Source organism: Gossypium arboreum, chromosome 6 (assembly GCF_025698485.1).
Source record: "Gossypium arboreum isolate Shixiya-1 chromosome 6, ASM2569848v2, whole genome shotgun sequence".
NCBI classification, from domain to species: Eukaryota; Viridiplantae; Streptophyta; class Magnoliopsida; order Malvales; family Malvaceae; genus Gossypium; species Gossypium arboreum.
The window spans coordinates 50,027,786-50,099,874 of NC_069075.1; the positions used below are offsets into that span (position 1 = coordinate 50,027,786).

A 72,089-nucleotide genomic window follows, 5' to 3' on the forward strand; every position below is an offset into this window, starting at 1 on the left:
GTCCACACGGTCTTAGAGAGTTACACAACCTAGTAACACAACCGTGTGACCCTAAGTTCCATGGACTCAAGTTATTACACAGTTTGGCCATACGACCATGTCCTTAAGCCACACGGTCTGGGCTCTGTCACACGGCCGTGTGACCCTTATTTTCAGTTTTTTACCATCTTTTTTTATTTTGCTTCAGATTAGTCCATATTCATTTTTAAATTTATTTTAGGGTTCTAAATACTTGATTTAAGTATCGTTTTTGAATGTATGCTATGAATGGCAATTGTTTATTAATTTATGATGTTTAAATTAATTTTTGAATTGTTTTATTGTATTATCAGTCTTGTTAACTGTCGTAATTTCCTCTAACCTTAATCCGATCATAGAGACGGGTTAGGGGTGTTACAGATAGTGTCTGATCATTCAAAGAAGGGCATCTATCTATAAAAAGTAATAGAAAAGAGTAGTAGAAGTTAAGGTTAGGTATGGAAAGCAAATTTTGATTAATGGTTTGTAAAGAATATGAATAAAGATCCATGATCAAGATGGGTTGAAAGAGATTCCTAAGAGAATGAAGTTATTGATATATGATGGTAGTGGATTCAGGTTAGGATATAACAGATAGAAGGAATGAAAATGTTTTGTAATTTGTGTGACACTAACTGTAATAGATAATGGATGATGAAAGAAGAGAAGCTAGCGGTGATGAACTAGCTAACACTTTACAGAAACAACGACTAAGGTATAGGAGATTATTTCTCAATGAGTTCTTATAAACTTAAATGAGTTACACTTTATGTTTCAAGTTAAATGTGAATCTATGCCAAGAGGGACAATATAAGGACTACTCTGAACGAAGTGGCGTATCGGGTTATTATGCATACAGAGTAATTTTGGTGGCGTGTTCGAGTTTGAAATGTTACTCAGAAAACCATATTCTTGGATAATTGTAATAGATTAGGATTTGAATTAGATATCATTGTAATTAAATTATCATGTGTCGTAGTTGTATCTTCCTATTGCATATATATTTGTGTTTTCGTTTGGATCTCTATGAAGTTAACTTGTAAATTAATTGTAATTTGTATAACTTTCGGATCAGGAAAATCAGATTGGGTTGAGGGTGTTATAAGTTTGGTGTTAGAGCTCAATTTACCCAATTCTTGGATCCTGAAGGTGTGAAGAAGGCTTGTATGCATAATATGCCAAACCTGGTAGAGTTCCTCAGGTATAATGAAATTATTTCATCATGTGATTAATGTATCAATAATAGCTTAATAAAGAAAAATAATGAAGAAGTGAAGAGACAAAAAAAGGTAAAGGATCGATTTATTAATGTGAATAAAAAGATGCTACTCGTTGGGGAGAACAATAAAATAAAAGATAGAATAAAAAGAAATTTAGTCCTCTTCTTTGGTACGATGCTTAGTAGGCTCGGCAAGAAACTTATCTATTATTGGTACACCTTTTGTTTGCTCTGAATCATTAAGCTTCTCAAGATTCTCTTTACCCTCTACTTTGAGCGAGTTAGGGATGAAGAAACCAGGTATTTGTTTCCATTTTAATTAGAATTCTTCCCATACCTTACCTTCGGGACTGTATACATCGAAATCCAATGAATCAGTAGGGATGTTCTTTAGAAAGTCAAAGTCTACCTGACTCAAATTTATGGGATGACTACTTGGGCGTGGATAACCAAGTTTGCCTTTAACTTTGGCAATGCCTTGGTCAAATTCTTTGTTGTGTCCTTTTGATACTTTCTGAAGGCTTTATCATTGGACTGGCAAAGATTGTCCAAGTTGGCCTCATAAAGAAACCTTTGAGTCTAGAGTTGTTCCATTAAAGAAGACTCACCCTCACCTCTAATAACTTAACTTTTCTCTTCAACTATTTGCACTCGTCCTCTGTATCTTTGTTTTTGAGCTTCCAAGCCATAGTAAAAGAGTCAAGATGCTCGAGCTTACTTCTTTGGATTTGGTCATTATGCGTAGCTCATTTGTCATCATATCTTTAGATTTAATTTACTCCTCTAAGTTTGTAACCTTGGCTTTATGGTAATTATTGAACTCTAAAGGACTCTGCTCCACAACCCATGTTCTCCAGATAGAGCCTGGGCAAATTTATCTATCTGTGAGATAGGAGATGAGTTTGAATTAGATGCAAGGTAAGACCGAAAAGCCTCTTTCAACTGGGGAGGAACCATGTTGTAATGACTTTGGAAAATTGAACTTAAAGAAACTAAGGACAACCATGAAGTATATAAGTCACACCATGGAAAGAATTCATTACTTTTTGTAGATGGGGCCTGTTCTGATTGAGATCTAGTAAGGATCACAGGCTGATCTAATGGTAATTTCTCTGCTAGGATGTCAAAAAGTGGAGGATTAACAACTTGAATAGAGGAATCTACAGAATGGGCAAACTCTTCTGGGACTGCTGGCATTATAGGTAATGAAGGAACTGGAGGAGAAGGAACTACTGGTGTTAGGAGTCCTTTCTTAAGTCTACTCCACTTTGGCTATGGGAGTTCACTCTCTTTAGCAACTGGAGTATCTTTTTAACACCCCAAACCCAACCTAGACATTATGGCTGAATCTGGAGCTGTCACATGAAATGGGTTGGAAAATCATTGTCATTAAGTTAAAATCTTACCAGTTCTTTAGCCTTTATTGCTAGAGATAAAACGTGTTTTTTAGTAGAAGCTTATAAAATCGTTAAGTTTAGGAAAATCGCTCAATATTTTTAGAAAACATGTTTTTAGATAGAAGCCATCATAGTGAAAAGTAAGTCAAATCCAAACCCAAAAACCCAACCAAACAGTTTTAAACAATCCAGAGAGTCCTAGAAAAAAACAACTCTCAAAATATCAACGCCAAGCTTATAAACAAAATAAAATAAATAGTTATGGCAAGTGGTAACCGTTGAGTCCTCTGCTGCCAATCCGCCTAACTCTGTGGATTACCAGTACAAAACAAGAGAGAAGGGTGAGTTTACGTAAACTCAGTGTGTAACCCAACAGAATTAAGCATGTACACATATAGAATATCACAAATAAGACGAATTCATATTCAGGCCTGGGCCCATATCCCATATAGATACAGATACATATTCGGGCCTGAGCCAATTTCACATTTAGATACAGTTACAGATAGGCAAATCAAATAACAAAATCCTACCCCTATCCTCTACTCACCATCTCTGACTATCTCTACACACTATGTGGGGTTTAAAACACCCACCCAGCCATACACACCATGCTGTACCGTTGCGGCACGTACCAGATATAATACAGCTGTGCTGCCAGATATTAAGCATAATCTACCTTTCAGAATACTTCCTCCAATATGTATCATCCCTCCCCAATCACAGTAACAGAACATGCTTACAGAATTAACAAATAAATCATGCTTTCGTAAATAGATAACAGATAAACAAACATAGGCATGCTCATAACAGTACATTAGTATAACATACCACATAGTTTTAGGGTTTAGTAAGCATTTACTGACCCCATGGTAAGCCTATAGTCGATTAGGACTTCTTGTGTGACCCTACAGAAAATTTTAGTACAATGGGCCCACATGCCTGTGTTGCCTACACGCTCAGATTAGCCTAGCCCGTGTGGATCACACGGCCTGGCCCAGTTATCACACGCCCGTGTGGCCCACACGCTCAATTCGGTCTAGCCCATGTGGCCCATACGGCCACACTCCGGCCATCACATGACCGTGTCTTACGCAAGGCCTGGCCATCATCGATCAGACGGCCATGTCATCACACATGGCCTATCACACAGCCGTGTGGCATCAACATTGGGGTTTTTCAACCTTCACCAAAACCTTATTTTTCTGCATTTTGGGTACACACCTGGCAAGTTTTTGATGTGGAGGCATTCTGAACCATAAAGCACCTTCGATCGAACAACGACAATTCTTACGAAAGTAAGTTCCCGACGAGCGATTCAAAGTTCCTGAATCCTCCCCAAATCGAATCGCCAATAGTGTTGAACAAAGAAAAGCCACAATAACCACAGGGCCCACTGATTAGTTGGCAATTACAATTTGGAAATCACAAAGAAAAAGAAGAAGAAGATGAAGGATAGAAGAAACGCAGAGGGGAGAGTAACAAAGAAAAAGAAAACGTCAGTTTTTGGGAAATTGGAAAAAGAATTCAAACTCAACAACCCCAGCAATCTGATAACCTCCTTAATTTTCCTCCCATTATCCCACTAACTCACAACCACCTCAGTATTTCAGCTCCACCGAAATTCTATTGGATGGCTGAGCAAAAATAATACCCATCCTCACACAGGGATTCGAACTCAGGATCCCTACACAACACATAGACTCCCTTTCCACCTGAACTAGCAGGCTCATTCTGATGTGGTTTTGCAAACATTTAACTATAAGCCTACTCCCCAAACGCAAGGCTTAGATCATAAAAATATCAAAATTTACCAAAGGTAGGAGTTAATCTTAGGACCTCTCAAACACTTCCAGAACACTTAACCACTGAAGTAGATACACAGACGTATCAGATTATCATGAAAACGGAGATATAAAACTTGGGGCGTTACAATCTTCACTTGCTCTAAATCTCTTTTGATACTTCTTTGTAACAGATTTCTTAAAAGGTACAGTTGTAGCTCTTTCATTAGCATGAAACTTTTCAAAAGAGCCGTAATATCCATATTTAGTGCTTGGTTAAAAGAAGTATGGGGTTTTGGATTGGATCCTGCACCACAAATGTAAGTATTAACCTTGCTTCAAGAGAAAGAAAAAGATTGAGGAATACTAGGAGTGATAAGCAAATTTTGGGAATGTATCCTACATAATTCATAAAAATAAAATAAAGTTTCTCTTGCATGCTCGATTAAGCTTTGTGCTAGGACAGTGTTTCCACTGAATGGACAAGTTTCTGAAGTTAAAGGCAAATTGTAGTCTTCTAGCCAATTGATGTGATCAGTACTTCTACGACCATTGGGACTTTGATTTAGTAAAAAATATTTAAAAATATTTCTAAGTGTAACCAAGTCCACTAACTCTAGAATATGCCCTTTGCTCAAACGTTTGAACTGCTTATTAGAAACCTTTGAATTAATAGGAAAACTTTGAGAGCAAATGGATTCTTGGGGTAATGACCAACAAATGGGAAAGCCAAATCCATTTTCAAGTTTGCAAATGACTCTAATGATTTTTTCCTTTTTCTAGTGAAGATTAGAAAGGCTATTTTGAATTATTGGTTTATAGCATTTTTTAACACTAAAATAGACATATCCAACATTAGCCCATTGTCTGGTAATCTTCAACTGATAGAATTTTTGGAAAACAACTAAGAGTGGTAGTTCATTGTGGGTACAATAATCTATAAAGTAGTTGACCAGGGTCCACCAAGACAAGGCTAAAAACTGGCTCGATATGATGCCATATTCTAATAGCATTGAACAAAAGAATGAATGTAATAGCAAATGGAAACTATCCTCTAAAAGAATCAAGGGAAGGATAAAACGTTGGGTGTTGTCACTTAAACGACACCTTGGTTGTAGGTCAACGTTGTAAGCAAAATTTGGGTAACGAAAACCTCAAACAGCCAAGAACTGGTGTGCTTCTTCTTGTGTAGTGTTGCACCCGTAAGAAGGACCGAAAATATGTGGAGGGGTATTTTCGAGTTCTTAGGGTCCAAAAATATTGAGATTCTTTGGGGTTGAGTTTTGGTTACTCTAATCTCTACCCCTACCATGAGTATTCATTCTTGACATTTCTAAATAAAAATAGAAAAAAGTAAGGATAGGAAGAGAAGATAGGATTACCTTAAACAATTTGGAATTAGAGAAGATAAAGTCAGGAAGAGGAATCGAAAAAGCTATAAGGAAATTGAAGGGTTTAGTAAAAATTTTTAATAGAAGGTTGGAGTATCTATTTTTTAGAAATAAGCATGCTCAATAAGTTACTCCGTGAAAACTGTTTGAATTCTCTAATACAGTGTTGACATCTGTCAAAAGGGTAAGTATGTGACGGTTGAGTTTGAGTGGTTAACTGCTAAAAATTTTTATTTTGTCTGAAAAAGTAGTTTAATGACATCATATTAAGACTTTCAAGAAGTATGCGACCAATAAGGAAACTTTGAAGTGTATCTAAGGGATTTTGTATCATTTCTGACTTGTGTTTGGTGTGTATAACTAACTTTATCCATATAATTGAAAATTTTAGAGGGTTGAAAATTTTGAGGATGAAATTTCTGTTAAGGGGAGGAGTGTAACACCCCTAACCCATATCGGTCACCGGAACAGGGTTACGGAGCATCACCAAAACTTTTACAACATTTACAAATAAATCATGTCAATCACTATATTCTCTTCGAGATTATTCGTAACATCCCATAAATGGACCTTTCGAGGCCCAATACGAGCATTAGAATCAAGTTGGGACTTAATCGGAGACTCTCAGAACTTTTTACTAAATTTCAAAAATTTTCCAAGTTACAGGGCACACATGCCCGTGTGGTCTGAGGGACACGTCCGTGTGACCCTGGGAAATGCCCGTGCTATAGGCCGTGTTCGACCCCGTGTAACTCTCTGACTCGTGCACACGACCATGCCACACGCCCATGTACAAATATCATTATCTCATACTTTCATATATCACTTGTCATCTATCATCATTTTCTTGTATTTCAGATGAATACGTGTAATAACTTATTTTATTATTCATATCTACTCATGTCTGGATTGTCACCCATTGAATTTATTTGAAATATCGATGGATGCACAGGTAGTACACTCAAGCTGTACACATCAGGATCCGTCAATTCATATTCAATGGTACCCATAAGCTACTATTTCAGAGTGTACACTCTCGAGCTACACATGTATACAACAGGATTTCTAGTCCAAGCTAAATCCTTTTTATGGCATATGCTCTAAAGAGCTTGATCTGGATTACCTGTCTGGGCTAAATCCAATCCATAACATATGCTCCAGAGGCCTTATATCCAGATTTCCCATCCAGGCTAAATCTTTTCTATAATGAGGTCAATAGGATTACTTGTCTGAGCTAAATCCCGTCAGCAACAAATGCAGGACCTCATTCATTTTGGGAAATCACATATCCATCGATTTTCTATTTATTCAACTGGGATTTAAACATTTTTCAAGAATTATCAGGCATGTGATTATTTCATACATCCATAGCATTCATACAATTCAAATAAACACATTCCACATCTATTTCAAGCATAAAAGTAACATTTTTATCTTTTATCATTTTCAGGCATTATCGTTGATCAAGTTTTGTCAGATACAATTTCAATGTCACACATATATATATATGATATTTATACAATTCACAACGTAACATTTACTTCAAACATATAAACATACACAAATTAGTTATACGAACTTACCTCGACAAATGTTCGTGTACGTAAATTCTACTAATCCGACATTTTCCTTTTTTCCTCATTCTAGCTCTAAATTTGGTATATCCGGATCTATACGAGTAAATTTTACATCAATTTACCACATTTCATATTCAAGTGAACTCAATTTACATCCTAGAAAAAATTATCATTTTGCCCCTAACTTTTCCATAAATTTTCATTTCGTCCTTAGGTTTGGAAAATGAAATTTATGCAATTTATTCCCTATTCCAAGCCTAACCGAAATTTCAGCTTAAAATTTACAGCACATATATTTTATAAAATTTAGAATTTTTCTACAATTTTCACAAATTTACATTTTAGTCCCTAAATTATGTTTTCATCAAAAATCACTTTGTAAAAGTTGTTTATCTATCAACAACCTTTCATTTTCTACCATAAATTTCAAAATTTCAGCATACACATCCATGACCTAATTTTCATACTTTGATAGCACTTCAAATTGATCCCCAACTAGATGGATTAAGCTATCTCGGTTTCAAAAATATCAAAATTACTAAAAACGGGATAAAAAAACTTACGCAATTTGGCCAAGAAAGTTTCTTCTCTCTCTCCTAGGGTTTCCATGGAATATTTTGGAGAAGAAGATGATAAAAATGATTTTTATTTCTATTTAATTAATTTATCATCTTTAATAATTTTGATTTCCAATTTAGTCCTTAGCCTTTTTCTAATGTTCCATGGATGAATCACCCAAAAATATCTACTAACTTTTTATTAATGGTCTAATTACCATATAAGGACCTTATGTTTTGAATTCCATAGCTATTTGATCCTTCTAGCTACTAGACTTTGACTTTTGCATTTTATGCGATTTGGTCCTTCCTGTAATTAAACACATAATCAGTAAAATTTTCTTATCAAAATTTTCACATGACATTTCTATCATATTACGAACCATAAAATAAAAATAAATTAAATTTTATTTTTCGGCTCAGATTTGTGGTCCCAAAAGCACTGTTCCAATTTCACCGAAATTTGGCTGTTACAACTCTCCCCTTTAAGGAATTTTCGTCCTCGAAAATTTTACCAGTAAAGAGATTCAGATATTAATTTCTCATAGTTTCCTCCAGTTCTTAGGCAGCTCCCTCTATATCATGTCATTGTTTGAAATTTTTACTAAAGCTACCTTTTTATTTCTTATTTTTTCTTTTCAAGTGCCAAAATTTCAATAATCTCTCACTATAAGTCGTGTCAGGCTGAATTTAACATATATCAAAGCAATAATGGATAATGGGTCTGATCAATACTGTCATAACACACATACTTATAAAAACATTGTGAATTCTATAGAACTCTGATAATAATACCTATCAACATGCAACAGGTCCAATTCTTTTCAATAATATTTTATAACCTGATAAACTATAGACTTGATTTGCCTTTACGATCAAACCAAAGAACTTTCTTCCATGGCGAAACTTTCAAAAATATTTGGTCACTAATTTGAAACTCTATTTCTTTTCATTTTTGATTTACATCAAATTTTTTACGATTAAATACTACTTTTAAACTGTCTCAAATCACTTTCACCTTTCTTCGGTTTCAACGAATTAAACCAACTACATGTATCTTTTCTCACTGAACTCAGTTCAAAACACCGAAGTCTTACACTTGTGACCATATAAAACCTCATACAGTAAAATTTTATACTTGACTATTATCTGTTACTATCTACGAATTCAACTAACGAAAAATATTTCTTTTTCAATTGCCTTTGAATTCTAAAATACGGCACCGAAACATATCTTCAAAAATCTAAATCATATGTTTAGATTGGTCATCCGCCTAAGAAAGAAATACGGTGCTAAAATGCAACCGTATACCCAGAGCTTCTTGTAACTTGTTTCAGAATCGGAATATGAATTGTAGATCTCTATCAGAAATAACAGAAACTAGCACATCATATAATCGGACAATCTCAAAAATAGATAATTCAAGCAATCTATTAAGTGAGAAATCCATTCATACCAAGATAAAATGTGCAGGCTTCGTCATACAATCAACAATTACTCAAATAGTATCTTTCTTTTTCATAGACAGGGAGAATCCCGATACAAATGTCCAATTTCCATTTCAGTATCGTCGCTGGCTATAACCACCCTGAAAGTATCATCTTTATCTTGTTGATACATCCAACATTTAAATATAGATTCAGAAATACCACATTTCATTCTGGCTACTAATACATCTTTCTCAAATCATTATGCATTTTATCATTCCCTAGATAAACAGATATAGTACCACTGTGATCATTCATGTAAAATTTTTTGTACTAGCTCCAAATGCTTGAGTACACAGACTCTCTCTCTAAATAACAGAAAATTATCAAATCTATTCTGAAATTTGAATCAAAAATTAATTCACACTATACTCACTTAACTTACAACTCATTATCACTTTTCTGTGTTTCACTGATCTGTTGTAGAAACATCAACTTAGCTTTAAGATTAGCTAAAATTGTTCTTTCATCAGACAATAGCAACTGAGTATTTATTGCTCATAAAATAAACAAAGAATTTCCTACTCAAAATATCAGCAACTACATTTAGTTTTCTTGAATGATAACCAATTACCAAATCAGGGTCTTTCAACAATTCTAACCATCTACTCTGTGTCAGATTCAAATCTTTCCATACCATAGGGTGTCTTGAAATTTATGATCAGTATATATATGATATTTTTACTATACAAATACTGTTACCAAATTCTCAATGCAAATACAATAGTTTTCAATCCAAGATCATATATCGGGTAATTCTTTTTTTGTAGCTTTATTTGGCTGGAAGTATAGACCATTACTTTACCTTTCTTCATCAAAATACAATCTAATTCATTCAATGATGTATCACTATGAAAATAAATTCCTTACCCAATTCAGACTGAACTAGAACTGATGCTTCAATCATCAGGGCTTCCAACTGATCAAAACTTTACTAACATTTGTCAGTCCATTCAAATCTTACATCTTTATGTAATATCCATATCATTGATGTAGCTATCACAGAAAACACTTTCACAAAAATTAAAATGGATATCGAAGCTTTAAATTATTTTGAGGTCACATTCATCAGATAGGTTAAAATCATAATACTATACTAAATCTGATGTTTCCACAATATAAATGGAGCAATACCTCAACCTCAATAATATTTTTCAAATAAAAGAGGAAAACCAAGGGTGCCTCCAATATCAACTAGTGCAATAATACAATTTTTATAATCTGTGTTCCATATTACTAAATTCCAATGCTCAAGTCAGAATTTATAATAGTAGTAAGTATAGTTACCACTGACCAATGAACATCTTTCACAGATAAATCATGTTTGAATAATAAAGAAATTGATGGTATCTTAGAGAAAAATCAGAAGAGTAATATCACACATACTCAGTAGAAATAATTGTGACAAAGACAATATAATTTTGTATTTTCGCAATTCAGGGCTTCAATTAATAAACGTAGAAAACGATATCATATGAACCTTATCATCCAATCTTATATTAATCATGATGAATTAGAAAGTCCAAGTAAGATGGAGCAAAACCGCTCATGAATCAACCAGATTTACAGTAATTACATCTAATATAATTAGCCAGTTTTCAAATATGATAAATATTGCATCTGAAGATGAACAATTTCATGTGCCTTAGAGAATAACAAAACTTATAGAGTACCCAGAAGATATTGTTGTAATACCCCTGATTATAACAACTACATTCAAATATCTGTGCAATTTCATCACTATTCAATTGACTGATAAAGTCATAAATAATCTTACATTATTTAGTTCACTAAAAGAGTCAAATTGAAAGAATTTTCAGCTAGTTCATTCTCTAAATATCATATCTGGATAAGTCGATTACTCATTAATAACTTTTTCCTTAACAATTACATCACATATTCAGAATAATCTTCAGAAAAATCTGATATCTCTTTTAATACCATCTTTATTTATTAACCCATTCTCAATTTTGACTACATTATTAATCATTCAGCCTTTGAACCCTTCTCTCACACTTATGTACTTAATCAATATAAATCTTGTGAATTTTCACTGTATAAAACTGTACTGGTAAGGGGGTGGAGATCGCAAGCCTCAAAATTTAACTTTCATAAATACACACATATCACTTAATGTGTATCATTAACATGTCCATTATAAAATATTTATTTCATACCTTTATGAGTCTCATTTCATCATAAGTAACATTTTTACTCAGGCACGTGAGCATCACTTTCAATAGTATTGGAATTAGCTTAGTTGGAAAGCATCTATGTCTATCTGTGAAACAATTTTCATCAAAGTTGGGAGATATCACACTATCACAAGTTATATAATGGCATATATTTCTAGACTCCACAAATGCTATGTTCAATCCGAGAACTAACTAAATTGAAGCTCTGATCCACTAAATGTAACACCCTAACCCGTATCCGTTGCTAGAACAGGGTTATGGAGCATCACCAAAAATTTCAGAACATTTACAAATAAATCATGTCAATCACTGTTCTTTTTCCGATATTATTCATAAAGTCCCTTAAATGGACCCTTGAGGCCAATACAAGAATTAGAATCGAGTTGGGACTTAATCAGAGACTCTAAGAATTTTTCGCTAAATTTCAAAAATTTTCCTAGTTACAGGGCACACACGCCCGTGTGGTCCAAGGGACACGCCTGTGCTACAGGTTGTGCTCGACCCCGTGTAAATATTTGACTTGTGCACATAGCCATGCCACATGCCCGTGTGCTAGGTTGTGTGGTTAATTAATTCTTTTCAAAATTAGTTATAGGTTTCACACGGCCAAGACACACACCCATGTTCTAGGCTGTGTAGCACACACGCCCGTGTCCCTGCCTGTGTGCTCAATTCTGAGCATTCTGTTTTCTCAAATTTAACATGTAGGGGACACACGACCTAACCACACACCCATGTTCCAGGCCGTGTGTCACACACGGTCTAGACACACGCCTGTGTGTCTGCCTATGTGGACAAAATAAAGCCATTCCTAGCTTCTCACCCAAAATCATACCAAATTCCTGTACCAAAGTTACATCCAAATACCAACCAATCCAAGCATTGAATTCAAGCAATTTATAACATTTAACATGATATATTGTTACATGCACTCATGCTTTTAATCTTACCTTTTATAAGCATACTCATTTTAACCTTTCTCAATCAATCAATAATAAACGCTTATGTTTCTCCATAAAATAAACTTAAATACATATAAATATACATGCACCAAAAGAAAATCATCACTAGCCATTCCAACAGCTAGATTACAAATGGCTAGATTACAATAATCATTTACATTTACATGCCAATATGACCAATATAACCTATACATGCCATTGTAACCATAATTACTTTACCATATTGTACCGACATGGGCTGATGGATAGTGTGAGTGATCTCCGCCAAGCTTCCAATCCAACGAGCTTCCGATTTACTCTAAAACTAGGAAATAATTCTAAGTAAGCATAAAATGCTTAGTAAGTTCGTATAACATGGTACTTAACTTACCATTCATTTTATTTTAAGGTAACTATGTAAGGCTTATTCAATCAATTTGACCTTAAGCCCTACACACATCCTCATTGCCCTTGTTAGACATATATTCCATAATAACATCAAAACATATACGGGCTCAACAACAATCAAGTTTCCATACACATATGCTTTCCATAATATGTATTCATTTAACATGTATAAATCATTTCTTTATATTACAAGTATAATTTCATAATAGTTCATCTCGATTCATATTTTTTCATGTCAGAACTTTACTCATATCATTCGAAATATCGAGGTCACACAAGTAGTCATTCTCATCAAATAATTTCCATGTACAAATATCATCATCTCATACTTTCATATATCAATTGTCATGTATCATCATTTTCTTGTATTTCAGACGGATACGTGTAATAACTCACTTTATTATTCATATCTTCTCATGTCTGGATTGTCACCTGTTGAATTTATTTGAAATATCGATGGATACGCAGGTAGTACACTCAAGGTGTACACATTAGGATCTGTCAATTCATATCCAGTGGTACTCATAAGGTACTATTTCAGAGTGTACACTCTCGAGCTACACATGTATACAACAGGATTACCAATTCAGGCTAAATCCTTTTTATGACATATGCTCTAAGAAGCTTGATCTGGATTACCCGTCCTAGATAAATCAATCCATAACATATGCTCGAGAGGACTTATATCAGGCTTACCCATCTGGGCTAAATCCTTTCTGTAATGAGGTCAATAGGATTACTCGTCCGAGCTAAATCCTGTCAGCAACAAATACAGGACCTCATTCATTTAAAAAAAATCACATATCCATCGATTTTCTATTTATTCAACTGGGATTTAAACATTTTTCAAGCATTATTAGGCATGTGATTATTTCATACATCCATAACATTCATATAATTCAAATAAACACATTCCACATTCATTTCAAGGATAAATATAACATTTTTATCTTTTATCATTTTTCGGGCATTATCGTTGATTGGGCTTTGTCAGATACAATTTCAATGTCATATATATATATGATATTTATACAATTCACAATGCAACATTTAATTCAAACATATAAACATACACAAATTAGTTACACGAACTTACCTTAACAAATGTTCGTGTACGTAAAATCTAATAATCCGACATTTTCCTCTTTTCCTCGTTCCAGCTTCGAATTTGTCTATCTGGATCTATACGAGTAAATTTTACATCAATTTATCACATTTCATATTCAAGTGAACTCAATTTACATCCTAGGAAAAATTATCATTTTGCCCCTAACTTTTCCATAAATTCCCATTTCGTCCCTAGGCTCGGAAAATGAAATTTATGCAATTTAGTCCCTATTCCAAGCCTAACTAAAATTTCACCTTAAAATTTACAACACCTATTCTATAAAATTCAAAATTTTTCTTCAATTTTCACAAGTTTACATTTTTATCCCTAAATCATGTTTTCATCGAAAATCACTTTGTAAAAGTTGTTTATCTATCAACAACCTTTCATTTTCTACCATAAATTTGAAATTTTCAGCATATACATCCATGACCTAATTTCCATACTTTGATAAGTCTTCAAATTGATCCCCTAAATAGATAGATTAAGCTATCCTGTTTCAAAAATATCAAAATTACAAAAAATGGGATAAGAAAACTTACCCAATTTGGCCAAGAAAGTTTCTTCTCTCTCCTAGGGTTTCCATGGAATATTTTGAGGAAGAAGATGATAAAAAATAATTTTTATTTCTATTTAATTAATTTAGCATCTTTAATAATTTTGATTTCCAATTTAGTCCTTAGCCTTTTTCTAATTTTCCATGGATGAATCATCCAAAAATATCTGCTAAATTTTTATTAATAGTCTAATTACCATATAAGGACCTTACGTTTTGAATTCCATAGCTATTTGATTGTTCTAGCTACTAGAATTCAACTTTTGCATTTTATGCAATTTGGTCCTTCCTGTAATTAAACACATAATCGGTAAAATTTTCTTATCAAAATTTTCACATGACATTTCTATCATATTACGAACCATAAAATAAATAAATTAAATTTTATTTTTCAACTCAGATTTGTGGTCACGAAAGCACTGTTCTAATTTCACCGAAATTGGGCTATTATAAGTAGAGTTGTAACATCTTAGTTCTAACAAGCACAAGTGTTGGCGTGTAGTTCTAAAATAGTTTGTTTGGCGGGGTGATATTCTCTTAAGTACATCTATTGGTGCATAGAGTGGGCGTATTCCATTATGTATGAGTAAGATAATTGTGGTTTGATATTAGATCTCCATGTCTGTTGGAGTACGATGTTAGACAAGTAAAAAGGTATTGTTGAATGAGTTCACGCCTGAGGGATAGTGCACCCTTTTATCTATGGCACTGTGCAAGTTAATTTGCAAAATAAGCTTGTTAGGAACCAACTAGATGTAAATCAGGGTACTTAATAAGGTTTCTCAGAAGTTGTAGACCCTTAGAAAAGATAATTCGGTAAGGATGTGACGAATTTCAAGTTCCACTGTGAGAACATGTGTCATATCCCAAAAATCGAGTTAATAAAAATTGGGTTAATGAACCGAGAGTGGTCACACCTGAAATTTTTTATAAGTTCACCTTAGCACATTTGATAATATATAAGTATCAAGTCTAGTGATTTAGTAGTGGTGGAGCTATCCTTGAAGACCTGAGTTTGAATCCCTTCCTTCATATTATTTTCTTTTTAGTGCAATTGTGCTTCAAAACTTAGTAAATGTCACACTATGTTTTTAAATAAATGTTGTTTGAGTGGTAACAAATAAGTGAGTTGGCTTAGTGGTTAATAGCATTAATAAATTCCATTAGGTCCCATGTTCAATTCCTTATATCCCCATTATTTTTATTTAATTTTTTGCTCATAAAACCATGGTCAACCATTTTTCCACCCATAATTGTTACCATAAATAGGAGATTCTTATCCTCCTTTTCACTCCATGTGTTCCCTTCTTTCCTTTCCTTCTCCCTATTTTCCATACTTGCCTTTGAACTAATGTATGCCACCTCTAGCACCTTTGAACCACCTTCTACTGCCCCTTATTTGGTTGTTCTCCTTAATATTTTACTTTATTTTTATTTATTTTTTTAAGACCACCACCTTCCACCACTATTAGTTAACCGCACCACCGCCAGACCATCATCGTGACCACCGCTCTCCTTATTAGTTAACTGCACCACCGCTGGACCCCCATCATGACCACCACTCTCCTTTTTCTTGATAAAAATTTTCTATAATTTTTATCATTTTTATCCTCCTATACCATCTATTTCTTTAATTTATTTTCTATTGAGCAATCCTCTTCTCTAGACCAGATTGAATCAACATAGTTTTGGTCGGCATAAGTGAAAGTATGGACTAACATTGGATATATAGCAACACTCTTCTCTCATTCATTTCTCATAGTCGATTGTACCTATTATATAATCATACATTTATAGGAACTAATATCCTTTATAATGTTTAGATAATAAAGGACCAAATGCGACTATTTTGGAATGTTAGTAATTTCAGAAGTGATTCATATATCCGATTTAAATATCATAAGAGTAAGTATTGTCATAGAAGCCAAAGCTTAACCATTTATCAAATATTAATTAAGGGTGTTTTAATGATGGATTATGCATTTTATGTTTAGATCTGAGATAGATTTAACTAAATCCAGAAATGGGTGTTAAAAGGAGTTTTCACATCGAATTTGCTTAGATTTGGTGTGGGTTTAACTTAATATTAAATAAACGAATGTGATTCATTGTTAAATAAATTATTTACATTTATTAATAGTGGAAACACTGTTGAGTTCTTCATAATGCAAAATAATATGAATACACTATGTATTCAAAAAGGGATGCTAAACCCGTAAAAAGGGTGATTCTTAAGTAAGTACTCCAAACTGATTATTTTGTGATAGTATAATTATGTTAATTTGATTCAATGTTGATTTTGAAAATATGTTTACATTCCAATACTCATGATGTATGATATGTTGGCATTATATGTTATGCATGATACATAAATCATGCCACTGATATTGAAATTAAGATATATGATATGCATGTTAAGCAAGTCCATTGTACTGATTATAAATCTAATTTGCAAGTTAAGCATGCCCACTGAAAATATTGTTTATATGGCATATACATGCATGGGGTTGGGATGATTATGAAAGGAGGAAGACTTTGACAATTACTACAATATTGAGTGGCTTGACCACAACGTTATTGAGTGACTTGACCACAATGCTATTGAGTGGATTGACCACAACGTGCAGCTTGTCTGCGCTATTGAGTGGCTTGGACAGAACGTGGAGTGTTATTGTATGGACGACTTCTGGGGAAACTCTTTATTGGTGTGTAGCAGAGATGGGTAGGAATGTTTTTGAAAAACTTGCACTGATTTCTAAAAAAGCTCTACATTGGCATCCTCATGCATTCTACTATCTGGTAAATTGTGTTGATATATAAATTCTGCTATTTTTATGAAATGTGTGTTTAAATTACTGGTTGTTACCTATGTTAGGACTCCGTGGAATCAAACTATAGAAATTCTTTGTAATATTTTGATATATATACTAAATTCCTATTTATTACCTGAGTTAGAACTCCCACTGGGCTTAAATAGCTCACCCTTTTGGTTTTTTGACATTTTAGATAACCCCCAAGGTTAGGACATGGCTGATAGAGGAGTACTCGGATGATTTTCAAATAAATGTTTTATACTTTAATATTTTCGTATCTGAGCTATTTAATTATTATTTTCAAACAATGGCATGGGACATTATTTTGTGGAGTTTTATTCTGATTTTCATGACTTGATTGCATGACATTAAGTTTTAAAAACTACATAAATTAGTTTTTGTTAAGATTATGCATTAAACTTGGTTTTTTAATAAAACCTAACAAAATCTCTCTTTTTCACTACGACAAAGGAAAATAAGTTATATTAAAAAATAATACGTAGGTTTTGAGGTTTTAAACCACCTATTAATGTTTTATCGAATTTACATGAAATATTGATTTTTGACGAGATATGGTTTTAGTAAAATTTTTCGTTGCGATTTTTATAATAATCTATCAGTATTACATTTTTCTACTGCAATTCTAAGAAACGAGTTTATAATAAAGTTAGTCTTAGTTTTCAAAATTACCAATGTTTACAAAAGAGATTTCTAAAGACATTTTATTTCTAAAGTTAACATGTTTTTCTCGAATAATAACTGTTAGCCAAGATCTCTAATTTTGAAGAAAAAAGATAATGGATTTTAAAATGTGATTGAAATTATGAAAGTTTTGAATAGAGATAAAACTTTTACTAATACATAAAATACTAAAATCATTGATTTCTAAAATTCTCGATTTCACTAGTTTTGAACGATTTATGCAAATTGTTTAAAAAGTATGTTTGAAAACTACAAAAGATTTTCTGGGCCATTCTAGTGGCCAATGTAGCTTCCAAATTCAGCTGTAACGACTGGGTCAGATTTGGGAGGTTATAACATGGGTCATAAATATACATTATGATATGGACTTAAGAAAAAAGGGAGTTTCTCTCTTCTTTCTTCCATTTAAGAAAATAAATATATTGTTGTGATTTCCTAGGAGATGAATATAGTCCTCTTTTGTTAAGCTGAAACTAAATATCTGAGTTCATTTAGAAGGTTTTTCATATCCTAGGAAAGCTTTATAGTCTTGCATGTTAATCTCTAAAAGAGCAAGCCTATTTTATGTGATTGAATAGTAAAATGAAGAATTAAGGCTTTACTCGGGGGTCATCCATGCTTGAGGTGATAATATATAGTATTTGGATGAGTTTTAATGGTGTCCCTGTGTTTTATAAGTACTGGTGACTATAGTTACTTGTTGGACGTTGAATCTAGAGTTCAAGCTACTATTCGTGGTAGTCAAGTGAGTCTCTATACTGACTCTTGTGTGGGTACTATTCAAACCATGTTAACTACGAAAAACTGATTGAATAGTGATGCTGAGATCATGAAAAATGTAGTATAGTATGGATGATGTATGAGTAATGTAGAGCGAAGTATGGTTGTATCTAAATTTTTGGAATGTATGATATGAGATGTGTGTTATGTTGGTTGTATATTGGTAGATTCAAATGACTGTGCTTAGTTTGGTTCGATGCATAAAGAGTCTATAAATTGAGTCTATGTCTGTTTTTTGCGGAGTTGTCTAAAAGGGGCCTGTTGGGACTTTAAACATGAACTCTAAAATGAAAATTTGAAGGAAAAGTATAACACCCCTCACCCGTATCCAACGTCGGGACAGGGTTCGAGGCGTTACCGGACTTAAACATTCACAACATGCAAAATCGGGCCACAAAATTTTCACCAAAAATTAAAACATCTCGAACACATATATAGGTATTAGAAACCTATAACATACATTGGGGTGGTTCGAGACTAAACCAAGAACTTTGAAATTCTCTGGGCAACTTAACTAATTTTTTTGCTTCGGAGAGTCACACGCCCGTGTGGATTGGGCCATGTGGTCGATTTCAAAGTTATTTTCCAAGCTAATTGTCACCCTTAATTACCTACATACACTTATACATTTTCATAACATGGCATATTTGTGTAATTATATATTCACAATCAAGACACAAGCATGGCATTCTTACAACAACACATAACATATTACCAACCATGCATGGCAAACAAGCATATGCACATCACCAATATCAGACATAATCTGAATAGCTAGATTTATAAGTCAGAATCATTAGCTCATTAAAGACCAATATATTTGGCCAAATTATAATAACACATGTTATAAAACTAGGTCCCTATACATGCCACTCACTTGATAATTCTAGCATATGTGTTTATACTGTCAAGGTGTTGGCTTGATAGTGTGATGCTGCCTCCGACGATCTCCAACCTCGAGTTAACCTGGCAACGCTAAAAGAAATGGAAAGGAGGGGGTAAGCTTTACGCTTAGTAAGCTCGCATGAAAATAATAAGCAATTTACTAACATGCTTTCCATAGTAAAACTATCCCAATTGTACATTTACACATGTTCTAGTTAAGTTGTTTTCTTGACTCACAGTCATTATATCATTTATATTTGGAGCTACGGAGCTCCAAATTAAGATCCATAAATTTTACCAGAAACTAGACTCATATATCTTTCTACCATAAAATTTTCGAAATTTTTGGTCCAGCCAATAAGTACAGTTTATTACTTAAAGTCTTCTCTATTTTGCTATTTGACAGCTTCGACCACTCTTCATTAAAATTTAATTATCTTTTGTTACCAAATTCAAATGAGGTTCTTCTTTCTTTCTTCTAAAAATAATGTAACACCCTGAATTTGGGCTTAGAAGTTTTGGGCCTTGAGCATGGGAGTGGTTGAAGGCAGCTTATAATATTTTGTTGTGCATGTAAATTTCGTTAATGAAGGCTTATTTTAGTAGTTAAGTGTACTGAGAAGTGTTGGAGAAGTCCTGGGTTCAAATCTGGACTCTAGCAAAAATTTTGGTTTAAGATGAATCAAACCCTGGGTGCAGTAGGTAAGCCTTAAGAATATTGGTGGGGAAATTGTGCCACAAAAAGCCTTGTGGTCTAGTGGCAAAGTAGCGCCACATAAGAGGCAGGAAGGTGGCGTCATAGAGTTGGCAAGGAGATCCAAGGTTCGAAACTCATGGCAATCAAAGAGCATTTATTTTACTAACAAGGGGCGGCAAGAGTTGGTGTTGAATTTAAACTCTGATGATGGAGGGATCCCACATCGAGAAGCTAACATAAGAGTGGATGCGAAGCTGGCTTTAAATAGAGAGAACCATGAGGAGAGTAAAGGTACCTTTCTTGGCTGATCCCTTTCACTTTATGGCGTGCTCGTTTGGGTTGGGCGTCGGCTAAGAGTGCTCGGAGCGCGGATTAACTCCAGTCTCCTATCAGGTGTGTATTTCTCACTACTCTAGCTGTAGGATGACTACTTCAGGTCGCGATGGCCCGAAAAGGGCCATGTGGGCCCAATGGGCCTACGGGCCCAATTGGATAAGTTGTTTGATTGTGTAGTAAATATTGGACTAGGCTAGGTGAATCTCATATTTGTAGCTAGATTTGGGCTAAAAGGGCCACGTGAGCGTGTGGACCCATTTGGGCCGAGAAGGGCTTTAGGCCCATTCGTATTGTTATCCATGTTTAGAATACTTTAGTTTACCAAATTAATGAAATACCCCTAGTTGTAAAATTACCAAAGTACCCCCGGTTTATAAAATTACCCAAATATCCTCGAGTTGTAAAATTACCGAAATACCCTCAGTTTGCAAAATTACTGATTATCAAAATACCCTCGATTTACAGAATTACTGTTTTACCCTCGATTTACAAAATTACCATTTTACCCTCGATTTATAAAATTACCGTTTTACCCTCGATTTACAGAACTACTGTTTTACCCTCGATTTACATAATTACTATTTTACCATCGATTTGTAAAATTACTGTTTTACCCTCGATTTATAGAATTACTGTTTTACCCTCGATTTACAGAATTACTGTTTTACCCTCAATTTACAAAATTACTATTTTACCCTCGATTTATAGAATTATCGTTTTACCCTCGATTTACAAAATTACTGTTTTACCCTCGATTTATAAAATTACTGTTTTACCCTCGATTGACAGAATTACTATTTTACCCTCGATTTACAAAATAACTATTTTACCCTCGATTTATAGAATTACTGTGTTACCCTCGATTTATAAATTTACCATTTTACCCCTAGGGTGTTAAATGATTGTTTTGCCCTTGTGGGCAAGTGACTGACTTGGACTGTGTGGTTGACGGATTTGATTGTGAATATATGTTGGTGATATGAATGACTTGACTGTGACTGTTTGATTCAAGTATGGGCATGATATTCTGATTCTGTATGTTGTATGCCATGACATGTATATCTATTGCATGGGACACAGGTTTATATTGATGGAGGAAGCGTTCTGGCAACCTCGCTGCAATCTGGTGGCTTCACCACATAAATATATATCTGTTCTGGTGACCTAACCACAATATCTGTGTCTGGTGACTTCGTCACAATATCTGGCAGCCTCGCTACAATTTCTGTGGTGTGTAGCGGTTGGGTGGGTCGAGTAGTCTCCCCACATGGTGTAAGGTTGGTACGGGGATGTATACGACTGGATTGGGTTGGGATTGCATTCACATTCTGATTTTGATTCTGATACCTGATACTGATTCTGATTCTAATTCTGTCACCTAATTCTAATTCTGATTCTCAGTTTGATTCTAGTTCTGATAATGTTTCTTATTCTGTAATGGGCTAAGGCCCATTGGTACTGTCTATTATATTGAGCTAAGGCCCAATTGATTCTAAAACTGTAAGTAAGGCTGGGGCCAGACTTTTAATTCTTTTATATGACTGACTGTTCCTTTTTATAGTAGGGGATTTCACACTGAGTTTTCGTAAACTCACCCCGTTTATTAACCTTTCAGGTAATTTCCAACCTTAGACGGATCGAAACTGCGAGGGGCTCGGAGGAAGCCACACACACTGTTTATTTTATAGTTCTGATTATTACTTTTAAATGTTTTATGTGGGTTGTAGTAAAGCCGTTGTAATTTTCTGGATTTCAAATTTGGAATTTTATTTATTGTTCTTATAATTGCTAGTATTAGAACACGGTTTTCCAAAGCAACTACTGTTGTTCAAAACATCACGTATCCGCAATTGTTTTTAAATTAAGCTTTCGCAACTACCAAGATTTTTACTAAGTTGTTAAGAATGTTATTTAGCTGAGGTTTTCTAACAAGGTTTAAAAAGGGTATAAGTTTTTAGTTATTAAGAAGGGTTTTTAATGGAAACATGGTTTTCGAAAAGTACTTCAATGTGACACGCCAGATTCGAGCCAAACTTAACGTCTGGGCCAGGTTTAGGGTGTTACATTTAATGGTATCAGAGCCAAGTTGCAACAACTCGGCTGTGGATTAGGTTTTTAAAGGTTGAAATTTATAAAATTATTTTCAACTACGTGGTCTGTTTGAAGTATTTCTTTTAAAAAGTGTGGCACACCGAGTCTCCGACGCTGAATCCGTAAGTCTTCTGAATACTTTTGTTTGTTTAGAAATTGAAATACTGTGGATTCCTTAGATATTGGTCTGAATTTAAATTTGGTATTTATTTTATGTGGATGTGATGTTTGGATATAGAAATTGTATATATGTGTGATAGATATGTGTCTGCTTCAGTGAATAAGTGTTGTATGTATGAGATGTTTCAAGTTCTAGTTGAAGTGTGATAGTGATAGTAGGATCAGAGTGCGCAGCGGTAGCGTAGTGGGGCAGATGTTACACGATCACCCTGTTAGATGGAAATTTCGGGGACAAAATTTCTTTAAGGGACGTAGAGTTGTAACACCCTGAATTTGGGCTTAGAAGTTTTGGGCCTTGAGCATGGGAGCGGTTGAAAGCAGCTTATAATATTTTGTTGTGCATGTAAATTTCGTTAATGAAGGCTTGTTTTAGTGGTTAAGTGTACTGAGAAGTGTTGGAGAAGTCCTGGGTTCAAATCTGGACTTTAGCAAAAATTTTGGTTTAAGGTGAATCAAACCCTGGGTGTAGTAGGTAGGCCTTAAGAATATTGGTGAGGAAATTGTGCCACAAAAAGCCTTGTGGTCTAGTGGCAAAGTAGTGTTACAAATAAATTCAATAAGGAATCCAACCATATAATTTATGTTTCTTAAATATTTTTGTACAATGTTTAATGATTTTTATAATTCAAAATAGGGGATCACAAAATCAGCCTGAACCAGTCTTACAAAAATATAAATATCTCAAAATATAGAGTTTTTTTGTTTTCTCTATTTCTTTTATAAGAAAATAGATTCAATTTAATTCCATATCTAATTCTACTTATAGTTCAACTTCTACTATTTTTGGTGATTTTTCAAAGTCACTCCCATGCTGCTGTTTTAGACTGTTTATCCCAAATTTCATTCCTTCACTAAAATTTCTTATTATCAACTTTCAAGATAAAACTTATCCATATTCATCTTATCAAAAATTCAATCACATATCTAACTCATAATTCAAAACTCATATATTCATATTCCGGTATTATCCCACATTTTTTTTTCACGTTAAATTTCATTTAGCAAAGTTGTTTCTCCCAGTGAACACTTGGGAAAGTAACAATATCCTGTGGTTTTAGCACATAGCTCCACACTATTGGGCTAACATGTAATTGTGGCATACGCACTTAGCGCCACTTTTCAAATTAACATGTATAACCGTGACATATCCACTTAGCACCACGTTACATGTTTAACCGTGGTATATCCACTTAGCACCACGTTTTTCCATTTTGAAGGTTCAACGAGATTTCCTCATTTAATCTCAATTCATCAACCACAAATCACCATTTGTGTCCATTAATTGAACAATACTAAAACTTATTTCATTTGCACTCTCTTCACAAGTCCATTTCATTTCACATGTTAAACATGTACTCATGAGTTTCGAGTATGTACCTGTGCTATCTCTTAGCACAACCACTCATGCAAACAAGACAATCATATGCAAGATCTCATATTCTCGGTAATCACCCATTTCTTTTAAATATCATATTCCATCAAAATTCTATTAACATCAAATTCAATACAATTATAACAAACTATATTTCATGTATATCAATAATAACATGAACAATAGGCTTATTAAATCACGCGAACTTACTTCAGATCCAGAAATGACAATTTACCATTCTAGTCCATAACCTTGTATTTTCCCGATTTAAGCCCAAACCTTGATTTCCTTGATCTATAATATCACATTTAGCCTAATAATTAGTCACACTATTCATATGGGTCTAAAAATCATATTTTTACAAATTTGCATTTTGACCCCTAAACTTTTGCATATTTGCACTTTTGCCCCAAGGTTCAAAAATTAAACTTCTTCCTATTTTCTTATGTTTTATGACATGCTGATCATTTTTCCCTTCTATAGCAACATCAAATTCTCACTCTAGATGTACTTATGAACATTAGGTATTTTTACCGATTATGTCTTTGTACTCGTTTTCACGTAAAATCGCTTAGCAAAAGTTATTTAACACAATTTCAAGCTTCATATTCTACCATTAAACATTAAAATACATGCATATCATTCATGGGTAAATTTTTAAACATAAATCCTAGCGTAAAATAATGGTAGAAATGAGCATATCATGTTACCGGGATTTCAAAAATACATAGAACATTAAAAACGGAGCTTGGAATCACTTACTATTAAGCTTGGAAGCTTGCCCAAACCCTAACCATGGCTTCTCTTGGTACATTCTACTGTAGTAATAAGAAAGGGACACATTTGGGGTTTAAAATTTGTCTTTTAATTCATTTTACCCCTAAATGACCAAAATACCCTTTTTACTATTCTTTCAAATTTTACCCAACCAAGGCCATTTTTGTCCAAAAAGTTATGCAATGGTTTAATTATCATTTAAGGACCTCCCATTTAAAATTTCATCACAATTAGACACCTCTGAGATGTAAAACCCAACTTTTGTATTTTTTACAATTTAGTCCTTTTTACTAAATTAAGTGCCCAAACGTCGAAATTTTCGAACGAAATTTTCACGAAATCATTCTGTGAAATCGTAGACCATAAAAATATAATAAAAATAAAATTTTCCTCATCGGATTTGTGGTCCCAAAACTACTGTTCCAACTAAGCCCAAAATCGGGATGTTACAAAAATTTCATGGCCATGGAATCCTTTGAAAAGAACTAAGGAATGGTGAATACCCAATAGGGTTCCCTACGTGTCCTAGGACGATGATGGGCAAACCTCACATACCATGAGTTTGGCCAAATCCATATCATAAACACGATAGTAAAGAATAAGCCCTTGTGGCAAACTATGAAAGAAGAAGCCTTTGTTGCGAACTATGAAAGAAGACACCTTTGTGGCAGACTCCAAATAAAGCGATATGGCATATCCTACGTGCCCTTTAATCACGATCAGAAATACTAGAATAAGTTAGAGTGTTTGATGGTAAGGACCAAGTAAACTCAAGAAACGATTGACGATGATAGTTGGAAATGGTAACAAGATGGATGAGCTTTCATTGAAAGAACAAATCTGAATAAGTGTTGTGTTTGATAATTCGAGGAAGGACATTTTTCCATAAATAGTAATCAAAAAGAGTAGTAGAAGTTAAGGTTAGGTATGAAAAACAAATTTTGAGTAATGGTTTGCAAAGAATACAGGTAAGGATCCATGATCAAGATGAGTTGAAAGAGATTCCTAGGAGAATGAAGTTATTGATATATGATGGTAATGGACTCAGACTAGGATATAACAGATAGAAGGAATGAAAATGTTTTGTAATTTGTGTGACACTTAGTTAATGGATGATAAAAGAAGAGAAACTGTCGATGATCAACTACCTGACACTTTACGAAAACGATGACTAAGGTATAAGAGATTACTTCTCACTGAGTTTTTATGAACTTATATGAGTTACACTTTATGTTTCAGGTTGAATGTGAATATGCGCCAAGAGGGACGATGCTAGGACTATGCTGAATGAAGTGGTGTATCGGGTTATTATGCATACAAAGCAAGTTTGGTGGCACGTTCGAGTCTAAAATGTTACTTAGAAAACCATATTTTTGGATAACTATAAAAGGTTAGGGTTTCGAATTAGATATCCTCGTAAGTACATTATCATGTGCTGCAATTGTTTCTACTTATTGTATATAAATTTGTGTAATTTAGTTTGGATCTGTAAGAAGTTAACTTGTGAATTAATTGTAATTTGTATAACTAAAATAACTTTTGTTTGTATTCATGTGGTAGTACCCGAGATCTGGATCAGACAAATTAGATTGGGTTGAGGGTGTTACAATTTAGGTATGGAAATCAAGATATTTTCTTGTAATTTTTATGAATTGGTGACCATAGGAGCTTGATTAGCTAGCCATTGTACTAATTTGATCAATTTTTATAGTTTTAGCAAGTTTCCGTTGTTGATAAATTGATAAATTAGGCTTCGAATTTATAGATATTAAGTTTTGAATTATGAAAAAGATTAAATTGTAAAGTTAGTTAAGCTTATTTGTTAGTTTTGTAACATTAGAGACTAAATTGAATGAATGTAAACCTATCATAAAATTACACTAGAATTATAAAGTATAAAGTCCCTAATGAATATATGTGAAATTGAATTTTAATTTGAAGTTAGGATTTGAAAGTTTTTCCTATCCTGAGTATAGAGACTAAATTAAATAAAATTAAAAGATGTGGGAAATTGAAAAAATGGATTTATTAATGTTGATACATGATTCAATTGGTAGCTCCGACCAAATAGAAGATTTTGAAATTTATTTTGAGAATCGTGATAGTAATCAACAAACTTTTTAAGTGGAGTCGCGATCGTAAATCGCCAACCTCTTTTTGAAGTGTTCGTGATCGTAAATTAATGAACTGAAGTCGTGATCATAAATCAATGAACTGTTTAAGTGGAGTCACGATCGTAAATTGACAAACTCTTTATGAAGTGTTCATGATAATAAATCAATAAAATGAAGTTGTGATCGTAAATCAATGAGGTTTAAAAATGATAGTCGTGATTGTAAACCGGCAAACAGTTTAAGTGGATTCGCGATCATAAATCGGTGAAGTCTTTATTAAGTGTTCATGATCGTAAATCAATGAACTAAAGTCATGATCGTAAACCAACAAGCTTTAAAAGTGACAGTCGTGATCGTAAATCAATGAACTATTAGAAAAATAAAGTTCGTGATCGTAAATTAGTGGATTGTAAGAAAGCAAAAGGTCGTGATTGTAAATCAAGGGACCATAAGAAAGCCAAAGGTTGTGATTGTAAATCAGCAGACAGTAAGAAAGCTGAAGGTCATGATCTTAAATCAACGAACGATGAGAAAGCTGAAGGTTGAGACCATAAATAAATGGACTGTAAGAAAGTTGAAGGTCGTGATTGTAAATCAACGGACTATAAGAAATTCGAAGGTCATGATCATATATCAGTGAACCATAAGAAAGTCGAAGGTCATGATCATAAATTAGCAGATCGTAACAAAGTTGAAGTTCGTGATCGTAAATCAACAAATCGTAAGAAAGCCGAAGGTCATGATTGTAAATTAATGGACCGTAAGAAAGCCGAAGGTCGTGTTCTTAAATCATAGACCGTAAGAAAGCCGAAGGTCGTGATTGTAAATCAGTAGACAATAAGAAAGAAGAAGGTCATGATCGTAAATTAACAGACCGTAAGAAAGTAGAAGATTGTGATCATAAATCAACGGGCTGTAAGAAAGCCAATGGTCGTGATCATAAATCAATGGACTATAAGAAAGTCAAAGGTCATGATCGTGATTCAACGAATCGTAAGAAAGCCAAAGGTCATGATCGTAAATCAATGGACCATAAAAAGTCAAAGGTCGTGATCATGAATCAGTAGACCGTAAGAAATCCAAAGGTCGTGATCGTAAATCAACGGACCTAAGAAAGTTGAAGGTCGGGATCGTGAATCAATGAATCGTAAGAAAGCTGAAGGTTGTGATCATAAATTAGAGAACCGTGAGATTATTAAAATCTCATAAGCATATTACTTATACATATCCCTTTTTTTATAATCATGCCCATCACACATATGTCTAAATCGTCTTCTCTACCTATTTCAACATAACTATCCTTAAACTTTAATACGGACATGGATATATTTCAATGATAAACATGATATTTGAGCTCACATCATGAGGAGAGATTTATCCAATGCTCATGTCTGTTGATGCATTAAATGTAATAGGATAAGATCAGATGGCATGTATATCACATAGGATACTAAATTGCATCAAAATATGTGAGCAAAAATAAGAAGATAAACACATCCAAGCTTGTTAGAATGATATCATCATTAAATAAAACTATGCATGCACACGAACCTATGTTCTAGCTATCCCCATAGCAATCAGGTAACAAAGACATGACAACTTTTGGTTTGGTTCATACAAACAATGAAAAATAGTTTGAAACTAGAAGTTCACTGCGCAAACAAGCTCAACAAGAGGCAACATCTTCTCCCTACTATTAGAGATTTAGAAAGAACACACCCATGCTAAAAAAAAAATGAGTGAATAACAAACTAATTAACCTACAAAATGCTTGAATTAGTTTATGCATACTTTTGCTATTTTATTATTAATTGTGTAAATAAAAATTACCCAATCATAAAACTTCAGCTGTACAAAAAGAAAAAAAAATCATAATTAAGTAGAGACTATAGTTCCAGGGTCAAAACTATAACCTTTTGTCAGATAGGTAACTAGTATTCTGCATGTTAAAAGAAAGATAGTTTCTTAGTTGCGACATCTACAAAACAAACACCATCTGGTTTTTGGCTAGTGAACATAAATTGTTAAAAGTTTTCATTAAAGTGAATTCATTGTTGTAGTATCACTTAGATATCTACCACACAAATGCAAGCCTATATTAGACCATCACAGATTATTTTTTTAGCAGTAAAAACACATCTAACTAATGGCAGCAGGTTACACTATCTATATTATTTTCACAATAACAAAATAAATTAAACTACAAAGACAACATAAATGTTTCTCCATTAAGCATAATCCTTGCCACAATACCAAATATCAAAGGATATTTTTTCATTTGAAATCTTAGTCCTAACTTTAATAGTGAAAAAAGTAATATAAGCAGAATTAGTATATGCATAGTGATCATCTCTCATAAAATGAAACTTAAATCACACTTACAAATGTCTAGTATGTTTTGAGTGTTTGATCTGGTGCCATACATGTAGTATTTTCGTCAATACACACTTTTAATTTTTTCAATCAGATTGGTTAATAAAACAAATTCACTAATTACATTAATATAATTTATACAATTGTTCTTACATGGTTTTTTCACCCGAAGCAAAATGGAAGCATATGTTGCTCGCTGGTTATCTAAATGTTGAACTAAAACTAAGCGATATTACATGGTCAGATCATAGTACGAAAAGGCAACTTATATTAGTAAATGAACATGTCCTTAGTCCAATTGAAACTGAGCAAATCGATTGAAAGGTTAATATGTCGTATATCAAGTCTAGTTGGGGAAATGCCTTGTCTTGGGCATCAGATCAGATGACTCCTAGAACATAGAGACATAGATGTGACTTACTGGACTAACAATACATTGGACATGAACCAAGCATCCATTTATGGATTTATTCACTTGTGACATTTATAGTGTGATATACCTAAATCTTGAGTGGATGATGGACTATATATGCGTGACACGTACACTATGATGTAAGTAAAAGCTATATTTCAAGTAGATTATGAAACGAAAAATGGTGTGTTGGGTGTACGACTTTTATAGTTTTTAGCATCATTCACAATAGTGAAATTCATAGCCCAAAACATAGGTAAATAATATCTTCTTGTTGGCATTACATGGTTGATGAAAAGTAAACATGGTCATAAGTCGTCTGTCTTTGTGATGGAAGACTTGATCATTAATTGATAGTAATTGACTTTTCATGAAGGAAGATATAATGGTTACCATGAGATAAAATAGAATCATATTGGGAGAATGAATACTATCCCAAAGAGATCAAGGATATTCTATGAGGATAACATACTTATGACAAGGTCATTGGATGAGTACTGTTTAGTTGCTTTCGTAATGGTATGACGTTGGGGAGAGCTCAGTCATGATACTATAGTGGAATGACTTTGTGACTAAATAAGTTTTTAATTAAGAGGTGAAATATCAAAACTTAATGTAACACCCCTAACCCGTTTCCATCGCTAGAATGGGTTACGAGATATTACCGAAGCAAATACTTATTCGTAAAATTTCCATGCATTTACTTCTATCACCTTCGTTGCGTTAAGTTCATCTTTAATAATGCATAATTCATTATACCCCATATACGATCCTTATTCATACATAGCCAGAACACATAGTTAATCATTATCAAGTTCAATCAAAACTATTACATAAGTTTACATCATATAACAACCATATCATACGATTGCATGTTATGTTCAGACATAACCGGACGACCCATTATGCTATCTCAATTTAGATACTAAGATCATATACAATAGCCACGTTGCAATTAATCACTTATATAAATGTGTCATAATCGAACCACCCCAAAAACACATAGTCAAGATTTCTTAGCATTATCAACCCTCAAGCATATGTATAATTTTTATAGATATATATATATTTATCATTCATTAATAGCATTAAACATTATAGCCAAGACAAATTATACCATGATTAAATATAACCAAATTCAAACTTAGTATTTAAGCCATATTCGCATGGCTAGAAGTATACATATCAAAGTTCAACAAATACATATTAGCCTATACATGCCAAAATGTTCACTTAGACCAACTAAGAAGAGGATACCAAAATGTTGCAAGCTGGTGTGATGACTTCGACGATGGTCCCGAGCACACAAAATGGATCGAAGAAATCTAAATAAAAGACAAGTAAACAAACCAAATGAGTATTCAACTCAGTAAGTCATAAGCAATATAATACATTCCATTGATAAAAGATCATAAGAAAAATAATGTAAGATCTATTACTCCACCCATACCGAACTATGCCATAATTACTTAGATTATTGGTTCAATTTTAAGCCAAGTCCTTCTACCTAATTAAATATCAAAATAACCAAATTGATCTAGATCCATTTCCTCAAAGCATGAAACAATGATGCATTAGATAAATTCATACATATACATTTTATGTCTCAAATTCGATATTTTAGTTAATAGTTCTATCACTTTATTCTTTTCCTGCACATATTATATTATCAACCAAATTCACACACATAGTGCTAATTAAGCTCGCACACATAGTGCCATACTAAACCGCACACATAGTGCCTAAAATTTTCACTCATGCATCGACATTCAAATCTGCACATATAGTGCCATTTAATTCCGGACACATAGTGCCATGTTAACTCACTATAATAAGGCAATTTACTTAATTCAAATAGCACATAAAATTTGTACACAAAGTGACATTTAATTCCGCACACATAGTGCCAATGTTAACTCATTATAATATGGCAACTTACTTAATTCAAATAGCATATACGGTCACCTTAATAATATATATATCGCTTCAAAAGAACACCTAACAAAAGGTATTCTTTCATGATTCACTAGTATTATTTATGCACAAACTAATCAACCTTACAAAATGCTTAAGGACTTACCTTGTGTTGGGTAAAACGGTTCCAACTCGGCTACTCGATGTTCTTTGCTTTGCCCTTGCTTGATTCCCCTCCTTTAAGTTCTTGAGCTTAATCAAATAAATTAACTAGTTTAACCGTCTTGCTACATATTTATATCAAAATATTAATGATTTTATATCATAAGAAACACATGGTAAAATTTTATCTTTCTACCTTATGCTTTTGAGCTATTCGGCTAATAACCATATAATATCACCTTACTATCAATAATCCAATTACACATACATATATAACACATATATATTTGTATATACGGCAACCACCCTAGCTAATTTCTCACATATATAGTCTAATAATTTTCATTACATTTTACAACTGTAATTGTTCAAGACATTAAAACTTCAACAAATATTCATCTATTACCTCGAGGCCGAATGCATCGTCACTTCTCAACATAACATTATCTCAAATAGGTTTACATTCAAATATATATATAATCATGAATCAAACTCAACTTATAAGCCAACATCACTCATTCAGTAGATTATATATAATCAAAGGTAATATCACAAATGGGCATACCTATATAGCCGAATGTATAAAAATTAAATTCAACATCACCTATGTACTTAATTAGATGGCCGAATATACAATATCAATTATAATATCATTTTTAATTCATTTACACACATAGTTTCATCTCATGCACACTTGATCGAATTTTTCCTAAACTAGCATAGCTTCACATCTATTTATAACATCATATAAATCCACATATATCTACATATCTACCCTAATTTTCTTTCACCTTTCTACTATTTCCGTTTACAACATCAAAAGCACCATACTCTTAGCATTTACCTCCCTCTAACCGTATGCCATTTAGTCACCTATTTAGGTAGAGAATTAACATATGGGATATAATAAGACATTGGCTACTAACTAGATTTTCACAAAAATTTAATAAAATTAACATGAGTCCTACCTTAATCAACCCCTTAGGATGGCCGAATGTCTTAGAAAATTTCCTCCTTCTTTCCCTAGCTTGCGGCATTTGCAAGAGGAAGAAGATGAATACTTTCTCTCCCTTTCTTATTTTATTCATCTTTTTCCTATTAATTCTTTTCTTTAATTTATTTTAACCATTAACTAATATAAAAAAATTACAATAAAATTCAACTTAGTGGAAGAAGCATCATTGCTTGGCCGGCCACTACTTGAATTTTGGGCAATTTGACATGCAAACCCAAGCTTTCTCACCTTGTTGTTATTTGATCCTTACAATTTACCTATCATCTTTTCTAAGTTTCTCAACTAAGTCCTTTCAAGAAAATTCACATTCCTAAGACTAAATTAAAACATTAAATTTTCATACACACACTATCACACATTAAATATATGCAATAAAAATTAAAGTAAATTTTTATGACAAGGTTTTGATGTCCTGAAACCACATTCCGACTAGGGTCAAATTAGGACTGTCACACTTAATTATAAATCATTTGAGCCTCAACCACATATATCCAATTGGTTCCTCCGCTAGCTCATTGAAACTAGAAATGAATTGGGTGTTTGAATAAAAAAGAACGAAATGAATAGAAAAAGAGAAATGTGAAACATTCAAAAATGATTATGATTTTCTTAGAAATATAAAAATGAAATCATTTGGAAATGAATATAGGTTTCCAAAAATGAAAATGGAAGTGAAAATAAAAATGGAAACTTGCAATCCTATATAAGATTACTTTAAAATGATGAAAGAATGAGTTTACGCTTTTGAACTGTTTTGAAGCCCGAAAATGAAAGTAAATCATTTCGTCATAGTGAACATGTTTAGTTTTGACATATTGAATGAATTTTACACTTATGAAAAGGTCATTGAATGAGCACAGAGTAGTTGCTTTCGTAATGGTATGTTGTTGAGGAGAGCTTAGTCATGATACCATAGTGGAATGACTGCGTGACTAAGTGAGTTTTTAATTAATAGATGAAAAGCCAGAACTTAATTGTAAATCATTTGAGCATCAACCACATATGTCCAATCAATCCCTCTGCTAGCTCGTTGAAACCATAAATGAATTTTGTGTTTGAATAGAAATGAACAGAATGAATAGAAAAAGAGAAACATTTAGGAATGATTAATGATATTACTTGTTGCAATAAGTTTTAAAAATTTATAATTGACCATTTTTGAAACTAACTATTATCACGATAAAGGCAAGTGTACCTATCGAACAGTAGTATAGCTTTAGCAAGACCGGATTGTCGAACCTAAAGGAACCAAGAGTACTAGTAATTACTTTCTTTTTATTATCTAGCCTAAAAATTAAGGGATTTGTTTATCTAAACTAATTAACTAAACTAAGGGTGCACAGAGAGAAAATTGGGGAAAAGCTTTTGGGAAAACTCGATTGATTAAGACAATACCCAAGGAAAAATCCACCTAGACTTCACTTGTTATTTGACTCTGAATCAGACGATTTATTCATTTGACTTAATACGTAGAAATCCCTAAGTTATATTATTATCTCTCTCGAGACTAATAACGTCAAACCCTAGGTTGATTAATTGAAATATCTTTCTAATTAACACCCTAGTGTTGCATTAACTCGATCTATGGACTCCCTTATTAGGCTTCATCCTAATCCGGCAAAATCTTGTCACCCTATCTCCAGGCGTGCAATCAACTCCGCTTAATTACGAAAAAATTACTCTTAGACTGTAATATCCTGATTTTTGGGTTTTGTCGTGATTCTCGATATTTTGGTAAAGTTTTTAAAATTAGATATTTGGTTGTGAAATTCATAATTGGAGGGTGTAAATGGGCTTGTGGAAGGCCCATGTGTTGGCCGAAACCCGGTAGAATTTTTGAATTTTGGACTTAAGAAGTTAGGGGATTTGAATAGGTGGTCTTATTAAAAATTGTGGGTAAAATGTATCACAAAAGAGCCTCTGGTAAAGTGGCTAAGTGACGCCACTAGGGAGCTAAAAAGGTGGAGTGTAAGTGGTTGGGGGAAGACCTGGTTTTGATTCCCTAAGATGGCAAAGGTGATGTTAATTGTTATGCTTTGAGCATGCAGGAGTTGTAGCCGAATGGAACTCGGTGGAAGAGAGTTTGAATCAGTCAAATGCATGGATTAATGAGGGATAAGGGGAGAGATTTTAGGGATTTGAGAGGGAGATAGAGTTAGCCGATTAGAGGGGATTAGGGAAGGGATTTCGGTAGTGGGGTGTTAGGGTAGTATTTTCGGCATTTAGGAATTTAGTTGTACTATTTTGTTTTGTAAACCATAGTTTTATTCCTTTCTTCTTTTTTCTTTCTTCTTCTCTAGCCGAACCACCACCCTTCCATCCACTTTTCCTTCTTTTTCTTTTCTAAAACCTATTCACTATTCCTTCCCGTTCATCTACTACTTCTAACTTTACTTTTGCCGAAAAGTCACAAAATTCGAAACTTGTGGTGCCGATTTCTTGTTGACCAGCAACTCTCTGTTTTCCTTCACTTTTTGGGGGCCAATCCTTTTATCTTCTAGGCTTTAAACGGATTCAAGAAGAGCGACTGTGGTAAGCATTCGTATTCTAAATTGATTTCAATAATAACTATTGACAAAAGCCGAAACCCCTATAGTTTAGGGAGGTGGCCGATTGGAGATATAAGCCTTATTCGGCTTCTTCATTTGTTTTTGTATGGGTTCTATGGTGGAGTAGATACGTTGGAGGAGCAGCAAGGCGTGGGGTATCGATTCGGATAAGCTTGGATCATCGGAGTGACTAAATCTAGATCTAGTCATCAATTTCGACAAAGGTATGAATTCTAGGGCCATTATGGATGGTGGCCGAATATGTAAGTGTTAACAGGTAGTCTTCGATTTGGTTTAATTACTAACATGATCTAATCTATAAGCGGTTGATTATAGGAGAAATCGTGTAGGAGATCTCGTCAAGGAATATCGCAAATCAGGTGTGTAATGAACCCTTTTTCGTAGCTTAACTCGATATTTGTCGAAAAGCCGAAATGTCAAAATTCTAGCATTTTGAGGACTCGTGAGCATGCGAACGCTCATAGGTTAGTTAGATTCGCTAAGTTTGATGATCGGGATCATTGGAACAGGTAAGGGCACGATTTGGTGCACAATGGTAAGTTGGGCCTCGAGGGGCTGGAATCGGGCCCAATGGGCTTCCAGGCCCATTTGGGTAAATTTGGTAGAAAATAGAATCCTGCCAGCTTGTGCCTTAATATGGCTAAGACCGTTATGGAAAATGGGCTAAATGGGCCTAGATGACTAATTCGGCTATGTAGGGCCCATTAGGGGTTTTTGGCCCAATAACTCGGTTTCGCTAAGAATGGGCTAGAATCGCTATCAAAACGCATAAAATTGTTAGTAACTGATAATGAACATGGAGAACCTTAATATTTGGTAAAATTACGAAATTACCCTTATAATATGAAAATGACTGTTTTGCGCCTAGGTAAAAATGACCATTTTACCCCTAGGGTTTAATTATGAGTTTGATGCATGAGATTTTGATATATATGATTTGATACGATATGCACATGATATGTATGATGTGCACATGATGTATTCATTTATGCATGGGTTGGGTTTATATGGATGGAGGAAGTGCAAAAGGGCTTTGCCCCAGTTTACCGAAAAGGGTTTTTGCCCGAGTTTATCAAAAAGAGCTTTGCCCCAGTTATTAAAAGAGGCTAGGCCTCCAGTTATATGTTAAAGCAGCTATGCTGCCAGTGGAGAGTTTGGTTGGGTAGGTTGAGTTATTCCCCATATGGAGAGCTTGGTTAGTACGGGTGGAGAGTAGCGGTTGGTGGGTTGAGTAGTCTCCCCAAATGAGCTTGCATATGTTCATTGATGTTGCATGTATTATTGAAATGGGCCTATGGGCCGTATTGTTACAATAAAGGCTTCGGCCCAGTGATACGAATAATGTAAAGGCTTCGGCCCAATATATGCTGAGATTGAATTTGGGCCTAGGCCCAGCAGGCTGATATTATTTTGGGCTCTGAAAGGGGCTTGTTGCACACTGAGTTTCCAAACTCACCCTTTTCCTTAACCTTGCAGGTGAGCCTTGATGTGAGGCTTGGAGCCGGAGGGGATTCAGAATGGCCACGGTGATCACTTTTGGGCTTTTGAAATAAGTGATTGGTTTTCTTTAGTTATCTTATTTACTATTTATTTTTTGGTTGTAATAATGCCATTTTAACTTTATTTTCTTTTCTTTTCTGGGATTATTTTTTTTAATAACTTTAAACTGGTTGATAATAATTCAAATGGGCTAGACTTAGGACGCGTTTTCAAAATGATACTTGCTTTCAAAATAACACAATGTCACGATTATTCGATTTATCAAAGATATCTACTCAAAGAAATTTCAACTCGTTGTAGCCAAGTGTGGCAATGGTTGTGGGCATGTCTAGGATTGGATCCAATCAAAGAGCTTGGTACTTAAGCAGCCTTCATGGCTCACCTCCTCTGTTACGGATTCCTACCTGGTGCCAAGCTTCCATTCACTTTGTTGCTTAACATAAGTCGGTTTATAAAACACTAAAATGAAACATGGATTCTTAACTTCAATGTGGCACGTTGGATTCGGCCATAACGTCTGGGCCGGATTTGGGGTGTTACATTTAGTGGTATCAGAGCCCGGTTGCAACAACTCGACTGTGGATCGGGTCCGAAAATCTTTTTCAAAAACTTAGGCCTAAGAGGGGTATTTTTGGAAATGGTTTTGAAAAGTTCTTTTCAAAGATGTTTTACAAGGTATACATGATAAAATGGTTTAAGTTTTTCTGGTTTTTTAAAACGAGGCCAAAATCAAGAGTTTCAAAACAAGGGTGTGTCAAGTCAAAATTAAATTTCTACCTGTTGTGACCAAATGCATGTTTTTTTTATTTTTGGAGAAAGAAGTGGCACACTGAATCCCCGCACCAAGTCTGTAAGTATACTCTCTTTTACGTTATGTGATAATGATATGATACTATGAATAGAACTGAGACCCTACTATGATACTTTAGATAAGGTAGAGCTGTAAAACGGTAGGAATGAGACTGTAGCTAGGCTACGACGTTACGAAAACAATCCTTGAACTGCTATATTTCCATAAGACATCTCGTAATAAATAATTGAGCATTATACTAATATCGTAAAATTCGTAATCAGATAATTCGATATGAGTACAAGAGGAACTTGTGGACGAGGCCACGGACGTGGTCGCGGAAGGGTACAAGTGAAATCATCATCCTCAGGGCATAGGCCAGCTGAGGAGGTATCCGTGCCACAGGCAACTGAGACTAGGTCTTATGATCGGGCTGCGGGGGATGATGCTTTGTCCCAAGCAATGTTAAGGGTTTTGGAAAGGGTTGCTGGAGCTAGCACCGGACAAGAATAGGGATCCATCTCGGAGTGACTCCGGGCTAACGGAGCAGAAGTTTTTAGGGGCGTATCTGGAGTAGCCCCAAATGTGGCTGAATATTGGTTAGAGGCAACAGAGCGGATTATGGACGATTTAGATTGCTCTGTGGAGCAAAAGCTGAAGGGGGCTGTTTCGTTGCTACGAGACGAGGTATACCGATGGTGGATCACCGTGAGAGAGAGTACCCCTATTGAACGAGTAACTTGGGAATTGTTCAAGACTGCTTTTAAGGGGAGGTATGTTGGAGCTAGTTATGTGGATGCCCGTCGAAAGGAATTTTTGAATCTGACTCAGGGTAATAAGACTGTTGCAGAGTATGAGGCAGAATTCTTGAGGTTGAGTCGATATGCCAGCAGGATAGTTGCGACTAAATATGAGCACAGTGTTCGATTTGAGGATGGCCTCCGCGATGAGCTTAGGATACTGATAGCTCCACAGAGGGAGCGTGACTTTGCTTGTTGGTAGAAAAGGCTAAGATAGCCGAGGAAGTAAAGAGAATTGAACGGAAAAATTGTGAGAAGGATCAACCCAGATTTAGAAGGGATTCTGGACCCTCGAGTGCTACAAATAGGTATGTTAAAAGAGCTAGGATGGAGGAACCGGTTCGAGCAGTTCCAGTGAATACTTTTAAACCACAGGCTTGCAGGGACTGTGGTAGGGTGCATATGGGGGAGTGCTGGAAGTGAACTGGAGCATGTTTTTGATATGGGTCAAAGGAGCATAAGTTCAGAGAATGTCCTCGGAGAGCAGCTCAGGAACTAGCTGCTGAACAAAGGGATGTCCAACCACAGCGAGGAGGACCACCATCACAGAGAGGTCGTGGGAAAGGTAGAGATGGTAATAGAAATGGACGAGGACGTAGGCCACCTGGCAAGGGTGCTGGACATGCTGAAGCTCGACAGCCGGCGTTGGTTTATGTTGCACGACGTTGTGAGGAGGGTGACGCTCCTGATGTTATAACCGGTACGTTTTTCATTCATAGCATGCCTTACACTGCTTTGATTGATGTGGGTTCCACTCACTCGTATGTTACTTGTGATGTATCTGGGGCTTTGGGTGTGCTTCCCGAGGAGACGGTGAGTGGGGTATCGGCGATAAGCCCTTTAAGACACTCGGTTAAGGTAGATAAAATCTTTAGGGCGGTGTCTTTAGAGACACAAGATAAGATATTTGTAGGAGATTTGATGGAGCTGCCATTTGGGGATTTTGATCTTATCTTGGGCATGGACTGGCTAGCTAAGCATAGGGCGATGTTAGATTGTGCTGCTAAGAGAATGATACTAAGAACTGCCAAAGATGAGGAGATAATGGTCATAGGGGAACGAAGGAATTATTTTTCCAATGTTGTTTCGGCTTTAAGAGCTGAAAGGTTGATTCGGAAAGGTTGTGAGGTGTACTTGGCATTTGTAAGTCAAGTTGGACCTGAGGGGATAACTGTGGAGTCGGTTAGGACCATTAAAGAATTTCAAGATGTATTTCCGGAGGAACTTCCTGGATTACCTCCAAACAGAGAAGTCGAGTTCGGAATCGACTTGTTACCTGGAACAGCTCTTGTGTCCATTGCGCCTTATAGGATGGCACCAGAGGAGTTGGTATAATTGAAAGCTCAGATTCAGGAACTGTTGGATAGAGGGTTTATAAGACCAAGTGTTTCCCCATGGGGCGCACCAGTGCTATTTGTAAAGAAGAAAGATGGGACCATGTGAATGTGTATTGACTATCGGTAGTTGAATAAACTGACGATCAAGAACAAGTATCCGTTACCAAGAATTGACGATCTGTTCGACCAACTAAGAGGAGCCTCAGTATTTTCTAAGATCGACCTTCAATCAGGATATCATCAGTTGAGAGTCAAAGAAGTGGATATTTACAAGACGGCATTCAGAACTCGATATGGTCATTACGAGTTTCTAGTTATGCCCTTTGTTTGACTAATGCACCGGCAGCATTCATGGATTTAATAAATCAGGTGTTTCAGCCGTACTTGGATCGGTTTGTGGTCGTATTTATCGATGATATCTTGGTGTATTTAGAAATGGAAGAGAAGCATGATGAGCATCTTCGTGTTGTCCTGCAAGTGCTAAGGGAAAAGTAACTTTATGCAAAGTTTACTAAGTGCGAGTTTTGGCTGAAGGAGGTCACTTTCTTGGGGCATGTTGTGTCTGCTGAGGGAATCAAGGTGGACCCTCAAAAGATTGAGGCAATTCTGGAATGGAAGCCACCGAGGTCAGTAACAGAAATCTGAAGTTTTCTGGGGTTGGCAGGTTATTATCGGAGATTTGTGGAAGGATTTTCTGTGTTGGCAGCACCGTTAACAAAACTTATAAGGAAGGGAGCACCTTTTGTTTGGACGAATAAGCAGCAAGAGGCTTTTAAGAAGCTGAAGAAGGTTTTAACAGAAGTGCCAGTGTTGATTTAGCCAAAGTCTGGTAAGGATATCACTGTGTACAGCGATGCGTCACATGTAGGTTTGGGCTACGTGTTGATGCAAGAGGGTAAAGTGGTGGCTTATGCTTCACGACAGCTTAAGCCTCACGTGGTCAACTACCCTACGCATGACTTGGAGTTGGTAGCAGTGATTTTTGCACTTAAAATCTAGAGGCACTACTTGTATGGGGAGAGATGCATTATTTATACGGATCACAAGAGTCTTAAGTACTTGTTAACTCAAAAGGAGCTGAATCTTAGACAGCAAAGGTGGATAGAGTTGTTAAAGGGCTATGACTATTCGATTGAGTACCATCCAGGTAAGGAAAATGTCGTGGCTGATGCGTTAAGTCGAAGGACTGTGGCGGAATTGAAGGCAATGTTTGCTCGTTTAAGTTTGTATGACGATGGAAGCTTATTGGCAGAGTTACAAGTGAGACCGACTTGGGTAGAGCAGATTAAGAAGCAATAGTTGGAGGATGAGTCATTGGTTTCTCGGTTTCAGCAAGTTGAGATGGGGGAGAATCCAAATTTTGGGTTAAATAATGATGGGGTTCTTTGTTTTCAAGGAAGAATTTGTATGCCGAAGGACTCTGACTTGAGATTGATGATTTTAAAAGAGGCACATAATGGACCTTGTGCTATGCATCCAGGAGGGAGTAAGTTGTATCGAGACTTGCGAGAGCTCTATTGGTGGCCTGGACTTAAGCGAGAAGTGACTGAATTTGTGGGGAAATGTTTGACGTGTCAGCAAGTAAAGATCGAGCATCAAGCGCCTTGAGATTATTACTGACCAAGAAAGATACCACTTTGGAAGTGGGAAAGAGTAACTATGGATTTTGTAAGTGGGTTGCCATTGACACCTTCCAAGAAGGATTCAGTTTGGGTAATTGTGGATAGGCAAATGAAATCTGCCCATTTCATACCTGTCTGAACCGATTACTCACTTCAGAAGCTGGCCAAGTTGTATGTGATGGAGATAGTGCGTTTGCATGGGGTGCCAGTATTGATAATTTCTGACCGAGACCCAAGGTTTACATCTCGGTTTTGGCAGAAGTTGCATGAGGCGTTGGGAACGCGATTGGATTTCAGTACGGCTTTTCACCCTCAGTCGGATGGGCAGTCAGAGAGGGTCATTCAGATTTTAGAAGACATGTTGAGAGGTTGTTTTATTGAATTTAGAGGTAGTTGGGAGGACTATTTTCCATTGGAGGAGTTTGCGTATAACAATAGTTACCGCAAGTATTCAGATGGCTCCTTATGAGGCATTATATGGGCGAAGGTGTCGTTCGCCTACTTGTTGGGTAGAGTTGGGGGAAAGGCAAGTACTTGGTCCAGAGTTGATAGCAGATACCGAAGACAAAATTAAAGTGATCAGGAATCGGTTAAAGGAGGCAGCAGATCGACAAAAGTCTTATGCCGATCTAAAGCGTAATGATATTGAATATGCTGTAGGGGACATGGTCTTTTTGAAGGTATCGCCTTGGAAGAAGATATTGAGGTTTGGTAAGAAGGGCAAGTTGAGTCCACGATTCATTGGGCCTTATCGAATTATTAAGTGGATAGGGCCGGTGGCTTATCAGCTAGAGTTACCTCCAGAGCTAGATCGTGTTCACGACGTTTTTCATGTGTCCATGCTAAGGCGATATCGTTCTAACCCAACTCATATCGTGCCAGTTGTAGAAATTGAAGTATAGTCGGATTTGACATTCGAAGAAGAACCTGTGCAAATACTTGATCATGACGTCAAGGTGCTGAGAAGGAAGTCAGTCCCATTAGTAAAGATACTTTGGAGAAACCATGGCAAAGAAGAAGCTACTTGGGAGACTAAGGAAGCAATGCGTCAGCAACACCCTCAACTGTTTGGAGCAGGTAAAAATTTCAAGGCCGAAATTTCTTTAAGGAGGGTAGAGTTGTAATATCCTAATTTTCGGGTTTTGTCGTGATTCTCGATATTTTGGTAAAGTTTTTAAAATTAGATATTTGGTTGTGAAATTCATAATTGGAGGGTGTAAATGGGCTTGTGGAAGGCCCATATATTGGCCGAAACCCGGTAGAATTTTTGAATTTTGGACTTAAGAAGTAGGGGATTTGGATAGGTGGTCTTATTAAAAATTGTGGGTAAAATGTATCACAAAAGAGCCTCTGGTAAAGTGGCTAAGTGACGCCACTAGGGAGCTAAAAAGGTGGAGTGTAAGTGGTTGGGGGAAGACCTGGGTTCGATTCCCTGAGATCGCAAAGGTGATGTTAATTTTTATGCTTTGAGCATGCAGGAGTTGTAGCCGAATGGAACTCGGTGGAAGAGAGTTTGAATCAGTCAAACGCATGGATTACGGAGGGATAAGGGGAGAGATTTTAAGGATTTGAGAGGGAGATAGAGTTAGCCGATTAGAGGGGATTAGGGAGGGGATTTCGGCAGTGGGGTGTTAGGGTAGTATTTTCGGCATTTAGGAATTTAGTTGTACTGTTTTCTTTTGTAAACCATAGTTTTATTCCTTTCTTCTTTTTTCTTTCTTCTTCTCTAGCCGAACCACCACCCTTCGATCCACTTTTCCTTCCTTTTCTTTTCTGAAACCTGTTCACCATTCCTTCCCATTCATTTACTACTTCTATCTTTACTTTTGCCGAAAAGTCACAAAAGTCGAAACCTGTGGTGCCGATTTCTTATTGACCAGCAACTCTCTGTTTTCCTTCACTTTTTGGGGGCCAATCCCTTTATCTTCTAGGCTTTAAACGGATTCAAGAAGAGAGACTGTGGTAAGCATTCGTATTCTAAATCGATTTCAATAGTAACTGTTGACAAAAGCCGAAACCCCTATAATTTAGGGAGGTGGCCGATTGGAGATATAAGCCTTATTCGGCTTCTTCATTTGTTTTTGTATGGGTTCTATGGTGGAGTAGATGCGTTGGAGGAGCAGCAAGGCGTGGGGTGTCGATTTGGATAAGCTTGGATCATCAGAGTGACTAAGTCTAGATCTAGTCATCAATTTTGGCAAAGGTATGAATTCTAGGGCCATTATGGATGGTGGCCGAATATGTAAGTGTTAATAGGTAGTCTTCGATTTGATTTAATTACTAACATGATCTAATCTATAAGCGGTTGATTATAGGAGAAATCGCGTAGGAGATCTCGTCAAGGAATATCACAAATCAGGTGTGTAACGAACCCTCTTTCATAGCTTAACTCGATATTTGCCGAAAAGCTGAAATGCCAAAATTTTGGCATTTCGGGGACTCGTGAGCATGCGAATGCTCATAGGATAGTTATATTCGTTAAGTTCGATGATCGGGATCGTTGGAATAGGTAAGGGCACGATTTGGTGCATGATAGTAAGTTGGGCCTCGAGGGGCTAGAATCGGGCCCAATGGGCTTCCGGGCCCATTTGGGTAAATTTGGTAGAAAATGGAATCCTGTCAGATTGCGTGTTAATACGACTAAGACCGTTATGGAAAATGGGCTAAATGGGCCTAGATGACTAATTCGGCTATGTAGGGCCCATTAGGGGTTTTTGGCCCAATAACTCGGTTTCGCTAAGAATAGGCTAGAATCGCTATCAAAACACATGAAATTGTTAGTAACTGATAATGAACACGGAGAACCTTAATATTTGGTAAAATTACAAAATTACCCTTATAATATGAAAATGACTGTTTTCCCCTAGGTAAAAATGACTATTTTACCCCTAGGGTTTAATTATGAGTTTGATGCATGAGATTTTGATATATATGATTTGATACGATATGCACATTATATGTATGATATGCACATGATGTATTTATTTATGCATGGGTTGGGTTTATATGGATGGAGGAAGTGCAAAAGGGCTTTGCCCCAGTTTACTGAAAAGGGCTTTTGCCCCAGTTTATCAAAAAGGGCTTTGCCCCAGTTATTAAAAGAGGCTACGCCTCCAATTATATGTTAAAGCAGCTATGCTACCAGTGGAGAGTCTGGTTGGGTGGGTTGAGTTATTCCCCACATGGAGAGCTTGGTTAGTACGGGTGAAGAGTAGCGGTTGGTGGGTTGAGTAGTCTCCCCAAATGGGCTTGCATATGTTCATTGATGTTGCATGTATTATTGAAATGGGCCTATGGACCGTATTGTTACAATAAAGGCTTCGGCCCAGTGATATGAATAATGAAAAGGCTTCGGCCCAGTTATATGAATAATGTAAAGGCTTCGGCCAAGTATATGCTGAGATTGAATTTAGACCTAGGCCCAGCAGGCTGATATTGTTTTGGGCTCTGAAAGGGGCTTATTGCACACTGAGTTTCCAAACTCACCCCTTTCCTTAACCTTTCAGGTGAGCCTTGATGTGGGGGCTTGGAGCCGGAGGGGATTCAGAGTGGCCACGGTGATCACTTTTGGGCTTTTGAAATAAGTGATTGGTTTTCTTTAGTTATCTTATTTACTATTTATTTTTGGGTTATACTAAGGCCATTTTAACTTTATTTTCTTTTCTTTTCTGGGATTATTTTATTTTTAATAACTTTAAACTGGTTGATAATAATTCAAATGGGCTAGACTTAGGATGCGTTTCAAAACAATACTTGCTTTCAAAATAACACAACGTCACGATTATTCGATTTATCAAAGATATCTACTCAAAGAAATTTCAACTCGTTGTAGCCAAGTGTGGAAATGGTTGTGGGCATGTCTAGGATTGGATCCAATCAAAGAGCTTGGTACTTAAGCAGCCTTCATGGCTCACCTCCTCTGTTACGGATTCCTACCTGGTGCCCAGCTTCCATTCACTTTGTTGCTTAATATAAGTCGGTTTACAAAACACTAAAACGAAACATGGATTCTTAACCTCAATGTGGCACGTCGGATTCGGCCATAACGTCTGGGCTGGGTTTGGGGTGTTACATAGACAGGGTGTAACACCCCTAACCCGCAACCGTCGTCGGCGGGGCTACGAGGTATTACTGAAGAAAACATAGTTTTCATACAATCACATAATTCCATAGATCATATTCGTAAAATAAATATATTAAATTATTAATCACACTGTACGCACAAATTATAATTCCCAAGTTCAAACGAGTTCAAATCAATATTAATTCGTTGACTTCATAATTATATACATGTATTAATTAACCAAATAAAACATTTCACATAGCATATTATGCAAATCATGTGCAACATTAAAATTGGCTATTATAAAAATAAAACATACTTGGCAAATCATTTAAAGACCAAACATGCCTATTTGCTAATTACAAAGCCATACGCATTTGACCATTTTAATATAATAAATTTTAAGATCATATGCCAACCACTAATGTATTCAATTCCCATATCATCTATCATTTTAGAGTATAATCGCATAATTAAAACACCAATTATACTTTAATAATAATTTACATTCTATAATAGCATATTAATACATCCAAATGTCATAATAACATGATATACTCAATTAATTCATATAACAACAATGACATATGAACATATTAAAAAATATATGTTCCGTTAATAAGCTCTCTATAGCTGAACATATATATATAACATCTACTATTTTATTACCAACTCCTGCTGTCAGACATACATCTTAATTTAACCAATATTAAACCACCATCAAAACCTATTCCTCATTCAATTTATAGCACGAACATAACTTTAAATAATTTTAGACCTTAGTCAAATATATAATAGGCTTAAATCTACTAGTATAAAATATTCATAAGTGATTCAAAAGATAGAATAGCTTATACATGCCATAAGTTTAAACTTAAGCTTTCAAAGGGACCAAATTGTAGACGATAGTGTGACGAGATTCACTGACGATCCCCGGGCACGTAACGATTACCAAAACCTATAAATCAAAAACAATTATCCAAACACAGTGTAAGCTAATTTAGCTTGGTAAGTTACAAGCAATTAAACTCTAAAATTTAACTTGATATCTCAAATACCATTTAACTAGTTCATACTACTAAATCATATAATCACTAGCTTACCATATTATAAGGCACTTATTAATCGAATACTATGATTCAACTAAAATCAATATATAATTACTCAACCATAAAGCATTTCTTCAATTCCAAATACAAGGCCGAATACATTATGGCATTCCATCATTATGTAATATATAAAAAAAATATATGCATAATACACTTCATCTCATACTGCAATATAACATATGTCTTCCAAACACAAACATCATCTTATTCGAACTTCAAAATGATTTTAGCACAACGCTATTCACACATTTATCATTACATGCTCTCGAATAGCCAAGTCTCCATTAACATTTCATATGACATTCAATATGATATTTAATGCATTTCCACATATCATTTTATTTTCATTTAAATTATACCTCTAAATAGCATTTCATCTATTCCCCAATTAATCTTATTTATTTGATTTCAAATATAATCACCACATAGTTCAAGACTTACCAAGCTTAATTTCGAACATAAACATAACGACTATTCCTCACAAACTCCAAATATTTACTCATTCCACTGTCCATGATTACTCAATAAGGTCGCACACTTAGTGCTAATAGTTATTCGAAAATATGTAGTATGTTCGTACACTTAGTGCTTAGTAATCAAACTCGCACACTTAGTGCTATATAATTAAACTCGTACACTTAGTGCCAATCTCATAATCGTAAATATTTATACCCACACACTTAGTGCCGAAAATCAACAACTCAATACATCTCACTTTTTTTTACATTCGATAATTTCATCACTACATGTGTATATATACCATTCCATTTGGCATAATTACATAGATATTATGGTTGTTTAAATCGATACAAAATATATGCTTAATAACTTACCTCGGATATCGACAGACAAAGATTATCGACTATTCAACGATTTTTGATTTTCCACGATCCAAACTCGATCCTTTTTGTTCTTGTTCTATTCAAATTCAAATTAAGCTCATTCGAATAAAATTCAATTCAATTAAACCCCAAAACACATAAATGAGAAAATTTACATTTTGTCCCTTATTTTTCACACTTTTACATTATAGTCCAAAAATTCATAACACATCAAATACACAAAATTTAGAAAAAAACAACAAGCTCTAGCCGAATACTCCTCTAGCTTATATAAGTCCTCACATTTTTCCTATTATACAAACTAACCGTTCAATTTAATATTTTTGCAATTTAGCCTTAATTTGTAACATCACGAAATAGGGCCTAAACGGAACAGTGGTTGCGAAACCACAAATCTGAGGTAGAAAAATTTATTTTATTATTATTTTGAGGTTCATGATATGATTGCATGGTTGTGTGAAAATTTCGGGATGAAATTCTATGCATAAAGTGCTTAAGTTGAGAATAGGGACTAAATCGAATAATTTGTAAAACTTGCATTCTAGAAGTTTTTAGTATGAAATTGCTTTGGAATATTAATTAGGAGGGTTTAAATAAAAATTTGACCAATTTCTAAGTTCATGGACAAAATAGGACATGGATGGAATTTTTGAAAGTTTAATAAGGAAGGGCATTTTGGTCATTTGGATATTAAATGAAATAAAAAGGGAAAAATAACACAAAATTCATCATCTTCTTCATTAGCACGAAATTTCAAGGGTTCTCCATAGCTAGGGTTTGTTGCAAGCTTTCAAGCTCCATAGTCCAAGCCTCGTTTTTAATGTTCTTTACGTTTTCGGAGTCCTGGTAGCTCGATAAAGCTTATGCTAGCAATAATTTAAGTTAGGGTTCATATTTGGAAAAATACCCATAGGTGAAAAGTGTTTATTTTGATGTTTTATGATAGAATATGAGGTTTTAAATTATGTTATACAACTTGTGCTACTTCGATTTTAAGTGAAAACGAGTAAAAGGGCTTAATCGGTAAAAATACCTAATAGTCATAAGTACATGTTAGAGTGTGAATTTGATGTTGTCATAGAAGGGAAAAATGATCAGCATGTCATAAAACATAAGAAAATAGGATGAAGTTTAAATTACGAGCCTTGGGGCAAAAGTGCAAATATGTGAAAGTTTAGGGGCAAAAATGTAATTTTGCAAAAGTTTGGGTCAAGGACTGTTTTGATAAATGTGAATATTAAATAAGTTAAATTTGCTATTATAGATCAAGAAGAGCGAAATTGGAGTAGATCGGGGAAAAGAAAAGTAAAGGACTAAATTGTAAAGTTTAGTCACATTTTGTATCAAGGTAAGTTTACTGAGAAATAAATGCAATATTCTTTTATTTTACATTATTATTGTCAATTTCCAGCATTTATATATTTTTTAGAATATTTAAAGTCGAATTAAAGGCGAAGTGACAGAGAAAAAGCATTAGGAAGCCCCGTTTGAACCTTAGGAATGTTAGGATATTGGGGTTGACAGGACAGGACAGGAAAGAAATGAGCTATGTAAGTCTATATCAGTTATATGGCTTTGGAGACAGGAATGAGCTTAATATATCAGTTATATGGCTTTGGAGACAGGAATGAGCCATGTAAGCCCATATTATATATATATATATATATGTATATATGGCATTGGAGACAGGAATAATTCATGTAAGTCCATGTCAAAGACATGGCATTGGCAAGGATATTGATAGACAGGAACGACCCTAGTATCCTTAGTATTCTGAGTGGTTCAACGGGTCATTGTACACATTAATTACAGTGAATTATCAGCAAAATGGAAGGTAGATTATATTTATGAATAGTGAAAGGTCAAGTAAGAAAGAAGGTAAGTGAGTAAAGAAGAAGGTAGAAAATGAGAAGTAAAGAAAGTTTATGAGGCTAGGTGACATTATGTATAATTATTCATTATGTTGAATGTTGTAATTTATTTGCTTGTAAGCTTACTAAGCCTAGTGCTTACTCTCTTTATTTTCTTTTTCTTATAGTTTTATCAAGCCACTCGGGGATCGAAGGAAACGCGTCGGAGCCGATCACACTATCGAAGAAATCACATTGGTATAGTTAGGCGTTTAGTTTTGTGTATGGCATGTATAGGAACTTGGTTTCTTTTGATATGATATGATCAATGAATGATGTGTAAATACTTGCTAGTGATTAGCTAATAGAGTGGCTGATGATATACATGTTTAGTAGTATGTATGATTAAGTAGTAACTATCACATGAAAACTAAGAAAATGTGAAAGTAACTTAAAAAGCATTCAAGTATCAAAAATAATGGGATTTTGAAAATCACAAGAAATTGTAGAGACATGGGTTGATGGTGAATAATATATGAAATTAAATCTCGTTGTGTTTATTTTCATATGGAATAAGCAAAATAGGTAAAGGTTTTGTATTTTATAGGGTATCTGAGTTTTGGTGAAATAGGGCCAGAGTGATTTCTGGATCCCCTATTCCAAATTTATAAATTCACCATAAATTTTACAAAAATAATTAGGTGGTTTAATTTATATTGTTAAAATCCTTATTGAATCTAGTTTTAATAGAAACAAACGGTATAGTCATATCATTTTTGTACAGAGATAAAAGTGGTTCGAAGTAAGTAGAGGCCAGTGCAGTTGAATTCTAAAACAGGGGTAACTTTAACTAATAAACTGTACTAATTGGCTAAGTAAAAAATTCTAGAAAAAAATTAGTAGATAGATATATGAGTATAGTTTCAGGAAAAATTTATGGATCTTAATTTTGAGTTTTGAAACTTGAGAAATGAATTTTTAAGCAACCATAATGCGGAAAAACAGTTTTTTTCTGAAAATTAAAATAAGTGGTTTAGAGTTGTTTAAAAGGTAAGATAAGTTTAGTAACACCTCAAGCTTGACTCCGGTGACGGTTTCGGGCGTGGGGATGTTACATAATTACTCAATTCCATCAAAACTTTTAATAAAACTTTTTTAATCTAACACATATCTTTTATTTTATATCTTTAAACACAAAATCCATCAAACTATCATCAATGGCAACTCATGAATATCTCATCAATTTAAAAAATTCTTACATGGGTCTTAGAGTATTCGAAGTAACGATCTCAAAAACGTAAAAATTATCAAAAACCAAGCTCAACCATACCTTGAATTTTGACTCAACAACGGCTGAATATGCTTGGTCTTTCTTTCCCTTTTCTTTTTCCTAGTTTCGGCTTTGATGAACAAAATAATGCATGATAACATTTTATTTTATGTTTTGTTTAATATAATGTTATTAAACATTTACTAAATTAACCTTATTAACAAAATATAAAACATTATATTATAGGCATTAAAACCGTCCATCATTATTATTCATGGAAAAATTGCAACATAAAGGCTCCATGTTTAAAGAACAAAGCAATTTTGACACTTTAATAATTAACCAATCACCTTTCATTTTTTTACGTGATTAAATCCCTTTTTATCAAATCGACATCTAAACGATAAAATTTTTAAATAAAAATTTAACACAAGCAAATTCATACATTTTAAGCATGGAAAATAATATTTAAATATTTTTTCGACTCAGATTTTTTGTCCCGAAACCACCATTCCTATTAGTGTCAAAATCGGGCTGTTACAACTCTCCCCTCCTTAGGGATTTTCGTCCCCGAAAATCTTACCGATGAATAGGTTTGTATAACGTTCTTTCATCGAATTCTCAAGCTCGCAAGTTGCTTCGTCGACCCCGTGATTAAGCCAAAGCACTTTCACCAACGAGATTTTCTTATTTCGTAATTTTTTCACTTCGCGAGCCAGAATATGGATCGATTCTTCCTCATAAGTTAAATCGGACTGAATCTCAATTCTGAATGGGCTAATCACATGAAAAGGATTGGATCTATACCGTCGGAGCATCGAAACATGAAAAACATTGTGGATCTTTTCTAGCTCAGGTGGTAACAGTAATCTATACGGAACTGGCCCAATCCGCTCTATAATCTCATATGGCCCAATAAATCTCAGACTTAACTTGCCTCTGCGACCAAATCTAAGAATTTTCTTCCACGGCGAGACTTTCAAAAATACTCGGTCTCCTATCTGAAATTCTATGTCTTTATGCTTCAAATCTGCTTATGATTTCTGACGATCTGATGCTGCTTTCAAACTTTCACGGATCACTTTTACTTTCTGCTTAGTCTCTTTAACCAAATCAACCTCGTATATCTTGTTGTCACAAAGCTCGATCCAGTACAAAGGTGTACAACATTTATGACCGTACAAAGCTTCATAAGGTGCCATCTTGATACTTGACTAAAAGCTATTATTGTACTCAAATTCGATCAGGGAAAAGTATCTTTCCCACATACCCTCAAACTCGAGAACACAACATCTCAACATATCCTCAAGTATTTGAGTGATTGGTTCAGACTGACCATCCGTCAGGGGGTGGAAAGTAGTGCTAAAATGTAATTTAGTACTAATGCATATTCTAGTTTCTTCCAAAACCGCGATGTAAACCTCGAATCTCTATTTGACATAATAGAAATAAGTACCTATGTAATCATACAATCTGAGTAATGTACAATTCAACTAGCTTATCGAGCGAGTAATTTGTACAGACCAGAATAAAGTGAGCCGACTTTGTCAATCTATCAATAATAACCCAGATTGCATCTTTCTTGCTTGGTGTTAACGGTAAACCAGATATGAAATCCATCGTGACTCAATCCTATTTCCACTCCGGTATTATAATCGGCTGAAGTAATCCCGCTAGTACCTGATGCTCGGCTTTTACTTGCTAACATATCAAACATTTCGACACGAAGTCTGAAATATCTCTTTTCATACCGTGCCACCAGTAGTGTAACACCCCAAACCCGGCCTAAACGTTATGGCCGAATCTAACGTGCCACATAAAAGTCTAAAAATCCATGGTTCGTTTTAGTGTTTAAAAACTGACTTTTGTTAAGCTAACAAAGTGAGTGGAAGCTGGGCACCAGGTAGGAATCCGTAACAGACTGCTTAAGTACCAAGCTCTTCGATTGGATCCAATCCTAGACATGCCCACTACCATTGCCACACTTAGTTATAACGAGTTAGAATTCCTTAAAATTGATATCTTTGACAAATCAAATAACCGTGACGTTGTGTTATTTTGAAAACAAGTATCGTTTTGAAAACGCGTCCTAAGTCTAGCCCATTTAAATTATTATCAACCGGATTAAAGTTATTAGAAATAAAATAGTTCTAGAAAAGAAAGAAAAATAATAAAGTTAAAATGGCCTTATTACAACCCAAAAGTAAGTAATAAATAAAATAAACTAAAGAAAACCAATCCGTTATTTCGAAAGCCCAGAAGCGATCACTGTGGCCACTCTGAATCCCCTCCGGCTCCAAGTCCCTGAATCAAGGCTCACCTGCAAGGTTAAGGAAAGGGGGTGAGTTTGGAAACTCAATGTGCAACAAGCCCCTTTCAGAGCCCAAAACAATATCAGCCTGTTGGGCCTAAGCCCAAATTCCATCTCAGCATATACTAGGCCGAAGCCTTTTCATATTTCATATTTCGTAACACTGGGCTGAAGCCTTTTCATATTTCATATTTCGTAACACTAGGCCAAAAGCCTTTTCATATTGCATATTACTAGGTCGAAGCCTTTACTGTAAATGGTATGGCCCATAGGCCCATTTCACTATCACATGTAATGCCAATGAAAGAATGCAAGCCTATTTGGGGAGACTACTCGACCCACCATCCGCTACTCTCCACCCGTACCAACCAAGCTCTCCATGTGGGGAATAACTCAACCCACCCAGCCAAAACTCTCCACTGGCAGCCTAGCTGCTTTATCATATAACTGGAGGCCTAGCCTCTTTTAATAACTGGGGCAAAAGCCCTTTTCGGTAAACTGGGGCATAAGCCCTTTTGCACTTTCTCCATCCATATAAAAACCCAACCCAATGCATTTATGAATACATCATGTGCATATCATACATATCATGTGCATATCGTACATATCATGTGCATATCATACACATCATGTGCATATCATATCAATCATGTATATTAAAACCCCATGTATCAAATTTATAATTAAACCCTAGGGGTATAATGGTCATTTTTACCTAGGGGCAAAATAGTCATTTTCATATTATAAAGGTAATTTCATAATTTTACCAAATATTAAGGTTTTCCATGTTCATTAACAGTTACTAACAATTCATGTGTTTAAACAGTGATTCTGGCCCAATTTTAGCGAAACCGAGTTATTGGGCCTAAAACCTCTAATGCGCCCTACATAGCCGATTTAGTCATCTAGGCCCGTTTAGCCTATATTCCATAATGGTATTACCAGTCTTAACGCGCAATTTAACAGGATTTCATTTCCTACCAAATTTACCCAAATGGGCCCCGTAAGCCCATTGGGCCCGATTTCAGCCCCTCAAGGCCCAACTTACTGTGATGCCAAAAATCGTGCTCTTACCTTTTCCAACATTCTCGATCATCAACTTAGAGAATCTAACTAACCAATGAGCGTTCGCTTGCTCACAAGTCCTCAAAATGCCAAAATTTCAGCATTTTGGCTTTTCGGCATTTATCGATTTAAGCTACAAAAGAAGGTTCGTTACACACCTGATTTGCGATATTCCTCGACGAGATATCCTACACGATTTCTCCTATAATCAACCGCTTATAGATCAGCTCATAATAATTAAACCAAATCGAGAACCATCCATTACCACACATTCGGCCACCATCCATAATGGCCTTAGAATCCATACCTTTGCCGAATTTGATGACTAGATCTAGTCACTCCGATGATCCAAGCTAATCCAAGTCGACACTACGCCTTGCTGCTCCTCCACTATACAAACCATAAAAAAAAGATTAAAAGAAGAAACCCAATAAGGCCTATACCCACATTCGGCCATTTCCCTAAACTATAGGGGTTTCGGCTTTTGCCAACAATTACTATAGGAATCGTTTAAAGTTTAGGCACTTACCACAGTCTCTCTTCTTGAATCTGTTTATGCCTAGAAGATAAGGGAATTGACCACCAAAAAGTGAAAAGAAAAAAGAAAGGGTTGCTGATCAACAAAGAATCGACACCACCTAGCTCCACAGGTTTCAGCTTTTGCGGTTTTTCGGCAAAAGTGGAGGTAAGGGAAAGAAAAAATAATTGAATAGAGGGAAGTAGTGGGCTGGTTTGGAAGAAGGAAAAGGAAGAAAAGATGAAAGGTAGGGTGGTAGATTCGGCTAGGGAAGAAGAAAGACGACAAAAGAATACTAATCCTATGGTTACAAAGAAGAAAACGGCACAACAAGTACCCAAGTGCCGAAAATCCCTAACTAAAACCCCTCTGCCAAAATTCCCTCTCTAATCCCCTCAAATCGGCTAACTCTATCCCCCTCTCAAATCCCTAAAATCTCTCCCCTTATCCCTCCTTAATCCATGCATTTGACTGTTTCAAACTCTCTCCCACAGAGTTTCATTCAACTATAACTTCTGCACGCTGAAAGCATAAAAATTAGTATCATATTTGCCATCACAGGGAATCGATCCCAGGTCTTCCCCCAACCACTTACACGCCACCTTTATAGCTCCCTAGTGGCGTCACTTAGCCACTTTACTAAAGGCTCTTTTGTCAAACATTTTACCTACAAATTTTAATAAGACCACCTATCCAAGGCCCCTAACTTCTTAAGGCCAAAATTCAAAAATTCTATCGGGTTTTGGCCAAAACATGGGCCTTCCATAAGCCCATTTACATACTCAAATTATGAATTTCACAACCAAATACCAAATTTTAAAAACTTTACCAAAATATAGAGAATCGCGAAAAACCAAAAATCAAGATGTTACAAGTAGTACTGTTTCATATCATTATACATCTTTGTGACCCGGGTGAATAGACAACTTACTATTATGAGCTTCATTACAAATCATTTGAATCAACTCAGGATCCTTTGGTACACATGTTCAGTTTCTAAACCGAAAACATCCCTCAAAATCAACCTGAAATTTTGAGTCAGCATTCGAATCACAGTGATTCTTGTTTGCTATCAAATCCTCATCAACCCTTTGTGCTTCACAAATCTACAGAACAAATAATGGTCTCACTTTTAATTATTCTATAATCGCACCATTGTCAGCCATATTTGTATTCATTACATGCAGAGCAAACAATGATTTTTGGCTTAGGGTATCAGCAACGACATTAGCCTTTCTCGGGTGATAATTAATCACAAGCTCATAATCTTTATGCAACTCTAACCATCGTCACTGTCTCAAATTCAAAACTTTTTGAGTCATCAAATATTTGAGACTTTTTTTATCAGAATAAACATGACATTTTTCACCGAACAAATAATGACGCAATATCTTCAAAGCAAACACTATAGCGACCAATTCGAGATCGTGTGTCGGATAGTTCTTTTCGTGCGGCTTTAACTGTCTTGAGGCATAAGCTACAACTTTGCCTTCCTGCATTAGATCACAGCCGAAATCATTCAAGGATGCATCACTAGAAATAACGAACTCTCTACCCAATTCTGGTTGAACAAGCACTGGAGCTTCAATCAACAAAGTTTTCAATTGGTCGAAGCTTTTTTGACACCTTTCTGTCCACTCAAATCTAATATCTTTTTGAAGTAGCTTTCTCACCGAAGTTGCAATCATTGAGAAACCTTTTACAAATCGCCTGTAGTAACCAGCGAGTCCTAGAAAACTCTAAACTTTTAAAACATTTCTTGAGGGTTTCCAATCAAGTATAGCCAAAATCTTACTCGGATCAACCCGTATTCCAGATGCCGAAACCACATCCCCAAAAAGCTAACCTCGTGTAACCAGAACTCAAATTTACTGAACTTTGCATACAACTGTTTATCTCACAAAATCTGTAATACCAATTTCAAGTGCTCGGCATGCTCAATTTCATCACGAGAGTAGATCAATATATCATCAATAAACACAACCACAAACTGATCTAAGTACTGTCTGAAGATCCGATTCATCAAATCCATGAAAACAGTAGGTGCATTAGTAAGTCCGAACGGCATCACCATAAACTCATAATGTCTGTATCTCGTTCGGAAAGCAGTCTTAGGCACATCAAAATATCTAACTCGCAACTGATAGTAACCCGATCTCAAATCTATTTTCAAAAACATTGAAGCTCCATTTAGTTGATCAAACAAATCATCAATGCGTGGCAATGGATATTTATTCTTTATGGTCACTTTATTGAGTTGTCGTAATCAATGCACATTCTCATAGTTCCATCCTTCTTTTTCACAAATAGAATTGGCGCACCCTAGGGAGAGAAACTCAGTCGAGGAAAACCTCTATCTGTTAGCTCCTGTAACTGGACTTTCAATTCTTTTAACTCAGTAGTTGTCATTCGATACGGAGCAATCAAAATCAGAGTCGTCCCTGGTACTAACTCAATGCCAAACTCTACCTTTCGAATAGGCAGCAATCCTGACAGTTCTTCAGGGAACACATCTAGATACTTGCACACCACTGGTACAGATTCAATCTTCTTTTCAGTTACTTTACTATCAAGCACATACGCAAGGTAAGCTTTGCAACCCTTTCTCATATAATTCTGAGCCCATACAGAAGATATCACTACTGGTAAACCATTCAGATCAGTAGACTCAATTCGAATTATCTTATCATTCTGGCACCTCAAATCGATAGTCTTTCTTTTACAATTCACCACTGCATCATGTACTGTTAACCAATCCTTTCCCATAATTATATCAAACTCATCAAACGACAATAGCATTAAATCATTCGGGAAACACGAATTTTAAATCATCAGGAGACAGTTCTTACACACTTTATCAACTAACACACATCGGCCCAGGGGGTTTGATACCCGAATCACAAACTCAGTAGACTCAACAGGAAAAGTCTTACTGGATACTAATGTTTCATAGACATAAGAATGAGTTGAACTGGGATCAATTAAAGCAATCACACTAATATTATAGAGAGTGAATATACCGGTAATAACATTAGGGGATGAGGCTTCCTCTCGAGCGCGAATGGAATATGCTCTGGCAGGTGCACGAGTCTCAGATCGAACTACTATGTTCGAAGCCCCTCTCTGAGTACCACTCCTACCTCCTGTGTTCCTGGGTGGTCTACCCCTAGCTGCAACGCCACTCGGTCTCACACTCTGAACATTATCTTTCTTAACTAGCTCCGGGCAATCCCAAATGAAATGATCTCATGAACCACACTTATATTAGACTCTATTGTTATACTTGCCCCAACATTCACCCACATGCCGCCTTCCACATTGCTGACACTCGATTTATTCGGTCGAGTATTACCAACACTGGCAATCGAAGTGGCTTGTGAACTTACTGGTGGTCGAACTCGTATAGAAAGCCCGAGAGTAGTATTAAATCGGTTGCTATCATCTCGGAACTTCTTTGATGCTGACTGAAAAGTCTTACTCGTTGATCTCTTGCGGAAATCTCTAGCTTCGAACTCAGCTTTTCTTTTCTCTTTCCCAAGCTCTTCAGCTTTGCAAGCTCGCTCGACAAGTACTACAAACTCTTTTATTTCAAGTATGCCAACAAGCAATTTTATGTCTTCATTCAGCCCTTCTTCAAATCTTTTACACATAGAAGCTTCAGTCGGAACACACTCTCGGGCATATCAACTGAGTCTCACAAATTTTGCTCATATTCAGTGACAGTCATACGGCCCTGTTTAAGCTTGAGAAACTTTTTACATTTCTGATCTATGAATCTCTGGCTGATATATTTCTTATGGAATTAGTCTGAAAGAATTCCCAGGTGACCCATTCTTTCGGCACAACAGAAACTAAAGTATTCCACCAATGATAGGCAGAATCCTGTAACAAAGACATGGCACACTTTAGACACTCATCAAGAGTACATGATAGTTCTTCAAATACTCGAATAGTGTTATCAAGCCAAAATTCAACCCTCTCAGTATCGTCATCATCTGTGGCCCTAAATTCTTGGGCCCCGTATTTTCGAATTTTATCAACAGCGGGCTTATTTAGTCTCACAGGATCAATAGTAGGAGGTACCACAGGCATTAGAGGTGGGTTATTCGGGTTTGGGGGTTGTTGAACAACCGGATTTGTTCAAATATATTGAGTAAACCACTCGTTCATCATATTATAAAAGGCTTGTTTAGCCCCATCATCATGGTTACTTGCATTCGGCCGTGAATCAACCTACGCTGTCCCTGGCACAGGAGCAGGCGCTAACTCTCGACATCGACTGCTACTGCTCGATCGGGATCAGGATCCATTTACTATACGAGAAACACATTTCAAGTGTCCAGAGTTATCACACTATCACAATATAATTTATGGCATGTATAGCTAAACTCAAACACGCTACGATAATCCGAGAATTGGCTAAACCGTAGCTCTGATACCAAATAAATGTAACACCCCTAACCCGCAACCGTCGCCAGAAGGGTTACGATGTATTACTGAAGAAAACATAGTATTCATACAATCACATAATCCCATAGATCATATTCGTAAAATAAGTATATTAAATTATTAATCACATTGTATGCACGAATTATAATTCCCAAGTTCAAACGAGTTCAAATCAATATTAATTCTTTGACATCATAATTATATACATGTATTAATTAACCAAATAAAACATTTCACATAGCATATTATGCAAATCATGTGCAACATTAAAATTGGCTATTATAAAAATAAAACAGACTTGGCAAATCATTTAAAGACCAAACATGCCTATTTGCTAATTACAAAGCCATACGCATTTGACCATTTTAATATAATAAATTTTAAGATCACATACCAACCACTAATGTATTCAATTCCCATATCATCTATCATTTTTAGAGTATAATCGCATAATTAAAACACCAATTATACTTTAATAATAATTTACATTCTATAATAGCATATTAATACTGTAACACCCCGAACCCGAGACCATCGCCGGTGTCGGACACGAGGGGTTAGCAAGCCAAGTTCACTTGTTTTGCCCATCCATTGGACATTTCAGTCAGGCTGGAAAAACTGCGTCACTGTCGCCTTAAAATCATATCTCGAGTTTCAAAACTCGGAAACTGGTTTCGTAAATTTTCCTGAATTTAGACTCATATATCCATCCATGGATTTATTTCTAGAATTTTGGTCGGGCCAATTGGTACAGTTTATTAGTTAAAGTCACCCATGTTACAGGGATCGACTGCTCTGACCTTCGCGCGGTATAACTTGAATATCTCTCTGTACAGGGCTTTAATGCTGGTTCCGTTTGTTTCAAATAAAACTAGACTCAAAATGGAATCTGTACATATAAGGTATGTCGCCTAATTCTTTCTGGATAATTTATAGTAAATTTTAAAGTTGCGACAGGGAACCCAGAAACCATTCTGGCCCTGTCTCACAATAGCTTTAATATCTCTTAACCTGTAACTCCTATGACCATTTCGTTTCTTCCATAAGAAAATAGACTCATCAAGGTTCATTTACATAGCTTATTCACTATTTAATTCCATTCCTATGAATTTTGGTGATTTTTCACATTCACGCCACTGCAGCTGGCAGCATCTGTTTTTAAGGTAGGTCTTACCTATTTGGTAGTCTCCATGAACCAACTAGTCTTGCCATACATAGGTTCATATATGATCATTTTAACCATGCCAATGGCTGATCATATGACCAACATTCCCATTTCAATCCATAGCCACATCATGACACCAAATATATACATACAAACCACAATTAGTCTAAGTTCATGCTTCCTTTTCGAGCCATTTTCGCATGGCCGTACATACTTACATTACAACATATTTAACAAACAAGAGGTAGTCCTATACATGCCATCTCAAGTTCAACCAAAATTTATACCAAAATGGAGGCTTGATAGTGTGGATGACTTGACTTCAACGATCCCGAATCCGATTGCTATCGAGCGAAATCTAGAAAACCGAGAGCCAAAGCAATGAGTAAGCATTTTTATGCTTAGTAAGTCTCAAGGAATATAATCAACTCTAATTACAGCAATACATTCACATAGTTAAATGCATCATTTCATTAATGCACATTCACATAATCATACTTACTTCACCATCCCAACTCTTATGTTCATACACAAATAACGGCTTCATTAAGGCCGATAACTCGTTCCATCATAGGAGCGGATATTCACACGCTCTTACTCCTAGCGCCAGCACACACACCGCACTTACCTTGTCATTGGGAAATTTCACAAGTGCATTAGCTGAAATTTTCCAGCAAGCTTATAATTTTCAAATCACATACCTTCGGAGTTTAACCGGATGTCGCTACTCGATCAATCGCCTTGGGACATAGCCCGTTATGGTAACCCGCACCAAGGCCTACGGACTTAACCGGATATCACGATTTGCACAAATGCCTTGGTCTTAGCTCGGATAGAATGACTCGCACGAATGCCTTGGTCTTAGCCGGATGTAGCCACTAGCACAATTGCCTTGGTCTTAACCGGTTATAATTTCCAGCATAATTGTCTTGGGCTTAGCCCGGATATCATTCAATTTCTCATGCACACATACATCAATAATCATTGGACATACATATTTCATTTTCGTTACTAAGGCTCAAACACAATTATAATCATTAGCATATTCGCCGGGACTTAGCCCGGTGGAATTCAAATACTCATACACACATAATCAATAATCATACACATCCATATTTCATCTCACATAATTCAAGTAAGGTCACTTCTTGAGGACTTACCTCGGATGTTGTCGAACGGCTTTTACGGCTATTCGATTACTTTTTCCTTCCCCTTGTCCAATTGTGGCCCTCTTAGCTCTTGAGCTAATTCAAACAAATTCAATTTATCAAAACCTCATTGTGCTAGCTTATGGCGAATATGACAAGGAATTTAAATGGTCATATGGCAGCCTTTAGCTTGAATACACAATGGTCATGCACATTTTATACTACATCAAGCAATTCAATACAATTTATTCGAGCATCAAGGAAAAGCTAAGGCCTTCAATAGGCTACCCAAGGCCGAATATTCATGTACATGTTGAGGTCAATTTTGCACTTAATACCTCACAAAAACAGCATGCAATTTACTAATTAATGCTTTGCACATTGTGGCTCAAAACTTATAATATAGCATCAAGCACTTATATGTGTGCTAGGCCGAATTGTGCTTGCAATTTCACAAGCATTCTTCCACATTTTCTTCTTTAAACCAATATATTCATCACTTAGTTCATAACCAAACATAATGTGCAATCATATATATGCATATATGAGCATGGCGAATTTTCAAGGTGTCCATAGCCATCCAAAACACAAATTTTAACTAACATGCAAGAAGCATGAATCATGCTCAAGAATGCATCATGGCGAATATGACAATCATGCTCCTTTTCAATTTCAATCATGATAAAACAAAGAGAAAACTCAAAATCTTACTCAAGAGTAGACAATCCATCATTGCATGCATCATCATCAAGCTTCACACTTAGCATGCAATGGCTTTATCACCATAACAACTTTGGCCAAATACCATTTCCATGGCTTAACAAAGATTTGAGCCATGGCTAACATGCACATCAAGTTAGCAACCAAAGCATGCATGAAACTCCTAACACAACCTCATACATACCTTAATCTTGATGCAAACTTAGCCAAATCTCCTTCTAGATCTCTTCCAAACCAAGCATGAAGCAAAATCCTCCTTCTTCCTTAGTTTTGGCTCAAAGAAAGGATGAACAAAATTTTTTCTTTCCTTCTCTACAACTCACGGCAATGGGGGATTACCACACTCACACACATTTTTTTTCATTTTTTATCACCCATACACCTTTGTTTATTATTTCACCCTAATGCACCAACAAAACATGTTTCATGACATGTTTAGCCCATCCTCCTTGTCATGGCCGCCACCACCTATAAAGGGGAATTTGACATGCAAGTCCATTATTTTGCATGCATGCTTTAATTAGTCATCACACATTTCCTATCATACTTTCAAAGTTCATTACTAAGTCCTTTCTTGTGGAATTCACCCTTATAACACTAAATCAATCATCATAAAATGTCATACATGAGCACACACATATTATAGGCATCAAAATAAATTTTTAATTCTTTTTATGCCTCGGTTTTGTGGTCCCGAGACCACCTTCCGACTAGGGTCAATTTTGGGCTGTCACAAATACATCCAAATGTCATAATAACATGATATACTCAATTAATTCATATAACAACAATGACATATGCGCATATTAAAAAAAAACATATGTTTTCTTAATAAGCTCCCTGTAGCTGAACATATATATATATAACATCTATCATTTTATTACCAACTCCTGCTACCAGACATATATCTTAATTTAACCAGTATTAAATCACCATCAAAACCTATTCCTCAATCAATTTATAGCACGAACATAACTTTAAATAATTTTAGACCTTGGTCAAATATATAATAGGCTTAAATCTACTAATATAAAGTATTCATAAGTGATTCAAAAGATAGAATAGCTTATACATGCCATAAGTTTAAACTTAAGCTTTTAAGGGTACCAAATTATAGACTATAGTGTGACGAGCTTCACTGACGATCCCTGAACACGTAACGATTACCAAAACCTATAAATCAAAAATAATTATCCAAACACAGTGTAAGCTAATTTAGCTTAGTAAGTTACATGCAATTAAACTCTAAACTTTAACTTGATATCTCAAATACCATTTAACTAGTTCATACTACTAAATCATATAATCACTAGCTTACCATATTATAAGGCACTTATTAATCAAATACTATGATTCAACTAAAATCAATATATAATTACTCAACAATAAAGCATTTCTTCAATTCCAAATACAAGGCCGAATACATTATGGCATTCCATCATTATGTAATATATAAAAAAAATATATGCATAATACACTTCATCTCATTCTGCAATATAACATATATCTTCCAAACACAAACACCATCTTATTCGAAATTCAAAATGATTTTAGCACAACGTTAATCACACATTTATCATTACATGCTCTCGAATAGCCAAGTCTTCGTTAACATTTCATATAACATTCAATATGATATTTAATGCATTTCCACGTATCATTTTATTTTCATTTGAATTATACATCTAAATAGCATTTCATCTATTCCCCAATTAATCTTATATATTTGATTTCAAATATAATCACCACATAGGTTCAAGACTTACCAAGATCAATTTCAAACATAAACGTAACGGCTATTCCTCACGAACTCCAAGTATTTACTCATTCCACTGTCCATAATTACTCAATAAGGTCGTACACTTAGTGCTAATAGTTATTCAAAAATATATAGTAAGTTCGCATACTTAGTACTTAATAATCAAACTCGCACACTTAGTGCTGTAAAATTAAACTCGCACACTTAGTGCCAATCTCATAATCATAAATATTTATACTCGCACACTTAGTGCTGAAAATCAACAACTCAATACATCTCACTTCTTTTTACATTCGATAATTTAATCACTACATGTATATATATACCATTCAATTCGACATAATTACATAGATATTATGGTTTTTTAAATCGATACAAAATATATGCTTAATAACTTACCTCGGATATCGACAGACAAAGATTATCGACTATTCAATGATTTTTGAATTTCCCCGATCCAAACCCGATCCTTTTTGTTCTTGATCTATTCAAATTAAATTAAGCTCATTCAAATACAACTTAATTCAATTAAACCCCAAAACACATAAATGAGAAAATTTACATTTTGTCCCTTATTTTTCACACTTTTCAATTATAGCCCAAAAATTCATAACACATCAAATACACAAAATTTAAAAAAACAACAAGCTCTAGCCGAATACTCCTATAGCTTATATAAGTCCTCACATTTCACCTATTATACAAACTAATCGTTCAATTTAATATTTTTTCAATTTAGCCTTAATTACTCAATTCCATCAAAACTTCTAATAAAAATTTTGTTAATCTAACACATATCTTTTATTTTCTATCTTTAAACACAAAATCTATCAAACTATCAACAATGGCAACTCATGAATATCTCATCAATTTAAAAAATTCTTATATGGGTCTTAGAGTATTCGAAGCAACAATCTTAAAAACGTAAAAATTATCAAAAATCGAGCTCAAACATACCTGAATTTTGACTCAACAATGGCCGAATATGCTTGATCTTTCTTTCCCTTTTCTTTTTCCTAGTTTCAGCTTTGATGAACAAAATAATGCATGATAATATTTTATTTTATGTTTTATTTAATATAATGTTATTAAACATTTACTAAATTAACCTTATTAACAAAATATAAAACCTTATAATATAAGCATTAAAACCATCCATCATTATTATTCATGGACAAATTGCAACATAAAGACTCCATGTTTAAAGAACAAAGCAATTTTGACACTTTAATAATTAACCAATCACTTTTCATTTTTTACGCGATTAAACCCCTATTTATCAAATCGACATCTAAACAATAAAATTTTTAAATAAACTTTCACACAAGCAAATTCATACATGTTAAGCACAGAAAATAAAATTTAAATATTTTTTTTACTCGGATTCGTGGTCCTAAAACCACCGTTCTGATTAGGGTCAAAATCGGGCTGTTACATAGGGACTTTTGCTCCTCTGAATAAGCGCATCAACTTGAATCAATATCCTAGAATATTACAACAAGAATTAAGAACACATAATTAAGAACAAGTCAAATATTTATCATACAATTCAGATAATAATAACAAGATCCGTCTTAGGTTTCATTCCCCTTAGGTATTTAGGGGGTTTAGTTCATAATTATGAAAGAAAACATCTCAAAAGAGTAAACATAACAAAACATAAAGAAAACCCAAAACTCTTGAAGGAAATTGAAGGGAGATCTTCAGTCTTGACGATGAATCCGACTTCTGAGATGGATCAATCGACTTTCCTTGAGTAATTCCTTGCCTCCTACTCTGTGTGTGTCCCTTCTAAGTGTGTCCTTAGGTGTTTAAATAGGCTTTAGAATGCCTAAAAGCCCTCAAGAGTGGCCTTTTCTGAATAGAACTAAACTTGGGCTCGACAGGGACACGCCCGTGTGCGATTTCTTCAATCCGTGTTCAAGGCTGTTACGTAGGCATGGGTGTGTGGTCTACCCATGTAAGTTGTGCTTCGATTCTGCCAAATGGACACGGCCATGTGGCTTACCTATGGGAGGAAGTCCAGCCGTGTTGATTTCCCATATTTGTCCATTTTCTCCGTTTTCGGCCCGTTTCTCGCTCTTTTTACTCTTCTATGCTCACCTAAGTATAAAACATGAAATTAAAGGATTAGGAGCATCAAATTTACCAAATATAAGGATAATTCATCCAAAAAAAAAAAGCTAAGCATGAGGTAAAAATATGTATAAATTAATGTTTATCAAATATCCCCACACTTAAGCATTTGCTTGTCCTCAAGAAAATCCTCAACTCACAATCAAAATAAATTCTTCTCAACTTATAATTCTCATCAATAGTCTCTCAAAATAAACCATAAGTAATCACACATTGAGAATTCAACTAGAAGAACATCAAAGTTTCAAACATTCCAAGTTGAGCATTTTATCACGAAAACATAGGTGTCTCCCCTCATCTAAGTGATTACCTTTGATTCAAAATATTACAAAGTTTAACCCCCTCACTAAAGATTCACTCAAATCACTCGAGGTGTTTAAGGACAATAAATGAAGCACTCATTAGTCAATAGGAAAATTTATTACCATAGCCTTGCATGAAAATCACATCTCTGCCACTATGTATTGAGATGATACATCAATTAAAAGGTCTTTAGAGGGTTTTAACGTGGCTTTGGTTAGGGGGTGTGGTCACTAGCTGAAAGAAAGGTTAGAATTGAGATTGAATTGAAAAATTACCAAACTAGAAAAATAACTAATCATCAATTGAAAACAAGTGAGCTTCTTCTCAGAATATGGGATTAAACATTTAAGCTCAAAAATAATGAATTACTACTAATATGTGTGTATGTGTTTTTTTTTAAGAACAAGTCAAATAACATAGGCTAACTATCAAAAATAAAACATAGCTAAACTATTTATTCAAATCAAATCTCGACAAAAATAAGGATCAAATTAATTTAGGGGATTTCAACAATAATGGGTTATGGGTTAATATTGAGGGTAAATCAATGGATGGATTATTAGGCTCAAGGGGGTTTACTGAGGGTTAATTATGAAGGTAGGCTTTTATGGAGTGAGTGGGTTAAAGCTAAGTGCCTTTATCATTTTAACATATCAAGTCAAATGTCTGGTCTTGACATGTATAATCAAGCAAGTTCTAGAATAACAGATCAATATTGACGTACTCAAAGCAACAATAAAAGTGAGCATGAAAGAAATAATAGATGCTCTAAAGGCTCAAGATCTCACAAAAATTATGGCTTTTTGATGTTTAAACCTGTGAACTTCAACTCAAGATAATACCTAGACTTGGGGAAACAACCTAAAAATTTTTAATTCTCAAAAATCAACTTATCATGCTTGACTCTCTAATTCCTTAAAGTTTAAACAATCAATGTATAAATGCCTATGTTTTAATTCAAGACATATTAATAAAAATCATAAATTAATCAAAATTTATTCTAATGATGATATGAGAAAATTATTTGAGAACAAGACAAAATTTAGGGATTTCCTGATAATGATATAAATGACGCCCCACACTTAAGATGTACATTGTCCTCAATGTACAAAGATGTATAATAGTAATATAAACATAAAATCAGAAGAGAGAGGGAGAGAAGTGAAACTTCATGAATATTGAATGAAATCCTTGAATTGGAGGTATGAAGAATAATCGACCAAGGCAATGATGAGATTGGAGGAGGATACTTCGGTGGTGGTAGAGGTTGTGTTCCACAACCAGTGTTCAACGGAGAGGTTATCGTGGTGGTCGAGTAGGACATGGTAGTCGTGGAGAACCTTTTCCAATGGAGTTGCAAGTTCCTAAGTAATAGTGAGCTTTGGAGCTCTTTATAACTGTGATAGAATCGGAAACTTCTTTTAGGAAATATAAAGAAGCATAATTACTCGTAAAGAAATAATCGAATAAAAATTATAAAATCTCAAGATAAAATAAAAATAGTATTAAAGGGAAATAAAAAGTAATTTCAAAATATAAATAAAGATAAAAATAAAATAAAATAAAATAAAGAGTAAAAATAAATAATAGGTGTTTATAAAGGAATTGGGGCACTCGGCCCCGTATGCCCTCATTTCAGCCCGTGCGTTTCGTGGTTTTCGAAATTGGGTGCATTGGTGCACACGGCCATGTTGCATGATCGTGTCATTCTTCGTTCGCTTCTCCCACACCCGTGTATGCAGGCGCACGCCCGTGTTGTTTTGACAGGCTCGACCACAATCGATGGGCATGGGCATGTCGAACGCCCGTGTTAATTTGGAAAGATTGACCACGGCCATACCGCACAACCGTGGCAACTCCCGTGTTGGGGAAAAATTATGCCCTGTTTTCACACGGCCGTGTTGCCTTCCATGGTGTGAGCATGGCCTAAAGCACGCCCGTGTGCCTAGCCGTGTGGATTAGAAAACCTGTGTTTCAAGGACTCGATTAGTGATTAGATGTTAAAAAATAAAATTTTAAAGAAATCAATACTTTTAGTGCTCGGTTTGCCTCCCGAGAAGTGCTTATTTAGAGTTTAAGGTCGACTTACCTCTCTTTTGCGTGATCATGTTGGTGCGAGGAGTTTACAATCCCCATCCCTGCTATCAATTTCATCAAAATAAGGTTTTAAACGAGTACTATTTACCTTGAAAGTGTCGAATTTGGGATGAATTACCTCGACTGTACCGTATGGAAAAATGCTGAGTACCATAAGAGGGATTGCTCCGTTAGGTTCAAAAGTGGCAATACGAGGGTCTGCTGCATCTAGTAGTACTTTGTCTCCAACCTTAAGTTGATTTGGTGAAATATTGAGCTCGTCATGGCATGGTTTTGGTTTATCGTGTGTCCTTGGTTTATGTGTTCACCATTCATCTAGTTCCTCGATTTGTAGCCTTCGTTCTTCATAAATGGGTTCTTTGTTGTTACTTGAACAGGGCTCATGTGTTCTCTTCGAACGTGTTTCCTGTAAAGAAGGTTGCACCACATGGTCAGTATTAATAGGATTATGAGCTTGAAGAGTAACAGAGTCACGAAGTGTGAGTTTACCTGTACCAACATCAATAACGGTTCTAACAGTTGCTAAAAAGAGCCTTCCTAGAATTAGAGGTGCGTCACTACCCTCTTCTATGTCTAGAACAACAAAATCGATTGGGAATATAAATTCATCAATTTTTACAAGTACATTTTCAATGGTACCTCTAGGAAATTTGATAGTTTTACCGGCTAACTAAATACTCATCCTAGTTTGTTTGGGTTTCCCAAGACCTAGTTGTTTAAACATTTTGTAGTGCATGACATTAATACTAGCCCCTAAATAAACCAAAGCATTTTTAACATTTAAGCTACCAATTAAACAAGGAATCGTAAAACTACCTGGATCTTTCAATTTGTCGGCAAGCTTGTTCATAGAATGGCTGAGCAAACTGCATTTAACTCCACATGTGACGCCTCATCCAACTTTCGTTTATTTGCTAAAAGCTCCTTTAAGAGTTTGACTATGTTTGACATCTACGAAAGAACTTCAATAAATGGTAAGTTAATGTGTAATTTCTTTTATTAAGGAATTTACCAAATTGTTTATCTGTGCGGTCTTTCCTTGTTGCATTGGGGTATGACACTCGTGGTTTGTACTCTTTACTTACCGGTTTCTACTCATTGTGGTCTACCTCGCCTTTACCTTTACTTACCACAATTTCTTGTCTCAGTTCTGGTTCAGTTTCAACTAACCCTTCCTCATATTGGATGGTAATTGCGTTGAGTTGTTCTTTTGGGTTAGATTTAGTGTTACTCGGCACACTACCCTGTGGTCGTTCAGAAATCAATTTGGCGAGTTGGCCTATCTGAGTTTCGAGCCCTTGGATCGACTCCTGTTGATTCTTAAGTGTTGTTTCAGTATTTTGAAAGCGAGTTTCTGACATCGAGATAAACTTTTTTAGCATCTCCTCAAGGTTTGGCTTCTTTTCCTGTTGGTAAGGTGGTTGTTGGAAGCCTGGAGGTGGTGGTGGTCTCTGATTCCCTTGGCCTCTCCATGAGAAATTTGGGTGGTTCCTCTATCCTGCATTGTAAGTGTTACTATAAAGATTATTTTGAGGTCGAGGATTATTACCCATATAATTTAATTGCTCATTTTCCATGATATGGACATAAGGTGGGTATTCTGAATTGCTCATCCCTCCTCCACTTGCATTGCATTGCATTACTGGGTGAACCTTTGAAGAACCAAGAAAACAGTCAATTTTTCTACCTGATTAGAGAGTATGGTGACCGAATCGATGTTAAAAATGCGGGCTGTTTTTGTTGGCTTTGTCCTCATGACTTGCCACTGATAATTATTCAGTGACATCTCTTCTATAAATTCATAAGCATCCTTAGGTGTCTTATTATTGATAGTCCCACTAGCGACTGCGTCAACCATCTGTCTAATTGAAGGATTCAGGCCATTGTGAAATGTTTGAACCTGTAGCCAGAGTGGTAGCCCATGGTGAAGCCACCTTCTCAACAGATCCTTGTATCTCTCTCACACATCGTAGAGTGTTTTTAGATCCATCTGCACAAAAGAAGAGATATCCTTCTTTAATTTAGCCGTTTTAGCTGGCAAAAAATATTTTAGTAAAAACTTTTCGGTCATTTGTTCCGAAGTAGTGATTGACCCTCGTGGTAATGAGTTCAACCACTGTTTAGCCTTATTCCTTAATTAAAAGGGAAATAACCAAAGACTAATAGCATCATCAGAGACGCCATTGATTTTAAATGTGTCGCAGAGTTCCAGAAAATTCGCCAAGTGAGTGTTTTGATCCTCATCTTGCAAACCATCAAACTGAACAAATTACTGTATCATTTGAATCGTGTTAGGTTTCAGTTCAAAATTATTTTCAGCAATAGCAGGCCTAACTATACTTGACTCAGTTCCTATTAAATTCAGTTTAGCATAATCATACATAGTGCATGGAACATGATTCTGATTTACTAGATCAGCGGCAATCGCAGGAGGTAGCGGATTTTCCTGATTTTCAGCCATCCCCTCGGTTGTGGTTTGAATATCGTCCTCTTGCTCTTCCTCTTTGTATCTTAAGCTTCGCCTTATTTCTCTTTGATTTTTGCGAGCTGTGTGATCTATGTCATTATCAAAAAGTAATGGTCCCGACGGGTTTCTTCTAGTCATACACTATAAAAAACCTGCCAGAAGCAAATAAAAGAGAAAATTAGAAAAGAAAATATAAATTTAAATTGCAAATAAAGTAAAATGGCTAAAGTAATAAAAATCGAGTGTTTCTAATAACTTAGTTCCCCGAAAACAGCCCTAAAAACTTGATATTACTCGTCGCGGTAAGTTTTAAAAATTTATAATTGACCGTTCTTGAAACTAAATATTATCACGATGAAGGCAAGTGTACCTATCGAACAGTAGTATAGCTTTAGCAAGACCAAATGTCGAACCCAAAGGAACCAAGAGTACAAGTAATTACTTTCTTTTTATTATCTAGCTTAAAAATTAAGGGATTTGTTTATCTAAACTAGTTAACTAAACTAAAGGTGCACAGAGAGAAAATTGGGGAAAAGCTTTTGGGAAAACTCGATTGATTAAGACAATACCCAAGGAAAAATCCACCTAGACTTCACTTGTTATTTGAATCTGAATCAAACGATTTACTCATTTGACTTGATCCATAAAAATCCCTAAGTTATATTATTATCTCTCTCAAGACTAATAACGTCTAACCCTAGGTTGATTAATTGAAATCTCTTTCTAATTAACACCCTAGTGTTGCATTAACTCAATCCATGGACTCCCTTATTAGGTTTCACCCTAATCCGGAAAAATCTTGTCACCCTATCTCTAGGCGTACAATCAACTCCACTTAATTACGACAAATTTACTCTTAGACAGGGACTTTTGGTCCTCTGAATAAGTGCATCAACTTGAATCAATATGCTTGAATATTAAAACAAGAACTAAGAACA

The 72,089-nt window shown here is 35.3% G+C and overlaps 1 protein-coding gene across 1 annotated transcript; it reads left to right on the top strand.

Annotated features, from left to right (window-relative positions):
• Positions 1-27,943: 27,943 nt before the first annotated feature.
• Positions 27,944-28,452, top strand: LOC108458712 (uncharacterized). Its single transcript, XM_017758115.1, has 2 exons — positions 27,944-28,121; positions 28,181-28,452. The coding sequence occupies exons 1-2, from the start codon at positions 27,944-27,946 to the stop codon at positions 28,450-28,452; spliced, it is 450 nt and encodes a 149-aa protein (XP_017613604.1).
• Positions 28,453-72,089: the final 43,637 nt, after the last annotated feature.

What these genes read in the sequence shown, in the direction of transcription:
- LOC108458712 (XM_017758115.1), top strand. Translation starts at nt 27,944, where the DNA reads ATGGACTGTAAGAAAGTTGAAGGTCGTGATTGTAAATCAACGGACTAT. An exon ending in AAATCGTAAGAAAGCCGAAG is followed by an intron (nt 28,122 to 28,180) that starts GTCATGATTGTA and finishes CTTAAATCATAG; the next exon opens with ACCGTAAGAAAGCCGAAGGT.